We start from the raw sequence: 72,089 nt of genomic DNA, 5'->3' as shown, positions 1-72,089 counted from the left end.
GTATCAATGCCTATTGATTTCTATTTTCTTCTCATCCATCCATTATCCATAGTCTTTTAATTCCCTGTTTTCTCTTTCTCCCACCCTGCTTACCCTGAGATCACTTTGCTGCTCTTACTCTCTGCTTTCCTGATGGGAGAGGAATTCAGGCTGCTGCTCTTCAAGGTAATTTAGGCAACTTCCTTATGGAGAAAACAACCTGCCAGTCATGAAACAGGAATCATACCAGCATGCACTATGTATGCACGAGTGCATGCATGTGCACACGCACGTGCACGTACGCACACACCATCTCTACTCTTTCAAGGGGAATGTAACCCCATCCAAGAAAGGAGAGATCTCACATTGCTGGTCAGCCTTTCTAATGACCCAGAGAACCTCTGTCTTATCAGGATTCATTTTCATCTTGTTCACCCTCATCTAGCCCATTACTGACCCCCAAGCACCAGATTTAGATGGAAAAGAAAAGTAAACCTGGGTATCATTTGTGTGTTGGTGACTAGAGATGGGCACAATCCACATTACGAACGTAAAAAACCCACGAAAATGGCGATTGCGCGATCGTGACCCGGCAGATCATGATTGTCCACGGCCAACGATCCAGCGGTCGGGAGAGGCCTGGATCGTGGCATTCGGGCTCGATTCGGTGATCCAGACACTCAGGCGCCAGCAATCTATTCCCCTGGCAATGGAGCCAGGGGAATGCCTGAGCTCTGTTTGCCCTCCTTCTGTCGCCCTGGAAACCCGAATGGAAGCCCAGCTTTCCTTGATCAGCAGGGCTTCCTTCCAACCACGAAGCAGCAAAGCAGTCACAAGTTGGGAGAAGACACCCAGGGGAGGGAGGGGGAAGGGGGTGTTCTGTAGCCATGGGCACTCCAATCTCATCCCTGCAAACCCTGATAGGCAGCTCTGACAGCCAAACACAGACCTCCTGTGTTGCTGAATGGGACCCATGCTTATAATAGCCATGGGCTCCCAGGCTGGGTTTCACGATCCATGATCCGGGTTTGGGAACGGGACATGTTCGTTGCTGTTCAGGAATTCGGGATAATGGTCTGCACCGAACCACGATCCTCTGGTTCTGTAATTTTTTTTGGTTCATGCCCATGTCTATTGGTGAATCCGCCACCCAAATCTTGTGATGACCTCTCCCAAGGGCTTCATGTAAATATTAAAACAAAATGTCAGGAGTTCATGAACTTTTTACAGAACATTGACTAGAGTACAAAGTACTTTCTATATATTTATTTATATATTCTTTTCTATATATTTATTTTTATCCTTTTAATTTTACTTTGTTTCATTTTTAAAGTCCAAATTACTTTGATTAGCTAAAGGTAATGCATATGGGGTTACCTCATTTTATCTTCATAACATTATACAACAGATTAGGCTGAAAAAGACTTGCCCAAGGTTGCCCTGCATGATTCACAATTATGTGGTGATTTTCCTGTTGTCCAGCGTTCTATCCACTACATCATACTGTCAACAAGTGTTGATGATAGATAACAGCTGAGTATATTGAAAACCTGATCTCCAATCTCAAAGACAAGTTTACCATTTGCCTTACATCCTGGGTAGAAAGGAGGACAAGGAATAAAGGGAGACAGATGGGTAGAGTGATAGATGGATGGATACCCTTTCAACTTGCCTCCCACCTAGAGCAGCTCATACCAGTTCATTCACAAACTTGCCTAACACAATGAGGAGCTGTGCAAGTTTCAACCACGGAATTGTCCAGAGACATTTAAAATAATATAACCAACACAGGAGGGAAACATTTATATGAAAATGTTAGAAAATGTTTCTGTGAAAAAACCCCCCTGATCTTGCAGGATGTTAGGCAAAAAAGATGCCCACAAGCTACTAGGCCAATAAAGTAGAAAAAGTGGGGAGACAGCAGGGAACAAGAACAGACACCTTTTTCCCTATACCTCCAAAGATGTTTCAGTTAGATTGCTAATGCGTGTCTAATAGTTCTCCATTTCTTCTTAGCTAACCAAGCCTGATAATGGCATCAGCTGTTCTGTTCTGCCCGCATTTGAAAATAATAACAATAATAACAAAACAACAACAATGCACTTATATACCACTCTTCTAGACAAATTAGAGCAGTGAACAAAGTCAGTGTTATCATTATCCCCACAATGCAACTGGGGAGCTTGGCTTACCCAAGTATATGTACCAAGCTCATGAGAGTAGTAGGATGTGAACTAGAAGAGTGCTGATTTGCAGCCCAGCTACTTAAATCACTTTTCTATAACAGCTCTCATTTGAACATATCTCAGATTTGTGTGTTTGTTTCATTCACCATGGTTCTCACGAATGGTGATTGAAAACAACTTACATCGTTCTAATCTCCTCCATTTTATCCTCACAGTAGCCCTCTGAAGGCTCTGTGTGTGCGCGTGCCTGCGTGTGTGTGTGTGTGTGTGAGAGAGAGAGAGAGAGAGAGGCAAGTTTCCATGGCAAAGTGAGGATTCAAACCTGGGTCTCCCAGAGTCTGACACTCTAAGTAGTACATCATACTGGCTTTCTATGGGGCAGCTATTCTTTTTTCTGAGGGATACAGACTGTTCTTATTTGGATTTTTTTCCAGAACTTCTGGTCCTTTGTAGCAGCCCTCATACAAATGCCTCCTCTTTTGCCTCAGTTATGAGGCTACTCACTTTTTTCTGTCAGGACAGAAGACCTCAACTCTCACCTCTTCTATCCTGTCACCATGGTCCTTAACCATCTAGTTATCATTAAACTCCCTTGGTTACTTAGGTTATTAACAATTCACGGCCTGTTGTTTCCTTCTGTGCATTGCATATTACATTTATTTTACACCCTCTTGCCCCAATTCTCTGCCTAACCCCTCTTTTACTAGAGCCAAACTGAGAGAGTTCCTTCCTTTTTTTAAAAAAAATATTTTTATTCAATTTTAGAACTGTAACAATAATCAAACAACAAACCAATATAATACATTGCATTTACAAATATTAACACAGTGCTTCAACTTTAATACATTAACAATGAGTGGTGTGAAGAGGGAGGTTGCAGATCTCTTGCTTCTATGAATTCGTAAAATGGGATCCATTTTTCCCAGAAGTTTGATCCCGAAGATTGATATTCTGTCTGATGTAGATTGTCAGTTATTTTTTCCATTATCAAATGGTTCCAGATTTTTGTAAACCAAAGTTCTGTAGTAGGTGGAGATTGGTCTTTCCATTTGGTTGCTATTGCACTCCTAGCTGCCACCAGGAGAGTTGATAAGGTCTCTTCTAACATTTGGGATTGATATCTGATTCCACAGTCCCAAGAAGATTACTTTTGGTGACATAGGGACACTGTACCCTGTTATTTCCTTGATAATATTTAGTATTTCTGACCAAAATCGAGATATCAAGGGACATTCCCACCAACAGTGGGTTACCCTCATTATTGGCGATGCTGAAGAATAAATTAAGGAGATTTTTTTGGGTGTTAGGTACCACCTATGTATAATTTTATAGCTTTGTATTTTAGTTAATATAGTTGAGGATTTATTTAATTTTGATGCCCATACTTTTTCCCAGTTGTCTAATGTCAGTACTTCATTAAGATCTTTATGCCATTTAGTTTGATAATTAAAATTGTTAGGGATGTTAGAGGACAATAGCAGGCCATATATTTTTGAAATCATGCCCTTTTTTGATATTTTTTAGCATCCATGAATTGCTCAAATCTTGTCTGAGTTGCATTCATAACCTTTCTTATGTTTATTTGTTCAGTGACAGCTTGTAATTGCAGATATAAGAACCATGGAATTGAGCTTTGAAATTTTTGTTCTATCTCAGTTTTGCTTATGAGACCGTCCTTCGTTGCTATATCTTTTAATGTGATAATATCAGTAGTTTTCAGTGTTTTTGCTATTTGAGTTTTAGTATCTATTGATATGTTTTGTACAGAAATAGGAGAGTGCCTCGACATGTCTGGTATTAATTTAGTTCTGGTGCTATCCCAAATATGTAGGATCGCATCAAGGAAGGTATTATTCTTTATTCCTTTAGGTCGTTTAGTAGGTGGGTTCCAAATTGAGAGAGTTCCTTCCTGACACAGGCACCCTTCATCCTTTCAATAAATCCACACCTCCTTCTGTCCAGCAGGAATAAAAGTGAAGTGGATTGATGCATCTCCTCTACTATGCTTTACTTATATACACCAAATGGTGCCAAAATGGCCTGAATCCCTGTGACTGCAACATTTGAGTGCTCCTTGCCAATTGCTGCTCATGGGCCCACTCATAATGGTCCATCACCCTCTTATTCACCTTCTACAGCTGCAGCCAGTTAATAATGTGCCCTTACCCACAGGATAGAATGGGTGTTCAAAGCTATTTATCAATGTTCAAAGCTATTTATCAATGACAAGGGTTTTAGGGCAAAAGCCCTTGAGAATTAATGTTAAGGTTATAAAAGAGATATTCTAAAGGTAAAGAGAGAAATTGCAGTGAAATATTCTATGCATTGCAATATCTATCCTGATGAGAAAGTTTCTTTAAAAAGATACAATTTCCATCTGGAAAGTCAGAATGGCACCCATAAGGACAAAACCATTTTCTTCCTCCTCTGGAGTCCCTAATATATTATAGTGGTGGTAGAAAGTGCTGTCAAGCCAACTTATCACAACAACCCTGTAAGGTTTTCAAGGCAAAAGATGAACAGAAGCGGTTTGTTATTGCCCGCCTCTGCATAGCAGCCCTGGAGTTCCTTGATGGTCTCTCATCCAATTAATAACCAGGGCTGACTCTTCTTCACTTCCAAGAGCTGATAAAATCAGGCTAGTCTGGGCTATCCAGGTCAGGGATAATTTTAATATATGTTATTAAAATAAGTTTAATGTATTATAAATAGTATCAATTGAACATTTTAATAAATGGTTTTATGTATATTAATTAACCCTTTGAACTAAATAGCTTGTGCCTTAATACCGCGCATGTTTCTGAAAATTACTTTTTAAAAAATTTACAGTCTACTTTTCTCACTGAAACTCAAGGAGGTTTACATAGTATAAGTCAATACATCCATTCAAATATAATACAATAGGGTAAAGGAATGGAGAAATTTAAAAACAAGTACAATACAGAGCTGAAGAGGGGGAACAATACTGAAACAAAACACAAAACAGTGCGGAACTATCCAGTAGGAGCATATTTATAGTACACAGTAATTTAGTCTACAGCCACCAACACATCTCTGGACTCTGAACCATTTCCTTACAGCACAGCCCTGTGTAAGAAAGCCCTCCTGAATAATACATTCAGCTTCGTAGTGGCTGATCCCAAGATCCTTTACAGATGTGGGATTTCCATAGCATACGTTATAGTTTCATTTTTCACTTTATTAAATATGCACACAGACCTACCCATACTGTTGAACTGAATGAGTAAGCATCTCAAGTATTATTTATTATTTATTCAATTTATGGATGCAGTGCAGTAATATAGAGCTTTTATTTACAAGGTGTGTATAGATAGATAACAACAGTGCCATCATCAGGCAAGGCTTTTAACAAGGGAAAGAAACCAGGAAAAAAATGACACCTCCCATTATTATAAAAAAATAAGTGAATTAGTTGGGTGCAAATTGCTGATTACTGTTTCCATCCCTGCTTTTAAATATAAACTCTCTCCAGTGAATATCATGGGTGATTTTAGATACTAGTGGCTTAGAAGGTATATATTTGGTTAATATGCAAAGTATCTATGAAGTATAATGGTTGGAAATAGTACCTTGTTGCGGTATCTAAGGCGACGTTTGGAGTATAAAGGCAAGTTTTAAAAAATAACTGTATTTACTTTTAAATTGAGAACTGTATATTAGGGTCAAAGAATTGCATTCCAAAATAATAGTGGTATGTGGCAGAGCACATGAGAATTACCTTGTCATCTCTGAATTCTTGGCATTTTCCATTTCCTTGAGAGACTAACGCTCTGTCTCCCAGCATTTGAAAGTTTGTTTTTCCTTACCCAATCTTTAGTAGGTTGGTTTGGCCTATACAACTGAAGGGAAGGAGATGAAGGAAATGAAGTGATATGTTGTTCCCAGAGAGTCATGAAAATAACACTAGACTGGAGAGTAAAGGGTAACAGAACCTCACTTGGCAATTAATTTTCCTTCTATAGCTACTATGGTTTTCCTTAAGGTTCTGACAATATCTTAATCAAGTAGATTTGAATCCAGACTAGCATTTCTGTAGGTAAAAGGATTTCCACTTGTAGAGAGCAATTTTACTGTCTCCTTCTTCCTTTGGCAGCCTGAAATGTCCCTAAAATCCTGTGTTCCCTAGGAACAGGATTTCTTGGGGCAATTCAGGCTGTTGTGGGAGTAAGGAGGTGAGAAATTCATGCTCCATGGGCAGAAATCCTTGCACCTGAAAAACTCAGGTCTGGATCCTAGACTTTATTTCTAAGAAGATTTCTACTACTCTTAATATTTTATTTAGACATCCTTTGGCTATGTTGCCTTTTATGCATTTTTGAGCTCTATAGTAAGAATATTTTTAGGTGTTACAGTTTCCAGGTATTCTTAACCTCCTTCACACGCACATGCATTAACATGGGAGTTTCCACTGGCCCTGGAGGCTCCATCAGGACAAGAGGTAATCAGGGTGATATTATTCATTCCCCCCCCCCTCTTCAAAGAAGCTCCACCATGTGATTAGGGAAAAGAAAGGTATGAAAACTCACCTGAGAACTTTCCACCAGCAGTTCATAGGAAACTTTTTATAAGGATGGTATAAAGTACACCCTAAAAGAATAGCACATCTTTTCCTGATACAGAGTGCCAGGAATGTGGCCTTCAGCGCTGAAGTTGACATTTGAGATTACAAGTTCTGGTGCAAACAGATACACACTAGCAGCTTGTGCTGTATACAGTTCCTCTGTCCCATATTTTCATTTCTCCATTGTGTCCACAGGCACAAAACTGCAAAAGCAATCATTGGGATGTGGCCATCCAACATGATGAACAATTATGTGTCATTGGAAAATACACTGTGAAATGGATTTGGTTCATATTTAATTCATTTATTCTAGGAGGCATTCCAAAAGGACAAGAGAATTAATATAATTCTCAACATTGCCCCTTATATAGATACTTAAATCTGGACATTGGAGCCATGGACAGTCAGGACACATTTATCTACAAACCTGAGAAAAGCTCCAAGTTTGCAGATAAATCTGAAATCTAAAAAATAAGATGAAAAATGGAGGGGGGCATAAACACTCAAAATGATAGAAGCAGCTCCTGAAGCTTTAAGAAACAAATTCCCGCAGTAGCTATTGCTAGGCAACTAGTACAGTATTGCTGGCCTTTAAGCCTTGCTTTCTGTCAGTAAATAAAGAAGAATTGGCATGGCCATTTCCAGGGCTGTTTTGACCTTCAAGAGAGGACTCATTGGGTCTAGTCCCAGCAGCTCGTTACCACGTAACTTGTATGACTCATCCAGCATTGGCTGCATGCTACTGTTCAACAGCAACCAATTCATGAAAGCCAGTGTTGTATAGTGGTTAGAGTTTCTAATCAGGATCTGGGAGACCCAGGTTCAAATCCCTACTCTGATTTTCCACACACTCAGTCACACACACTCAGGGCCAAGCTACAAGTGACGAATGACACAGGTTGGACACTTGTCAGCTTCCCTCAAGTTTTGAAGGGAAATGTAGGCATCCTAGTCTTGCAGCTTGGCTCTCCAACTGCTGTCCAATGGACTTTTCAACTGTCACTTGTCCAACATTCCGCCAAGCTCCCTACAAAACTTGAGGGAAGCTGACAAGTGTCCAACCTGTGTCATTTGGCACTTGTAGTTTGGCCCTTAGTCTAACCTACCTCACAGTATTGTTGTTAGGATAAAACAGAGGGAGAATAAAATGATGGAAATTGCTTTAGTTCCCCAATGAAAAGAAAGGTGGGACATATATAAAATAAATAATAAATATACCTGAAGATGGGGGGGGGGTGGAATAAGAATTAGGCTGGAGGATGGGAAGGAGAGAAGTAAACAGAGAAAACTAAAGATATGGGAGCAGGCAGGAGGAGAGACAGAATAAATAGTGAGGGGACAGGATACAAAGAGAGCTGCACCTCACAAGTTATTGCAAGTTTCCTACCATACAACCGTTCCCAAGTTGGCCGGCACTATAAAACTTGGCCCAGCCTAGCAGCTGGCACTGTACATCTAGGCCAGACTTTTCCTGGGGAAAAGCTGCTAGGGGGAGGAGAAGGAGGGAAAGCTGAAGGCAGAGCAGATTGATTGGTGGTTGGGAAAGAGAGAAGGAAGCAGGAAAGGGGGAGAGGCTATGGGGCTGCCAGGGAAGGAAAATGGGAAATAGTAGGGAAAGAGATGTCCCCTGCAAGTCCTTGTGGGTCCCCTGTAGGGCTGCCAGACCCCTGGTGGGGGCGGGGGATCCCCCTCCCCCTCCCACCCCCACCTACCTGGCCAGCGGGGGGGTGCACACCTTCAATGCGCACCCCCCTGCGGTACTGCACACCCCCGCGCACAGCAGCCACCAGGATCAGGCCTGTTTTGGCCTGGATCGGGGCCCCTGTGGAGCGCGGGAGCATTCCTGTGCTCCGCAGAGGCCCACAACGGACCCGATCCATGTCAAAACGGGCCCGATCCACGCCAAAACGGGCACGGATTGGACCCGTTTTGGCGCAGATTGGGCCGGTTGTGGGCCCCTGTGGAGCACAGGAATGCTCCCATGCTCCACAGGGGCCTTAAACGGGCCCAATCCACGCCAAAATGGACCCGATCCGTGCCAAAATGGGCACGGATTGGGCCCGTTTGGGCATGAATTGGGCCCGTTGTGGGCCCCTGCAGAGCGCAGGAACGGTCCTGCTCTCCGCAAGGGCCCACAACAGGCCCGATCTGCGCCCAAATGGGCTGTGAGGTGATGTCACTAAGTGACATCATCGCTCTTGCAGGAGCGAGTGTAACCCCTGTGAGGTTAATTGGTTTAGCCTAGTGGGGTGGAGTCAGAAGCTAGAGGCAGGCTGCTGAGGAGGAGGCTGTTTGCAGGGGAGCTTAATAAATTATAAGCTCTTATCACCTTGAATAAGGTAATCAAATATTGTATGTAAAATATGATTTAAGTGGTGTTTGTGTATTGTGTGTAGCTGGTGTTACTGGGGTTGTATTATTTTTGCAGGGCTATAATTCCCAACCAGAAGCCTGAAGCCTGGGGTACAGCTGCTTCAAATGGATGAGAGAGGACACATCATCACTTGTTGGATGCCTTTTCAAGGACATTGTTGATTTGGAGGTTTTTTTGTATGGTTGTACTTAAAAGTTAATTTTTTTTGTTAAAGTTGTATTTTATTAATTGTTAAAAAGTTTAAAAGAAAAAAAGTTGTTTCTTAAAATTTTGTGAAAGTTGCTTTCTAAGCCCCATAGAACCCATGTAAAGAGAAGTTACACGAGCACCCCCCACCCCTCAAGTAAGAGCCAGGCCCCAATCTCCCGCTGGGAGATTGAGGGGGCCTGGCAACCCTAGTCCCCTGTTTGTTCTTTTCTAAGGAATTCTTGTTCAAATTCTAAAATAGCATATCTTAAGTCTAGTTGATGCAGTACATGAACATAGTAATATTACAAATCAAGTTATTAAACTAAGCATCCATGCGGCATAAGGTGACCTTGTGCCAACGATGCTAGTAAAAAAAAAAGTATGATTTTCAAATACGCTTCCTAACGCTCTGTATCTTAAGCTTCTTTCCATCAGTAGATGTCTAATGATGAATCTGGCCTAGGAGGACTAAAAGGTGCAATTATTCTGTGTTGTACATAGCTTTGAATATTTGGAAATGTGCTACGTGCACATGTTCTTGTCCTAATGTGATGTTTGGAATTCTGGCAGAGTTAACAGTTTATGTAGCAGTCGTTGCTAGACCTTCAGGAGCAAAATATGTCAGCATTATGCTCATCCTCATGTGTTTTGCTTAAGGTGGATCAAAAAATCTTTTTAGATAGACATTTTCTTTTTTAAAAAAAGAGAAAAACATGTCAGTCATCATCATGATATTGTAAATGTAAAAATGAGGAAAGATATTATTAACTTTACTTATATCTACCATTTCTCCCCAATGGCTTACAATATTCTCTTCTTCTCCATTTTATCCTTACAACTATCCTGCGAGGTACATTAGGTTTAGACTGTGTGATTGGCCCAAGATCACCCAGCAAGTTTTCATGGCATTTGAAGTCGGGTCTCCCAGATCCTAGTTCAAAACACTGTAACCATTACACTGTGCTGGTCCTCATCCATTTTTTCTCATTTCTAGAGCATAGATTGTAATTTAATCCGTTATCAGTCTTTACAGCATTTCTGTGAAGTGAGGAAAAGAGGATGAGCAACTTTCCCAAGCCCTCCTGGTTGAACAAAGTTTTAAAACCAGGTCAATATGAAATATTCTATTCACCCATTGGGAGGCCAATCAGCAGTTGACCTGTTCAGGAACATGCCTGACAACCAATGGGAATGTTGCGGGTGGGGGGGGGAGAATTGGGGGAGGATATGACATCGCCAATGTCGCCAATGTTACTTTTGTGTACAACCCAGGAGTGATAATGGTAGCTCTAGAAGTCACCACAACTCTATGGAGTTACCATAGTGTTTCTGGCAATTCCTAGAGCCACCATTGTCACTTCCAAGTTATATCCAGAAGTGATGTCCAGGTGACTAGGCCAAAGTTTTCCCCGCCTTAATTATTATTTCCCTGCTGCGCCAAGCAACAGCAGGCACCAGATCAATCTTGAAAACCTACACAGGAGGTCTTGGCATGGGGTCCACCAATAATCAGAGCTATTGAAATTGCAGCTGGACAGCAGCAGCAGATGCTATTGATCACCATCACAACTAACACTCTTCTCTCCACTCCCTCTCCATTTCTGCTCACTTGCTCTTTGGCCAATTCAGGCAGTGAAGAGAAGCTACAGCAGCAGCTGCCATTGATACTTGCATTCAACACTCCCTCCCCCTCCCCCCAGCCCCAAGAGGAAGGCTGCAGTGGTTGGTTCTACTCTTCCTTCCTTTTTTTTACTTCTTTATTTTATATATTTGATCCCACTTTTTACCAACACAGGCCCAAAAAGCTTACAAAAATGCCATATACAATTTGAAAGAAAATTACATAAACAAAATACAGTGCAAATAAACAAGCAGGGAGACCCCAATGGTTCGCTAAATATCCTGTACTGGTCTCAGATCGACTTGCTGTGGTCCATCAAGGCCAATGACCAAGAGTCCTTTGTTTTTTGTCAAAAGGCTTGCATCTCTGGCCAAGTCCCAGGCTTTAAGTATCTGAAAAGCAAGGGAACAAGAGCTCAACCTTAAACCGCTATCAGCCATATTTCCACAATTCCCTTCTTTCTTGCCTTTGTCCACTGCCATAGAAGGCCTAGAGGGAGAGGGTGGGTAGGTGCATGAGCGCAGTCAGTGGAAGCAGTAGCTAGTGGTCCTGATTCACCACATTATTGGAAAACTGAGCCTGATGATAATGATATGCTGGAGAAGGTAGAGTAGTAGATGGTACAAAAGTAAGGTTGTTGAATTGGGAAATTCCTAAAATTTGGGGGTGGTGCCAGGGAAGGGTGTAGTTTGGGGAGGGAGATCAGCAGTCATTTGATTTGATACAGTCTCCCTTCTGCAGTTGTCATTTTCTCCAGTGGAACAGATTTCTGTAGTCTGGACTGATCACTTTTAATTCTGGGAGAACTCCTGGCCCTATCTAGAGGTTGTCAATCTTTTTACCGGGAAAGAAGAAAAATGGAGCAGCTGATACAATATTGAGACAGAGAGGAGTGAGCCTCAGCCAGCTGGTTGTCTGTATGTGTGGGCATGGAAGGTGCTTACTGATAGGGGGTGGGATGACCCTTGTTTCTTGCTTGGGGGACCACAAGGGAAGCCAATTCTGGATTTCAACTGGTCAATTGTAATCTATAGGATTATAATGAATTTATCTGGGTTGCTGCAGTGGTACCATTACTATTTATTGGGGGGGGGGGAGAAAGAGAGGGCGAGGAGACACTTTAAAAACCACTAAATCAGTGCCATCCTGAAGAAAATAAAACACACTGTGTGTCCCAAAGATCAGGGGTGAGTTCACACATGAATATTCATCACCATATCAAGTAAGGATTTCCATATATTCAGTGATGAGATATTGGATAACATACATGAATGTGTGAATCTGTCCTAACCTTTGAAATAAATGCTAGATAACTTGAGGGACATACATGGAAAGAGGCATACCTCTAGATCAGGGAAACTTAAAACTGTTAGTATGTCAAAAAATTCAATACCTTAACTATCGTTATATCAGTGCAGATGATGGTTAACAGTGAGGAAATGAAAGAGAGGAAATAAATTGCTCTTGGGTTGTGGTTACAAAGTAAGGTTATGTAGCAATTGTCTCTGAAGTCAGGAAGAGATGCTGGCAACTCAGCACTTTTGAAAAACATTCTGCTTATTTAGGTGTGTAACTAGGCACTTAGGATCCTAATTTTAGGCACCCAGCTTCTGAAATCTAGGTCTGTTTTGTCATTGGCTTATCACAAGGGAATTTTCCCCGTCCAATTTTAAACCTGTTTCGTTACAGCACTGCAGACGTTGCATTGTACAGAACTTTGTGAATCCTGTAAAAAAAAAAATGAAGATGGAACATGGCTTATTTTATAGTACAATTCAATACAAGTTTCCACAGACTGTTAGTGGACAGTGTTACCCAACTGGAGGAAGGAGGTTTATTTGAACAGGGACAATCAGTTCCTTGTTTCCTTACCACATATACTGCAGGGAAGATTTATGTCATGTTTGTGGCAAATATGAATGTGTGATTCCATCATGGCTGCGTCTCTAGTAAAACAGCGTTCCTTATAATGGGTGGGAAACAGTTATGCTTCTTTTTTATGCATTTTTTAAAAAAAACATGATACAGGATACACCAATGTATAGGCTTTTGTGCAAACAGCACTTCCTGCTGCAGTCTTAACAGTGCAATCCTAAGAAGAGTTACTCCAGTCCAAGACCACTGAAATCAGTGGGATTAGACTGGAGTAATTCTTCTTGGGATTGTACGATTATAATCCTCAACATTAGCTGCTTAAATTCCGGAGACATCAATGGAATTGAAGCAGCCTAACAGTGTGTGGGATTGCAGGCTATGGTTGCAAGTTGCAACCCACACTATAGACCATGATCTGTCACTGGAGAGCTTCCATCCTCATTTTAAGTAATAGAGAGTAAAATGACAGAATTGATTCTTTTGCCATGTCTGAATGTTCAGAAATGGTTCTAGTATAGCCCAGAGGAACAGCTCAGTCAGCTGCTAGATAATCTTTGCAGCAGCTTATAAGTTAGTGCTGGGAACTGTGATCACGCACTAGGTATGGGAGGAGAAAGAGGACTGGTATAGTGGATATTTATATTACAGATTGTGTGAAGTTGTGTGAGGAGGGTCCAAAGGAAATCATTGTCTAGGGCATATGGTTGCAACTAGCAGCCCTCTATGTATTTTACCATTGATCCATGGCCCCTGTCCATGTGTACATGAAATGTTTACTACTATGTTTGAGTTGTCATCTTTTCAAGAGAATACATTTGGAAACAGAATTTCATTACCTTCTGTTTGCTAGCAGCAACCCATCATGCTTATAATCTCTTTTTCATAGAAACTGTATTACTCCATGTGAAGATTTCATTTGGATATCAATTCCTCTCTTGAATTATATGCACATAGATAATAAAAAGAGTAATTGGTTCATTGCTAGGAAATAATTTCAACCCTCCTCCAGTCTCCCTGCTTCTGCTTTCAGGTAATTAATGTGGTTTCCTACATATAGGAATTACTTGATGTCATTGTAGGATAATCAACACAAAATTCAATTTCTTATAAGGAACTCTTCAGTAATTGCATTACTACTACTAATGAACATTTATTTAATACTATGCATGTACAAGAGATTTACGGGACATTGAGTTAACTGAAGGCTGATATGGACATTCAGTAGCATTAGAGATGCTGCAAACATATTCAACAGGCAAACATACCATGTTGGACATCTACAATTACCATTGAGCTGAATCTCCAGTCTGATCACCTGTCTGCTGTTCACCTTGAATGGCTGTCAAACAGCTTTGCAGATGCTGTGCAGTAGGTGTGTCAGTAAGGTTTCATCCTTGCCTATCCCCCCGGCCTTTGCATCATATCCACATGGGCAAAGAGGATGAGAAGGTTGGCAGACTCACTTGCAGGCCTATGAGATACTGTTAAAGAAGATGTCTTGTAGGGAAGAACAAACCAGTAAGTCATAACAGTCTCTATACTATATCCTGCTTGGGTCAGTAGAAGACAAATAATGTAATTATTGTTTGGAAAGGCAAATTCTGTAATACTATGTCATGGAAGAAGAATACAGCTTCAATATCTAGTAATATGTCTCCATATAATTCTAAGCCAGCTTTGACAGTATTAATTTTTTTTACTCCATTTGATTACTGGACATGACTAATCCTTATACTTATATTTTCACTTGGTGTTTTGCCCCCTCTGTGAGACCTACCTCCTTGCTTTTCTTAGTGTTCTTTTAGATTTTCACTGCCATCAGTCATAGTTCTCTCTCAGGGCCAAACTACAAGTGACAAATGACACAGGTTGGACACTTGTCAGCTTCCCTCAAGTTTTGAAATGTAGGCAGCTTGGTGGAATGTTGGACAAGTGACAGTTGAAAAGTCCATTGGACAGCAGTTGGAGAGCCAAGCTGCAAGACCAGGATGCCTACATTTCCCATCAAAACTTGAGGGAAGCTGACAAGTGTCCAACCTGTGTCATTCGTCACTTGTAGCTTGTCCCATAGTTTGACTTATAGTATACAAAGGTTTAGTTATAGGTGGTAGAATGACAGGTCAGTGCATGGGGGTGGCTGTAAGGTAAAAAGGGATCCTTTATTCTAGATGAAACAGGTGCTTTAGTTAACCAGAAATAGAGTTTATGTATAAATACATAAGCATAATGGTTTCTGAGTAAATACATAAGTGTATTGGTTTTAGAATAGTTCATAAGTGTGATGGTTTCAAGACAGAGACAGATCTTCAAATGTTTATAAAAAAGCATTTAGTCACGAAGACTTATTTTCCTCCAGTTGCCACTTAGGCTGATTTCATCTACAAATCCAAACACACCGACGTCTTCTCTCAAAATGTCACTCACAGAATAACTCTCTCCTGTCACGCAAACAGACACCAGCTGACTGATTCTTTTCCTCATATCCATTCCAACTAAACTGCAGTTCACTCTACCTCCTAGGGTACAATTACCATTCAATCACCAGCAGGCTTCACTCACCCAACCAGTCCCCCTCCTTCTTCCTTTAGAGGCCTGCATTTTTAACCACAGTAAACATATATTCAACTCCCACATTACTTAGATGAAATAAAACACACAAATAATATTTACATGGCAAAACATTACAACTTTGCACATAAAGAAAAGAGGCAAGAACCATCATACTTAAGAGGTCTGAAAGCAAAAGTTGGTAAAAAAAATGCCCATGGTCATGCAGTAATAAGCAAAAGCCAATACAGAAGCTATGCGTGTATTTCCATCATTTGGTGAGTGGGTATTTTGATAATGGATAATAATTTGTATAGCACAATGAACCAATATTTTCTTGCACTGAGGATACCCCTCTGAGGTTGGAAGGTGGTAACGAGCTTGTGGCAGTGGTAATACGACCATTAGGAATATAGAGACTGAGGCCTGTGACAGGCATTTTGACTGTGTGGTGACTTGCCAGCCTTCTGCAAAGATTGCAGACATCATGCACTTTCTAGATAAACTGAGGAGTCAGCAGTTATAGTGCACATTGGCAGCAGTGACATTGGGAAATGCAATCGTGATCCTGGAGGAAAAAATTAGGTCACAAGGCAGTAGACTAAAGGTCAGGACCGCCAAGATAGAGTTCTCAAAATTGCTACCTATTCCACACACACAGCCAGCTAGACTGGCACAGATTAGAGGTCTCTATGCATGGAAGAGAAAGTAGTGCTGGGAGGAAGGGTTTAGACTTGTTCGGCACTGGGAAACTTTCAGAGACCAGCCGAACCTGTACAAAAGAGATGCGTTTTTGTTGAACCAAATGTTGCCAAGTAGGCCCCCTCTCCTGCTTTAAAGCCTGCCATGGACTGTGTTAAAGTTTCCTGCGTTGCTGTTTTATTACTACACAAAGATTGCTTTGCACGTGTGTGCTCTGATGCACGTGTCAGTTTCCTGCCTGCGTGTCAATTACCTTGCTGCTGCAATAGACTGTGTAGTTTACTGACTCCATGTTTGGTTAACTGCACAAAGGACTCTTTTCCTGGGCAGCCCTGCCCAGACCTATATCTGGACTTCCCAGTGTGTGTTTGGACTTTGTTACAAGTGTGCCCCATGCCTGCATTGCCATCTGCCACGGACCGTGCCTGTTCCCTGCTTTGGACTGTGTTTTAAGTGCTGTTTCCCTTGCCTCCATGGAAGCCTGCCTCATATGGGCCCAAGCCGCTGCTAGCAGCCGGGCGCCTGCCGGGGAAACCTCCAGCGAGCCTGGCTAGGCGCTCCCTGGTCAGTTCCCGCCTGGAGCCTCCCGCGGGTCGGTCCCCGAGCTCGCCCTCGCTACCGGGCAGCCTGCAAACCAGCCTCAGCTATGCCCAGCCGGCATCCATGTTCTCAGGCACCCAGAAGACCCAGAGGAAAAGACTGCTTTGGGAAGCCATTTCGGCGAAGCGGGCACACCACGTCCACAGCGAGAGTACCTCGCCCCGCTCTGCATATCTTAGGAGCCGCCCCGGAGAAGGAACTAAGTGCCGACCATCCCAAGCACTTAGAGAATGCATCTCAAAGAAACCTCCGCATTCCAGAGCTGATGACATCAGGACAAGCCCTGTCCGCTGGAACATCCTTTCAGCCCACTTGGATTTCCCCCTCCCTCTTTTGTCCCCTCTTCCTGAGGTGTCACTTATCACAATCTGATTACTAAAGTGGCCCATCCAAGCCATTCAGTAGCCCATTAGTACCTTTGTTTTAATCTGTGAGAACCACCAAGTACAGCACCAGCCCCAGGGTACGTTTTGGGGTATTTAAGCCGGTCTCCCAGACCGCATGGTGCGCGTGCCATCCTATCCAGAACCCCTCGCTGTCCGTCTGTGGTCCCAGTGCTGGCATTGGGCCACCCCTCGCTGTTGTGTCTCTGCTTCGCTCCAGGATAAGTGAGTATTCCCCCTATCATCGTTGGGAACCAGCTAATGCGAACGTCTCTGTATTTCATACTCTGTATTTCCTAGATCTTGTGTGTTTCTTGTATGCTTGTGCAAGTTCAGGCTTACGCCACATTGTTAGACAATACACGTGTTTGGAACCTATTTTGTAGTCTGCCTCTTATTCACTAGAGTGTCTGGAATCGGGACCTCCGTAGACATAGGTTAAGATCCGCGCTAATTTTAAAGTTACAGACTGCTACAGCTAATTCCCCATTATAATAAAGAGCAGTTCTGGTAACACAAAAGAGAAGCAGGCTGCTGGGGCTTAATATTGGAAAGGTGGCAAAGCAGCTTTTAAACTAACGTCTGAGGGAAAGCCAACAGGAGCCAGAGAGCCTCTGGTTCAGAATGACTCATCCCAAAGTCATGGTATGATCAGTTCTTGTGAAAATATTGATGGGAGAGGACTACAACTCAAGAATGAGAGTTGGGAAGTAAAGAAGGGCTATATAAAGAAACCGGAGGGCTGAGGAGGTGGCAAATGGAAATGAGGCACAAGTGCCTGTATGCCAATGCTAAAAGTCTCTGAGCTGAGACTGAAGAGCTAGAGTACTTGGTGCTAAATGAGAATGTAGATATAGTGGGCATTTCAGAAACCTGGTGGAATAGGGAAATAGGGAAAATCAATGGGACACTATTATCCATGGCTATAAACTCTATAGACAGGACAAGGAAAGATTTTTGGGGGTGGTGATGCTCTATATATTAAATACAGCATAGAAAAAGCTAGAAAATGTTAGGGTAAGGAATTCCCCCACAGCATCATTACGGGTGAAGAGATAGCAGGCTCTAAAAGTTACTTAAAAGTGGGAGCATACTATCGTCTTTTTGCCCTAAATCAGGAGGCAGACCTCAAGATGGAGAGGGAAATTAGGGTGGTGACTAAAGAGGAGACCATTTCAATACTGGCTGACTTTAACTACCCTCACATTGATAGGACAAATATGTGCTTGAGCCATGCCATCGAAACAAGCGTTCTAGACATCATAAATCACTGTGCATTGCAGCAGTTGGTCACAGACCTAACTAGAGGTGTAGACACGTTTGGCTTGGTTCTGAGCAGGGCTTGAGACCTGGGGCGAAATAGAAACATTGTTTATATTATGAGCAGTGACCATAATGCCATAAAGTTCAGCATTCACATCAAAGACATTTGGCCCCATAGTCCAAAACAATCACTTCAGATTTGAAAAGAAGGAACCTTGCTAAAATATAGGGAAAATTTTGAAAAAGTTAAAATGGGAAATTAAGAAATTCAAATAGCTCAAATCAGGAAAGGTACCAACAAGTCTAAAGGATGTCTGCATTGTTAACAAATCAAGTCAAGGATGCTATAAAAGTCAAAAAGGCTTCTTTTAAAAAGTGGAAAATTTCCCTGAATGAGGAGAACAGAAAGGAGCACAAGTACTGTGTACAGGAGCACAATATCCTACAGTGATATACTAATTATTATTATTGTCCCTGTATTGTAGATGTTGACTCTGTGATTGCTGAATGCTACCCAAGTGTGTTCCAGGCAGAAGCTTTGAAGCAGTGACTGCCCGGTTCCCTATTCTGTCTCATATGACTATACTGCTACACATTGGCTTTCAAAATGGGGCCAGAGAATAACAGGGCCTTTGAGCCACAGCAGAAAGGGCATGAAGGAGATGACTTTTCTAAATGATGTGCTGCTTTTTCTAGAAAGCAATAATCTTAAGAAGAGGGAGCAATAAAATAATGGAGCAAAGACTGTAGGAATGAAGAATGGCAATCTTTGAGTGCCTATCTTCCATGTTCTTCTCCTTGGGGTTTATACATGTTCTTCTCAAGAACCGCAAATTGACTATATCTGTGGGAACTGAGGGTTCTCAAATTGAAAGCAAGAGAAGAAATATTAGTTTTGAAAAAAATAAGAATGTTGATAAAAAAATATATGTGGGTGAAAGAGAGAGAGACCTGAACTACATGGGAAGCTGAAAGTAGACAGCAACTAAACCTTGCAAATAGAAAAAGGAAATGCAAACTGGAAATAATTAAATGGTGCTGTTGTTACATTAAGTAGCAAGAGAAAGCAATTTTTAAAAGAGAAAGCTCCTAACTTCCTGTCTTCATGAAGATGAAAGGTGTGATGGGATCGAAGAGGGAACACTGGACAATCTTAACTATACATACAAATGAGGCCATAATGGCCTCATTTGGCCATTTTTACTTAAGTTTCTCTGAGGTGAGTTGGAAATAGTTTCATACATGAGCTTTTTAATCATGTTTTTTTTTTTACATTTATCACTGCTGTAAAGCTGCCTAAGTCTAGATAGCCAGGATCTGAGTTTGTCTAGATGTTTTCTTTATAGCAGTGGTTCCCAACTTTTTTGAGTATGAGGACCCCTTTTTAACATCTTTTTTGGAATTCCCTATACATAATAACAAAAAGATCAAAATGACAATGTTTAGTGTGCAAATGGATTTGCCAACCCCTTGTAATTACTCCATGCCATCCCCAGGGATCCTCCGCTCCCAGGTTGGGAATCATTGCTCTATAGGTTATGTGTATTAATCCTATGGATGCCTGATCTGCCTACTAAGGGCAGAAAAGAAAAAAAATGTCACATCGCACGTGCTAAAATAGATGCTATTTTTCTAGATGGGGACTACTCTATGTACTGCAAGAAGCTGCTTTGACATTTCCTAGTTGACCTTAGTAAATATCAATATTAGCTGTATATGAGAAAGAAGTATGACCAGTAGCCAAAAACATATAGAAGCGGATATAGCTAAAGAACACATTTTACGTGTCAGCATTTTCTAGCTCAGACCAACAGAACCACAATCCATATTCTGAAAGCCTCCAGGCCCATTAATTACAGTAAACAACATGGAAAGGCAGTGTGCGACATTTCTCTGACATGCTTATTTAGCTCTCTATTAACTCGTTTAACCACATGTGGAACTTAATAATACAACCACAAATGTAATGATGCCTCAGTAACTCTGATAAGCTAGACTATTTTTTAAACTTGAGATGGGGGGCAGAACTCCTTTCCTTCTATTATTCATACCACTAATTAATTGTACAACAAAACACAAAATACTGCAAATTTTGCTTAACATTTAGCTGGAGTTATCCTCTAATTTACAAATCAGATTATTGGCTTCCTGAATCTTAAGCACTCTGGAGGAAATATCACCACTAATCATAAAGAACTAAATCTATTTTCAGCTATCATTTTTTATTCATTTTATGAAGCATATGGTTTTGAAAATGGCTCCTTTTGAACATTGGTAAGAAATCAATGGCACAAACCACCATAGGGGGAAAAATCCATTTATTTCTTGATACTTTGTTAAATATGCTTGACTAAATGAAGTCATAAAATACAATGAAATCTCTGGGATTCATCATTAAGATTTCATTTTGAGTTAGGATGCATAAAACTGTCAAAGAAAAAATAATGATTTCCATCACTTATGCTATTAAATCGCACATTAAATGAAACTGGCTCATACATTGTGATATTAAAAATATTTTACTATACTCTCAATTACCTGAGGAAGATAGTGGGTCTTGTACCGATAAACTATGCATTACTAGTTTGCTGTAGTGGTTAAGAGCAATGGGACTCTAATCTGGAGAACCGGGTTTAATTCCCCACTCCTCCACTTTAAACCAGCTGGGTGACTTGGGTGAGTCACAGCTCTTCCAGAGCTCTCTCAGGCCCACCCACCTCACTGGATTGATTGTTGTAGGGATAATAATAATGTACTTTGTAAATCGCTCTGAGTGGGTGTTAAGTTGTCCTGAAGGGCAGTATATAAATTGAATGTTGTTGTTATCATTACTATTATTATTACTAAAAGATCTTCCAAAAACAGAGTGGAAGGGAAGATGATAATTGATATTGCAATGTCCAAATCCAGAGGGGGCATATAATGCACATCTGGAAAAATTGCACTAATATCTGGAAGTCAGCCATTTAGACCAAACAGCCTAGCCTGGTCCCAAAGCATATGGATGGATGTGTGACCAATGTAGGATGAACCTTGGCACATACGGACTGCAGAAATGTGATGCATTGTGCATCTGAACACTGAAATAAACATCATGTGAACATGCCTATATTGGGAATCTATTTTATGTGCTGTAGATGCAGGGCTGGCCTTATTGTGAAACAATATGAAGCAGTTGTTTTAGACAGCAGATTATAGGTTGGATGAGGGGTGGAGCAGGAACCAGGAACAGGACTTCCAAGAAGAAAGATTAAGGGGACAAAAATCTGGTCTCTATTCACCCTGGGGTCCAGGGAGCTGAACTGTAACAGTGTTTCATACAGTGTTTGTATTGGATATAGGTCAGTGATCCCCAGTAGATCAGTCCATAGATGCCCAGTCCATAGATGCCATAGTGCCTTTCAATGTGTTTCCTGGTATCCACTTGCTTCTTCCCCATAGCATCTCTCTTCCAAAACAAAGAGCCAGTCTTGGCTTTCCTCAATTTCACTGGAGAACAAGGTGCTTCAGAAGAGCCCAGGAGATTCCACCTTTGTGTTTTCAGGGAGTGCTCATTTGAAAACAGCTGCTTCATTACATGAGGTTGCTAGCTGGAACCGCTTAACATTTTGATGAACTTCCAAAAATTCTATCATTGGACAATCCCTAGGCAGTCATATTCCCTGGCAGGGAAGTGTGTTACTTTCCTACCTCCAGCCTCCATCTTTGTTGTGGCAGAAACCCAGGATAAAGTAGGGATTATGTAAAACTGGGAGCCAGTGGAACAAGACTGGAGTGATATGGTCCCTATGATCCGCTCCAGTCAGCATTCTGGTTGCATTCTGTGCCAGCTATAACTTCCAATTCCTTTCAAGGGCAGCCCCATATAAAGCACATTGAAGCAGTCTAATCTAGATATTATCAGGGCATAAACCACAGAGGCAAGATCTATTTTATTCAGGGATTGTAATATTCTATATACGCAGGTTTATAAATATTCTTGGATTTGCCAACTGATGATAAAATATAAAGGTGGTATTCAGAGGTCGCAACAAACTCTAAATTAAACAAGAGATTTGTCAGCATAAATTATTATCATTGTTTGTTTGCCATGCTTATGTACTCCCTAATTCCATCCACTGCTCCTTTTTGCACATAGGTAGCGTCACTGAACACTTCCTAGTTTGATTAAACCTCAGTTTCTGTGACATCCTAAAGGAAGGTACCAACTTGGAGTCTGTTCCCTACCCACACCACATCACCACTCAAAAAAGCTGTAACTTTAAACCTCAGTTAAATTCCAGTTTAGAAACCCAGGCTGTCAGGGGAACAAATTCAAGTTTGTCAAGGGACTATGATTATGGCTGATGTCAACAATGAAAGACTACTATAACATTAAATGCCACCTTCAAGGGCATTGAGTGCATCTGAAATTTTCTCAGTATCTTCCTTCAGAATGACTCACGGCTGTTTATCTCTAAATTTCAAAATAAAAGGGATTTCTGGGATCTAGCACAAGAAGAGGAGGAAATAATTACATCGGAGATCATGATTTAAATATAATGATTGTCCTTCAAAGAGTTATTAAGACCCTCTGTACCATGGCCAACTCTTGTAACTATTACCATGTCAGTCTGGAAAGTGGAGAAAGGTGTATGAAACTGTTTCATGATTTGTATATTTGCCACAAATGAAAAATCTCCTTCATTTTCTAAAATAAAATGAGACTTGACTTTGTGAAGTATCAAGTAGAATACAGGCTTTGGCCTGGTCTGGAACAAAATGTTTACAATCTAATTTAGCAGGAAGACACACAGAGGGCACAACCACCGTACTCAATGTTCTCTTTTCTAGTTGCATTTTCCCATTAGAATTTAGGATGCTTTAATTCATTTACTTTGGCTGCAGTCCTAAACACATTTACTAAGAAGTAAGTCCCATTGAACTCAATGAGTTTACTTCTGTGTATACATGCTTAGGATTGCACAGTAAATGACTTACCTGCTCTGGGTTGGGAAATTCCTGGATATCTGGAAGCCTGGAAGGGTAGAGTTTGGGAAAGGGAGGGCGCTCAGCAGAGAGGTGTTGTCCACCCTCCAAAGCTGCCATCTCTGTAGCCTGGAGATCACTTATAATTCTGGAGAATCTAGGTCCCATCTGGAGGTTAGCAACCCTATCTAGAGTTGTTCTGCTCTGAATCCATTGAAATCAGTGGCTTTAGACTGGAGTAATTCTATATATGTCCATTTCAGTAGCACAAGAATTATTATCTTATTTGCCTTTCAGAGATTAGGTAAGCATATGCCATTAAATGCATAGTTTTACATACAACTATGTTTAGTATTGATTTTTCTTCTCTTAAAAAGGAAATAGAATAATTCAAACTGTTGATAAGTTGGTTGTTGGGGGTTTTCCGGGCTGTATTGCCGTGGTCTTGGCATTGTAGTTCCTGACGTTTCGCCAGCAGCTGTGGCTGGCATCTTCAGAGGTGTAGCACCAAAAGACAGAGATCTCTCAGTGTCACAGTGTGGAAAAGATGTAGGTCATTTGTATCTACTCAGGAGGGGTGGGGTTGAGCTGAGTCATTCTGTAAGAGTTTCCCAGGGTGTGGAATGCTAATGGCGGGAGGCTTCACTGTATCCTGAGGAGGTTCTTTTGCATATGGATTGGTGCTCCTCAGGATACAGTGAAGCCTCCCGCCATTAGCATTCCACACCCTGGGAAACTCTTACAGAATGACTCAGCTCAACCCCACCCCTCCTGAGTAGATACAAATGACCTACATCTTTTCCACACTGTGACACTGAGAGATCTCTGTCTTTTGGTGCTACACCTCTGAAGATGCCAGCCACAGCTGCTGGCGAAACGTCAGGAACTACAATGCCAAGACCACGGCAATACAGCCCGGAAAACCCCCAACAACCATCGTTCTCCGGCCGTGAAAGCCTTCGACAATGTTGATAAGTTGTTTTCAACAATTAGAACATCTGCACCAATATCTGAATTTAGGGAAATTAGTAAGGTTTAGTTCCACTGATGAGTTGGTAAGTTACTTGGGACTTTATTTAATGAACAAATGTTTAATGGTGAAATTTATGGCTCCTGAGAAACAATTTTATCTACATTTTTGTATATTTGGCATGAGCTTTTTTGTCAACTTTTCCAGCAAAGCTGTATGCTAGAATTACTTCAAATCCCTCTAATAGCTGCTATATTTTGTAGCCTGCTTCTTTTTTCAGATGTTCTGCCTTACTCAGGAATTAAAATGTTTACATTTTAGTAATGTTCATTGTTCTAGGTGCCAAAAATTCTATGTGGAGTTCAACCTGATCTATAAAAATGTGCTATAAAGAAGGGATATTTATTCCATGAAATCCGCTACACACGTAAGGAAAAAGCCTCAATTACATTTTTTGTGACTGCAGTTGGAATTGGTATTGACAGGAGGGAGAAAAATTCTTTGTTCATCAAAGGGTCTCACATCCAGGTGAGCGAGCAGATGTTACCTCACTTCAGTTCTCAGTAAGAAAGACTGATGGCACAAGCAAACAATGCCAAAAGATATTCTTCATGCAGGCAGCTAAATATCCATGTCTACACTCCAATACAAAGTTAATCATACAAGGCCACTGATTTTTAACGGGCTCGGAGTGCAGAGCTCTGTGTTCTAGGGTTCATTTTCACTGGCATGACCATTTTTGGGACACTGCATGTCTGTAACAATACCATCATAATCTCACAAAGCATCAACTACTTCACAGGCAGATACACCAGAATAGATGTTAAGAATTGGAGTGGCATTGTATTTATTTTGTGAGTTTGGTGAACACCTCATGACAAATCTCGCTCCTGGTTTTCAAGTCCCCCAGTGGACCACCACAACAACATAAATCAATATTTAAATATGGTTGGTGCAGTTTCACACCATCTCAGTCTTCCTATCTAAGATTTCACCAGATTAGCAAAAATACTTCTCAGAACTGGGATTCTTAATATTTTAGGCATACTTTGATATAATCTCCTTAAAAATAATCTCTCCCCCCACTTCTAATTCTCTCCTTCTTCTGCATTCCACTCCTGGTAGGAACTCTGTTCCTGAACATTGGTTTCTAGTTGCGAAATCTGAGAATTATCTGTTGTCGGCATTTGCACTGAGTCTGAGGTTCTCGTTGAAGCATGTGTGCTGCGTATTATTTCTTCTCTGCTTTTCCAAATTTTTGTTTGCCAGAAGGTTTTCACAGCTTCCCTACAAAGACAAGTCAGAACCAAATCAGAACAAAATCTGGGATGATTTTTACTATGGCTGGAGCCAGAAAACAGGTTTTATGAGAGCTGAAAGAGAGGCATCCTCTCTTTGTTACTTTCTCCTATCAAGTTTGCTTATCTCATTTCATCCTGGACTAGATTTTATATCTGCATTATCTAACAATAGTTCTAAATGTCTCATGCCCACAGTGAGGGAACTGATTACACTTTGTAATGGACCTTGCGTTAAACTGGTCTCCCTTTGTAACCACAATAACACACAACTTCAGTTTTCTGATGTGCATATACATCAGGACTGATAAATGCACACTCCTCTGTATCTGATGAAGTGAGATATGACTCATGAAAACTTATGCTGGAATAATTATTGCTAGTCTTCAAGGCGGCATTAGTCTCTTTATTTTGTTGCTACAGAACAACACATCTGGAATATTCTCCAATTCCTGGGATTATTGTGAATGGCAAAATCCATGGATACTAGCAGGGGAGGACTGGGAGACCAAACAGCCTGGATGAGGAGGCCCCATCCTTCTCCCGCCCACTTCATCCCTTCAGCTCATCCTCCCCCCACCAATGGAGGGAGGCCCAGCCAAGGTGAGTTGTGTACTTGGACATACACATACTTGTACTTGGACATACCACAGACATTTTCTGCAGTCCAGACATCATCCCATGCCTTGTCATGATTAGTGCTACATTTCTACCGTTTATTAAAATGTATGTATGGCTTATTTTTAATACTGGTAATTTATTTTGTTGTGTTTATGATTTTATGATATTGTTTTTACTCATTAGCGACCTCAAGCAGGTCTCTGGAGGTGGCATAGAAATTCTCTGAACAAATAAATAATAAAAAGTTAGACCTTACAAATAGGATAACATAATAGGGTAACTGTTTATATCGTGATGCTGTCTACCTACCAGTTAAGAATGATGAAGACTACTGCAAAGATCATGCCAACACAAACAATAACTCCAGTTATGAGTATAAACACCAGTACTATATCTGCAGTTTGCTTCTTTGACCTTCTTGTTTCCAGTTCTAAAAAAAAATTGTAGTAATAATAAGCATTCTTCTTTTCCCTCTTTCATTATTTATATAGACATATCATAAAATGCTGCAACATAAAATGCTGACTTAGGCTAGATTTTAACATGACAGAAGTAGATATAAGATATACCCATGCAAATTTGCACAAACCCATCATCTTGTTCACACAGAAACACTACACATGCAATCTCAGCACATGTGCAATGTTAGCATGCCAGCAGGTCTCCAGCCTGGGATATCTGTCTCTGGTACTTTGCATACATAGTAGCTGAGGACCCTGCTTAAGAACATAAGAACATAAGAGAAGCCCTGTTGGATCAGGCCAATGGCCCATCCAGTCCAACACTCTGTCACACAGTGGCCAAAAAACCAGGTGTCATCAAGAGGTCAGCCAATGGGGAAGGGGCACTAGAAGCCCTCCCACTGATTGCCCCCCCCCCACAACACCAAGAATACAGAGCATCACTGTCCTAGGCAGAGAGTTCCATCTATACCTTGTGGCTAATAGCCTCTGATGGACTGAGAGCCACTGCTTAACTGAGATGAAGGGTACATGCAATATTGCAGCGGTAAATTCTTCTTTACCACTATTAAATCAGGTCTTAGAAGTTCCTAAAGTCACAGGAAAAGGGAAGCTGGATTAAAGTTGAGTAGATTTGTCTCAAAAAGAATATTAAAGCCATTTTCAACAGTACAAAGGAACATCATTTAATAGGCAGATCAGTTGCAAAGCAGATTCTCCTTCAATGTAAATCCAATTGACCTGAGAGTTACGAATATTGATTTATATGCATAGGGGCGGGGGGGAGGCTGCATCATACCAGAAAGGATTAAGAGTACACAAGAATAAATTATTAAAGGACTGACATAAGGAAATAATCAAACAAGTGAACATTCATAAGTACTTACAATGATGGTGCTGCTTTAGGTAAACTGCAACAAAGCTATCCTTTTAAAAACAACTCTTATACAACACTTTAATGTGTCTATGCTGATCTTAATAATGGTTGGAAAGAGTAAAACGGGAGGACAAAAAGGGTAAAATTAAATGTATTTGGATAACCCAAAAATAACTATAATGGGGTGAAAAGAAAGTAAAGAAACCCATGAAAAGTGTTTCACTCATGTGTCAGCTACTTGATACATTAAACTATATAAACCATCAAAAACACTTACACCTGGCTACACTAGGTGCCTCTCAGCTTTTGCAACAATCTTTCAGGTGGTAGTATGATTTTTAAAAATTTAGTATATTTATTTGTTCGTAATAGTTATATGTTGTATTTATACTACAGATATGTACTCAAGATGGCTCACAAATATATGAAAAATGTACAAATCACTTCATCGCTAACCACTAAAGAAACAAGCAATAAAATAAAAAAGTAGCAGCACCAGATAGCAATCAGACAGCAAATGACTGTGGCAGCAATTGTAGCAATAGCATACCAGGATTAAACACCTCATTTAAAAAAAAATCTTATTTTTATTAATAATTTTTCAGAACAAAAGGATAAAACTACCAAAAACTGAAGAGAAAGAAAAAAAAAGAAAAAAGATGCAATATATATGAAAAAGCAGAAAGAAATATAAAGCCGAGATTTCTGATTTTCTCTACAACATATACAAATAAAATCACAAACTTAACACTCTATAATTACAGACAATAAGTCCCTCCTTTTCTATTATCCATGTCCACCCCCCCCCCAACCTTAATAATCAAATCCACAAGTTATCATTCATTTTCCCCCCATTTCCTGCAAAAAGTCTATAAAGTGTTCCTAGGTAACAATACATGTAGATAATATCTTTTCTCTAATCCATCATCTTTATCAGGGCTTTTTTCTGGGAAAAGAGGTGGTGGAACTCAGGACGGCACAATGATGTCACTTTGGGTCAGCTGGAACAAGGGGGAAGTTTTTAAAAGTTTAAATCGCCCTTGGCGAAAACGGTCACATTTTCAAGAGGTGCTGGAACTCCATTCCACTGCGTTCCGGCTGAAAAAAAGCCCTAACCTTTACCAACCATTCCTCTGCTGTGGGTAGTGTCAAACTTTTCCATTTTTGTGCATATAATAATCTTGCTGCCATTGTCATATATAAAAATTAAGTTGGTTGTTGTGGATTTTCCGGGCTGTATAGCTGTGGTCTTGGCATTGACGTTTCGCCAGCAGCTGTGACTGGCATCTTCAGAGGTGTAGCACCAAAAGACAGAGATCTCTCAGTGTCACAGTGTGGAAAAGATGTTGGCAGGTCATTTATATCTACTCAGGAAGCTGGGGTTGAGCTGAGTCATCCTGTAAGAGTTTCCCAGGGTGTGGAATGCTAATGGAGTGAGGCTTCACTGTATCCTGAGGAGGTTCTTTTGCATATGGATTGGTGCTTGATGTGCTAATCTTCTCTGCAGGGCTATTGTAGGATATAGAGTATTCTGTTAGCCTGGTGTTTTTCAGGACTGGAAACTATGTTCTATTCATTCTTAAAGTCTCTTCTTTCCTGTTGAAATTGTGCTTATGCTTATGAATTTCAATGGCTTCCCTGTGCAATCTGACGAAGTAGTTGGAAGTGTTGTCCAGTATTTTAGTGTCCTGGAATAAGATACTGTGTCCTGTTTGAGTTAGGCTATGTTCAGCCACTGCTGATTTTTCCGGATGGCCAAGTCTGCAGTGTCTTTCATGTTCTTTTATTCTTGTCTGGATGCTACGCTGTGTGGTCCCGATGTAAACTTGTCCACAGCTGCAGGGTATGCGGTATACTCCTGCAGAGGTGAGGGGGTCTCTACTGTCTTTTGCTGATCGTAGCATCTGTTGTATTTTTCTAGTTGGGTCTGAATACTGCTTGAAGGTTGTGCTTTTTCATAAGCTTTCCCATCTGATCAGTGATTCCTTTGATATATGGCAAAAACACTTTTCCTGTGGGAGACTGTTTTTCCTTGGTTGTTTGATTTATCCTTGGTTTAATTGCTCTTCTGATTTCATTTCTGGAGTAGCCATTTGCTCGAAGTGCGTGGTTTAGATGATTAGTTTCCTCGTTGAGAAAGTGCGGTTCACGTATCCGTCTTGCACGGTTTACTAATGTTTTTATTATGCCTCTTTTCTGTCGAGGGTGGTGATTGGAGTTTTTGTGTAAGTACCGATCTGTGTGAGTTGGTTTCCTGTAGACCTTGTGACCTAACTGAAAGTTTGCTTCGCGGATGACCAAGGTATCTAGAAATGGAGGTTTCCCCCCGATTTCTTTCTCCATGGTGAAGTTACACAACTTTTTTCTAACTGTCTGTTCATTAGTCCCAAAAGAAAAAGCTCTGGTTTCATTTGATGATTACTCTTTAAAATCTTCTGGATTAATGAATGCAGGTTTTGCTTTAGTACATGTCCACAATAACTGATAGAATATCCCTTTATTTTGTTCACATTTCTAACACATTTGAAACATTTTTATATATTTTAGCTCATTTTTAAATACATTTTAGCTCATTTCTCTGGTGTCACATGCCATTGATACATCGGTTTATAAAAATGATGTCTAGTTTATAAGTTTTTAAGACTGGAGCTTTGTGTGCATTTAAGACCCTTCATCCACATATTTTCCCATTGTTCTATCTGTATATTATATTCAAAAATTGTAGCCCATTTTATCATAGATTCTTTCACTTGTTCATCCTCTGACTCCAATTTCAACAGCTGCTCAAACTCTGAGCCAATTGTAAAAACATTTGCTTCTTAATAAAATAAATAAATAAATAAAATTATCTCACAATCTTGCTTTTATTCAGAGAGATTACATAAGCCAGAATTAGCCTCCCAGCTGGTGTTGTCAGCTGCTGTGCTTGGAAAGGTCAGACCGTCATGATTCCTCACTGGAAGTCAGGCTTAGACATCTCCCAATACCTTCCGGAACAGTAACATAAGAAGATCCCTGATGGATCAAGGCCAGTAGTGGTCCATCATGTTCCGTATCCAGTTGCCGAGGAGAGTGAACAAACTAAGCACAAAGGCTGATGTTGCCTCCAGCATTGGTATTCAGAGGTTTCCCATTAATCACTATGACTAGCTGCCACTGTTGGAACTTTCCTCCACGAATATGTCACCCCCTTTTAAAGCCATCGCTACATCCTCTGGCAGTGAATTTCAATTTAATTACTTGTTAAATTAAGAAATACTTATTTTTGTCCATCCTATCAACTTCATTAGTTTCTCCAAGTTCTAATGTTATGGGAGAATGATAGAAAGTTTTCTATATCCACTTTCTCCATGTCATCTATAATCCTCTGTAATGTCTCCCCTTAGTCATCTTTTTCTAAACTGATTCCTTTTCTTATAGGAAAGATGTGCCAACTCCTCAATTATCTTGGTTTTCCTCTTCTGACCTTTTTCCAGCTCTGCAGTATGTTTTTTGAGGTATGGTGAACAGAAGTGCATGTACTGTTTCCAAATGAGGCCATACTATAGATTAGCATCCCCAACCTTTTTGTGCCTGCCTGCATGCATCTTTGGAATTCTGACACAGGGTAGTGGGTGTAACCACAAATGTCTGCTGCAGAAGATGGACTCAACCAACAAAATGTCAAGAAGTGAGGTATGCTTAACTTTAATAGGAACACTTCAACATTTCAGGCAGAAGTTCTGCTTGTCTTTTAAAATAAACATATTGCTTAAAATATTTTCTTGCATACACACAGCTTATCTTCAGTCACACAATAAAGATCCTTGTGTTGTGGTGGCAGCTGCTGCCAAAAGCAATTTTTAAAAATCTGCTCAACCAATCAGCTCTCCAATGGCCAATCAGAAACTCTGCTGGACAACAGCCCCAACAGGCCACACTCAATTTCTAAAAATACTTGGCAGGTGCCAAAAACTGGGACCCCTGCCATATATCTATAAAAGGGCATTACAATACTGGCCATCTTATTTTCAATCCCTTTCCTAATAATCCCCAACATGGAGTTTGCCCTTTTCACACATTGGGTTGGGTCTGGCCAGTTTTAGTGTTGGTGAAAAGGAGAGGAAGGAGCTTCCTTTAAGTATCCCAAGGTATCTTTTCCTCTCAGTCCTGGCCAGCTCAGACCGCATAAATACATATTTAAAGTTAGGAGTGTTTGTCTCAATGTGCATCACTTTTTTCACATTGTTGTTCACTCACTTAATTTAGAGAGACTCTCCTTGGAGTGCTTCACAATCCACCTTGGTTTCACCATCCTAAATAATTTGGTATCACTGCAAACATGGCCATTACACTGATCACCCTGATTACACTGCTCACCACCTGATTAATTTAGTGTGAATAAATTAAATAGAACCAGTCTCAATACTGATCCTTGTGGGACTCCACTCTCACTTCCCTCCATTGTGTCAACTGTCCATTTATTCTCTCTTCTTCCTGTTGTTTAACCAATATTTAATCTATAAGAGACCCTGTCCTTTTATCCCACGACTGTTAAACTTACTTAGGAGTCCTTGGTGAGGTATCTTTTAAAAGCTTTTTGGAAGTCCAAATATGTAATATTTACTAATTCACTCTTATTTACATGCTTGTTCACTTTCTCAAATAACTCCATAAATTTGGTGAGGAAAGACTTCCCTTTATAGAAGCCATGTTGATTTCTCCTCACCAAGTCTTGTTCTTTCATGAGCTTAATAATTCTATTTTTAATAACAGTTTCTACTAATTTACCTGGAACTGATGTTATGTAAACTAGCCTAACTAACATAACTGATGTTATGCAAACTAATTTTCTGGCACCAGTCTGGACCTTTTAAAAAATGGTGTAATATTTTCTACTATCCAGATATCCAGTTGAAAGGCCCATTTTAGTGGCAAGTTACATATATGAGTTAGTAGGTCAACAATTTCACATTTTAGTTCCTTAAGAACCATTGGGTGTGGAACTCAAAACTTATTTGCTTTTAATGTGACCAGTAGTCCTAGAACTTCATCTCTCATTATCTTAATTAAAGTTTTAATTAAATAAAGCATCCAGGGACGAAAGACCAAGAAAACTTTCAGGTAACAGTATAATTGCCCAAGCTTACTAATATTTATCCCATTGAAATTAACTGTAGTGGGTGGCCTTAGTTACTATCTACAAGTCTTTGTAGGATCAGGGACTCTGATATCCAGTTGAATCCAGCAGTAGTGAGTCCATAAGCCAGTGTACAATTACTTTTATTATTCCAACAGCCTCTGTGTATCAGTTTCCTTGCTCTTATGTATTCTAATTCTTTGGTCTCTTCCCAGCTCAGCCTGCACAACAAAGCTACTTATGTCCTGAGGACATGTGACTTTGGTGCCAGCCCAACTGACAACTGCAGAAGTTGGCCTATAAACATTCTGACAGCTTTTATTCCTTGAGCAGAAGAAATGTTTGTGTACAATTAATTCAGTCACACCAGCTTAGTTAATCACGTTACGAACAGCCAGAGATGAAATACGATATAGACGTATTAACTACTTGTTCATTGAAGGCTTTGGTAAAGATGGAGGCAAAAATGAAGTATTCTATTCTATGAAGATTACTTGGTGGCTGCAGCTGGAGAAGCTATCTAGAGTTCTCTACAAAACTAAAAATTCTATACTAGAATATTTTCACAGATAATGCAGAAATCACTATTCCACATCAAACATACCCATACTATGAACAGGCACCTTGCAATATTTTCCCACTTCCAACTAGAGATGGGCATGAACCGGAAAAAACCCGAACATGATGTTCGTTGTTCATTGCCATCCACGAACAGGGACTCACGAACATGGCCCTGTTCATGAACATGTTCGTGGTTGGCTGTTCGTGGGGGCCAGCAGGCTCCCCCTCAAGCCATCATCCAAGTCAAGATCTCTACTGCACCACTCCCAGAAACTGACCTGAACAGGCACCAGGAAAGGTACCAATAATAAATAATAGCTTGGCCCCAGAGCCTGGCAGCAGCCCTGGAACTTGAAGGGGTAGATCCCGACTGCACCACTCCCAGAAACCTTACCTGAGCAAGCACCAGGAAAGGTACCAATAATAAATAATAGCTTGGCCCAGAGCCTGGCAGCAGCCCTGGAACTTGAAGGGGTAGATCCCTATCCCACCACACACAAAGAAAATTCAAGCTCCAATGCACTCTCTCTATCAAAATGCCAACAGCAACTGTCTCTCTCTCTCTCCACAGTCTGCAAAGCCAGAGCTGGGAGCCCCCCTCCCCCCTGGTCTTTGCTCCCTTGTTGTAATAAATTTGGAGCTCCACACTTGAAAGGAAGACCTGCCTATCAAGCTAAATTGGACTTAGATTGGGGTTTCCAGGGCAACAGCAGGAGTTCAGACAGAGTTCAGGCAATCCCTGCCTAAGTTGCCAAGGGAATTGACTGCAAGTGCCAGACTGTCTGGCTTGACGAACAGCAAGATGAACAGCAATGAATGAGGCTTGCAATGACCACCTGTTCGTTTAGAATGGGGCCTCACAAACAGCTTGTTCGCGAACAGCAGATTGGGCTGTTTGTGGCTTTTTTTGTTCATATTGCTGTTCATGCCTATCTCTCCTTCTAACTCCTACCAAAGATTTAGCACAGATCTTTTCCCATCACTGCATCTCCAAGACTGGAAAAGTTTCTGCTGTTAAATGCCTGCCTACCAATTCACATGAATCCTGAAAGAGAAAAGCTGGTAATTCTATAAATCAGACATTTATACTTAAGTATGCATTTTCCATATAAGAGATGAGAACTGAAACTCAGAGGAACATCATTTAGCCCAAACCTGCACAGCAGGTCCATGGACACAACACTGTTAGGGCACACAATTTTCTTTTATCTAACAAGTAAGGCAATATACTAATGACAATTGTTATAAAATAAAATATTCTATTAATGAAGGAAGATATCACATTTGTATTTCTTTCACAGCATCAAACAGCGGAGCTGCTGTCTAGAAATCAGTAAATGGTCAAAATACAAACAGTTTGGGGTATCTTCTAGTTAGTAACGTACATGTCTGATAAAGGCAGAGTGCAAAGGAAAAATGGATACAAAAATTTTACTCTGGAGAACAAGACACCAGAAAATGGTGAGAAGAAATCCTGTAGTTGTCACTTAAACAAAGCTTTCGTTACAATCAGTAGGAGTTTTGCCTCAGTGATTAATACAGGAACAGGCATCATCTATCTTCTGATTCACCAAGTGATCCAAGGAAGCAACTATCAAACAACTGGGAGAGGGGGAGTCCAGATATGAACTGTTTATTAAAAATAATAGATAGAATATTCTTCCTCTGGGATGCACCATTGTTTTACAGGAGGCAGGGCACCTTTATGGTTATCCAATCCATGAAACCCTAATGCCAAGGAGTATGTCCACCATGAATTCATGGACGGCTGGTTCTTTTCAAAACAACCTCCATCCACTTAAATGTGTTACAAAGATGAAATGGTAAACAGAGCTTTTGGAGAAGTGTGACACCAAAGAGCTTGATTCATCCAAGGATTATCCAGTGCATGGGAGGATCTGTTTGCAGGTTATTATTTTTTTAAAAAAGTGCTGATGGATTGTATTTGGCTAAGTTGCCCTACCTTATTTCTACTTTCTTAAAGTTAACTGTTTGATGCTGTCACCTTTGATAGTAGAATCCTATAAGTGAATGATTAAAACTACAATGTTCTACGCTGGCACAAATAATTCCTGGAATTAAAAAAGGGAAAGTATGTGTTTTAATTTAAACTGAACGTTTGCCTATGGCATAGTTTTGTTAAATGTATGACATGTATCAAATGCCACTGGAAGCAGCAGAGACAGGACGTCATAAGAAGACAGAGTGCGAGATTCCTCAACCTAGATCTTATCTCAGTGAAATGTATAGGGGTAGACTAGTGAAAGAGGCCAATGATCAATTCAAGAACTCTTAGGACTTTTCTGAATGTGATACTTAAATTGGTTTCCCCTTAACTTTCTATGCTGAATGCATGTACACATGAAGCTGCCTTACAGTTAGTCGGATCATTGGTCTGTCAAAGTCAGTACTGCCTACTCTGACCTAGAGTAGCTCTCCAGGGTCTCAGTTTGAGGCCTTCTGTATCACCTACTACTTCATGCTTTTAAGTGGAGATGCTGGGGATTGAACCTGGGCCCTTTTTCATGTTTTACAGCTGAACATCCCTCAATTCCCTAATATGAATGTAAAACCTACATTAGCAAGAGAGTACATGCAATTTCTCTTTTGATCTTACCTATGGCACATACAGCATAACAAAGGCGAAAATCTACTTTTTTACACTAAAATGTTCATCATCAGAAGCACAATTCAATATTGGCAACAAAAGTCATGAAGGGTTTTTAAAAAATGAAAAGGATTTAGAAACAAATATATTTAAACTGGGTACGTTTAAGCATGTGAAAAGAAAAATATGAAGTTAGAGAAATCCTGTTTTCAAGTATTTATAATTATCTCAGAAAACTGAAGCTGTTTGAATCAGACCACAGTTCATTCCCTTAGGTCCAAAGTAGATGATACTTTTAACATCTAGTCAGACAGCAGTCAGACAGAAGTTGCAACTTCCCCATGGGAAACAATATTGAGGTACTAGAGGGGCTTGATTATGATTGGGACAAAGCACAGAGGACAGGTCTGCTAGATCTCATACTATCGTGGGAGGCCTCCTGCTGGAAGCCCTAGTTGCCTGCCATTGCTGAGTGACAGTGGAAGAAAATTTTTTAAAAGCCGTTAGTATCTGTGCTGCTACATCACTTTTGGGGAAAACATGGATGTGACATGGAGTAGCTCTAGGAATCACCAGAAACTCTATGGTTTTACAACAGAGCTTCTGGCAATTCCTAGAGCTACCACCCCTGTGTCATTTCTGAGTTCTTCCCAGAAGTGACATAACTGAGCAGTTGACATCACAACTCCTCATGTCCTGAGACCCCCAATCCTCCTACTCGTTGCCAAGCATGGTAATCCTAGCAGAAGGAGGGCCTGAATATCCCCCTGTGCTATTTTCTCTACCACAAATAGCCCCAGAGAATTTGCTATTTGCCCACAGGGAGGCTGCACTTGCACTGAATACTGGTGGTCTCATGTCAAGTTCAGACCATACCAGAATTGTTACAAGGAGGAACATAAGTATGCCCATGTTGCAATTCTGACATCTGATTACTGTGGATAAATCTATCTTACATTACAAAATATGTCCTGGTTGTTGTGGATTTTCTGGGCTGTATAGCCGTGGTCTTGGCGTTGTAGTTCCTGACGTTTCGCCAGCAGCTGTGGCTGGCATCTTCAGAGGTGTAGCACCAAAAGACAGAGATCTTGGTGCTACACCTCTGAAGATGCCAGTCACAGCTGCTGGCGAAATGTCAGGAACTACATCGCCAAGACCACAGCTATACAGCCCGGAAAATCCACAACAACCATCGTTCTCGGCCGTGAAAGCCTTCGACAATACATCAAAATATGTCTTGACAACCACAGATAGCAACTTGATGGGCCCTGAATGTCAAGAAATAGTTTTGTTCAAGTGCTTATCAGTGTTTGAAAGGGCGGAGACTCCCACCTCACTGGAAGAAAGAAATTGATGTATGTCTGTGTGAAAATGAAAAGGAATATTGAGAAAAAGAGAAGCAAACAGCTGCTACTAAAGGTAGGTGAAGCTCCTTGGGGGTACAAGATCTGTCTCTCTCTGGAGTCTGATACAGCATAGCAAATCTGTTGCCTTGTAAAAGTGCCTTTTTTGCTTCCACCTATGCTATACTTGAATATTTGTCCATAAAGTAAATACAACAAAAATGTTGTAAGCTTCCAACACTCTATCCTCTGAACAGAACTAACTGCTACTACTGGAATTTTTCACCGCTAGGGGGAACTGGGTGCGTCTAAGGCCCGGATGGGGCATTTAGTTGGCATATAGATTGTAATATTAAAAAGGTGAAAAGTATTTAGCAGCAACATAACGCCTAGACAGAACTGCCCACAAAGACAGTTTTCTTCTGCTCCTTTACTCTACAACCAGTTTGTTCCCAGAAAACTGTTCACAGCAGCCATTGTATCACCCCAAGAGAGACCACAGCCTGCAATATTTATGTTTAGAAAGTTATAGCAGAAATGGAAAACAACAAAAATATATTAACAATAATATATTAACTCCCATTTCCCCACTGTATACTCAATAGAAAAAGTTCATGCTCTTTCAAATTTGGGTCCTTCAGTATTATAATACGAAAAAATGTTAAGTTTTAAAAAATCTAAAACATGGTCCTGAAAATGTTTTCTCTACTAGAAATGGAGACATAAACTGTCAAATGTTATTTTCCTCATATTGCAGGACATAAAGCTGAACAATATGATGCCCATATTGCTGGATGTGAGGAATTGACACTAAGAAAGAATGACAACCCTGACATGTTATTACTATGTACAAAACAGTGATACTAGAACAATCACAGTGTGCACAAGATAACAAAAAGAAGAACCATTGTGATATACAGCATGTCCCAAATAAAGACCAAAATACAAAGTAGTATATTCAAAATATTATAGAGGTGTGTTAATTGTTTGTATCAATACAAAAATACAACAATTTCAGTCCAGTATTAAAAGATAACTTGAGTCTGCACAGTCTGCACAGTATCCAAATCCAGAATCAAGAGATAATTAATGAAGACTTATGAGTTGAATTAATCACAGTCTGCGTAGTGTCACAAGTGAGACGGGGCTTCCAGTTGACTCCCACATTTCGGCATTTCAGTCCCTTCCTCAGAAAAGGAAACTGGCAGAGCATCAAACATACAATCAAACCAAACTACACAATGAAGTTTTCTACGTTGACGTGTACTCAAAATCTCAAATGTCGATGATATATTGCAGAACTACAAATTTGGGAGTGGGGAGCTGCACCCTGTACTATAATCCACTGGTAAGATGAGGGGGAACAGCAAGTAAGAACCACATTGTATCAAGATCTCAATGCTTCAGCTGCAGTCTGAGGTCGAGCTTACTATATTATGATGACTGTTTTACAAAAGGCTTCACAAACTGTCTCATAGTCAATCTTTTTTGGTGAATAAAACATCACAAATACTCAGCAAACACATATTATCCTAGGCTTTGTTGTTGATACCATTGACTTTTCCTTTTGCTTTCAATTATAATGGACCCAAAAAACAATGCTGCTGGTTCTGTTGTAAATTATTTAAGGTTTTTTTTTAACAACTGGCTTACACCGATTTCTAGTTTCACTCTCACATTTTCCTTTTAGTTATTATTAATCAACTTATTAAAATATTTATACCCTGGTTTTCCTCTTGGCCTTACAGTTTATTACTGGCTTTTAAATTTTAAGAACATAATTTTTTAAAAAAATAAGGAGAGCTGGATCAGACCAGTGGCCCCTCTTGTCTAGCATCCTGTCTCACACAGTGACCAACCTATTACTCTGCAGGGCTAGCTAAAAGGCATAAAGGCTGAGACTTTCCCTGATGTTGCATCCTGACACTGGCATTCAGAGGTTTTCTGACCTGTGGAGGTTCCCTTTAGTTACTAGCTAGTAGCCATGGATGAACCTCTCCTCCATCAATTTACTTAATCCTCTCTTAAAAGCCATCTAAACCTGTAACCATCACTACCTCTCTGGCAACAAATTCTGCATTTTAATCACTTATTGTGTAAAGAAGTATTTCCTTTTGTCCATCCTCAATGCGCTGTCCATCAATTCTACTAGATGCCCCCAAGCTCTAGTATTTTGAGTAAAGGAGAAATAGTTTTCTCTGTCCACACTCTCTATCTTGTGCATAATTTTATAAACCTCTATCATGTTCCCCACACCGTGCTGTCAAATCGCAATCAACTTATGACGATTTCAGCAAGGGGCTTTCAAGGCAAGTGAGAAGCAAAGGTGGTTTGCCATTGCCTTCCTCTGCAAAGTCTTCCTTGGTGGATGCCCATCCAAGTACTGACCTTGCTTAGTTTCTGGGACTTGACGAGACCAGGCTATACCATGCTGCCTTCCCTCTCATCCCCCCATCCCTCTGCCAAGTTGTGTATCTTCTAAACTTTAAAGGTCCCAGACTTTTCAGCCTTTCATCATAGGAAAGGTGCTCCAATCTTTTAATCATCTTCAGTACTTTTTCCAGCTCTGCAATGTCCTTTTTGAGATATGGTGATGAAAACTGCACAGAGCATTCCAAATGAGGCCAACCATAGCTTTATACAAGGTACAAGGGCATTATCAAACTGGCCCTTTTATTTTCAATCCTTTCCCTAATAATTCCCAGCACAGAGCTTGCATTTTTCATTGCTGTGGCACACTCTGCTAAGCTAACCACTACAGCCCTAAGGGCTCTTTCCCTCTCAGGAGACTTACCATTCCTCTCACTGGGGCAGGGGATTCTCTGCCGCCAACTGGGGCATCCAGCCACAGCTCAGCAACCAGTGTGGGGAGATGGTGGGAATGGGTGTGTGTGTGAGGGGTGTGTGTGTGTCAGTGTCCCAATGCACTGACATCATTCCCTGTGAGCCTGGAAGTGACGTCTGCACATTGCTGGGGATACTCTAGTATTTGGGGAAAACATGCTAGTGTCTCTGGCATCCCCCAGCGACATGCCAACATCACTTCCAGGTACACAGGGAGTGACGTCAGTGCATCAGGACACTGCTTGACATCCTCCCCTTCCCACCATTTTTTCCTCCCCACTGGCCAGCTGAGCTGTTCCATGACCAGGAAAGTCACCCCCTCCAGCCACTTGCCAGGGGGGACCTGACAACCCTGCCTCTCAGTCTCAGTTTCTACTAATTTGTGTGAGATACCCATTAGGCTAACTGGCCTGTAATTTCCTGGTTCTCCTCTAGATTTTTTTTTAAAAATGGTGTAACATTTTCTACTATACAGTCATCTAATACAGTGGCTGGTTTTAGTGACAAGACCAGCAATTTAACATTTGAATGCCTTAATAAACCTTGGGTGTATGCCGTCAGGACCCAGAGGCATATTGGTTTTTAATTTCCCCAACAGGTCAAGAACTTCAACTGTTGTTACCTCAGTTTGACTCAGTTCTTTAGACTCCCTTTGATAAAATAGTTGCTCTGGCCTGGATACATGCCCTAGACTGTGCACAGTGAACACAGATGCAAAGAGTTTTTCTGACATCTTCCTATCTTCCTTTTGCAATCCTTTTATTCCTTTGTCATCCAAACACCCAACTGCCTCTCTGACAACTTTCCAGTTTTGTTCTTTTAAGTTCCTGATTGCTTAGAAGCCTGAGCAATGCTAAGAGTATCAAGTATGAATAGCTTGAATAAAGTCACTTAAAACCAAAAAGCCTCTTCCTATGGTACTTCTGAAATAAGCATATATCAAGGAGAGCAGCTTCATTAGATGCATGAAGTGAACCTTTAACTTGGAGATAAATATAGCCATTGAGAGGGGGGAAATGAGAATAGGCAATAAAATGTAATAAAATTAGTGATAGGGTATGAGATTTCGTGAGCCAAAGCTCACTTCTTCAGATACCTGAAGAAGTGAGCTGTGGCTCACAAAAACTCATACCCTACCACTAATTTTGTTAGTCTTATAGGTGCTACTGGACTCTTGCTATTTTTCAATAAAATGTAAGATATATATATCTATGACATATTTATGCAAGCTGCTGTGGTATACAAGAAAAGCATAGCAGAATCTCACAAGAGCAGTAACAAGTTTTAATATAATATTTCTAGTTAATTTAATACGTATGATGGGATAGCAACCATTGTCTTTATTGAAGTCTGGTAAGATAGAATTAATCAAGAAACTTGACACTAATTGAACAGTTTTATGCTGGAACCTCCTTTTGAAGTTCCTTTGTTGAAGAATGATGACTGACCTGAAAGTTACCATTCTTCAACAAAAGAACTTCAAAGAGAGTCTCCAGCATGAAATTGCTCTATTAGAAATCATCAGGGAGCTTGGCACTATCTCATAGAGACTCAATAAAGACAATTATTCCCTATTAACTCCAAGTGTTGAATTAGCTTAGCAAGTCCAAGAATGTTAGCACCTTGTGCAGCCGTTGTGAACTATCACGGTGTTTCTCTTCTATACAACTGTGCCTTGCATAGACATGTTACAGTCAGTTTTAAGACTGTCCACAAGTTACAAGTCTGGGGAGAGTGAATGAGTTTAGGGGGAGAATGGGATTGCATTAGCTCGCCTTATTTTTACCTCTGCAAGCAATTGCTAGAAGAGGTTATACAATAATAACAACATTCGATTTATATACCACCTTTCAGGATAACTGAACACCCACTCAGAGTGGTTTACAAAGTATGTTATTATTATCACAACAATCACCCTGTGAGGTGGGTGGGGCTGAGAGAGCTCTGGAAGAGCTGTGACTGACTCAAGGTAACCCACCTGGCTTCAAGTGGAGGAGTAGGGAATCAAACCCAGTTCTCCAGATTAGAGTTCCATTTCACCAAACTACCCACATATAAATTACTTCACATAAATAAATAACTCTAAATAAATCTGGAACCCTAGCAAATGCAGGGTCCTGATCATATCGAGCAAGTGATACTGGAGAAACAGTACTTGAAGCTTCCAGATAAACAAACAAATATACAGGACCTATAGGCACATGTGTATCCCTCACCCCCCAAATTCTAACATCCCTCTTTTTATTTCACTGTTTTTTCACCCCATTTTGTACAATTTGTCTCTATAACCATATAAATATGTCTGCCAACTATGAATGCACTTCATATATCCGATGCAGTAGGACTCATCCATGAAATCTTATGCCACAATAAATCAGTGGAAAAGAGCAATAGTCCAGTAGCACCTATAAGACTAACAAAGTTAGTGGTAGGGTAGCCACAGCTCACTTCTTCAGATACACAATAAATCAAACTTCAAGGAGCCACAAGACTCCCCTCCCCCCCTTTTTTGCTGAAGCAGACTATTAATTTACCCCCCTTCCCACAAAATTTGCCATGAGAGATAACAGTAGACCCTACTCTAGCTTACCATGCTATTACCAATCACAGGCATGTGAGAAAAGCAATGATGCTGCTGCATTGATCAGTTAGCAGAGTACTGGATCATATGGAATTCCCACCCTCATTGTAAAACTGTGACTTCCTTCCCCCCCGCCCCTTACAATCCCTGGTAGAGAAGGATTAGGTTTACTTGGTTCTGGGTTACCAGTGCCACCTTTGCTCACTGTTTCTTGCCTCTGACAATGGTCATTTTCAGTGGAAAAGGAGACGGTCACTGCCAGTTCCATGTCTGACCTCTTCATGTTTGGTGAAGTGGTTAAGAGCAGCAGGACTCTAACCTGGAGAACCGGGTTTGATTCCTCACTGCTCTACTTGAAGCCAGCTGGGTGACCTTGGGTCAGTCACAACTTCTAGGAGCTCTCTCAGCCTCACCCACCCCATACAGTGATTGTCATGAGCATAATAATAACACACTTTGTAAACTGCTCTGAGTGGGCATTAAGTTGTCTTGAAGGGTGGTATATAAATTGAATGTTAATATTATTATTATTATGTTCACTGGCATTTATGTAGTTTCCATGAGTGTACAGATGTAGAACTGTACACGCAAGGCTTTACAAATACATTCCAGTGGAGGGCAGTAAGATGGGAGGAAGTTTGCTACTCTGATCCCATTTCTCCCACCCATGCATTCATTGTACGTGGTTAGAACATCCAAAAGTAGCTGATACAGGAATGCTTTTTGTCACTTGCAGGCAAAGCCAATTTTAATAGTTCCTGAGCAAAGAAAAGGAAGGTAAGTTCCCAGGTCCTTTTGCTTTCCCCCTCCATACATAACAGAGAAGACTCTCTGTGTGCCAGTGAGGAAACAAAGATAAAAAGGGATCCTTGGAAAAGATGTGCTGTCCTAGCACACAGTTGTCCTCTGAGGAAGACAGGAAGCAGTGGGAGTGTTTAATCTCTCCTCCTCATCAGCAGAGATGCTGAATACTCTATGCTCTAAACACCAATCGCTATCACTGACATTCCTTATTCCATACCAGGCAGTGACAAACAGCTAATGTGTCACATGCACTTTACAGGACAACGTGTTGCAATGCAATGGCCTCTGCCTACATCGGAAATGAGCTGAAGTAATGGAAACTCCACTGCAGCATTGCCTCAGCCCAGCCAACTATATAGTGTTCATGTGGGTGATGCTGCCATTTCTGAAAACTGGCCAGCTGCTGCCTCCACCTCCTCCCCTGTTGTTGCCAACACACTCACTCACACGGGTGACAGAACAAGGAGCACACTCTGGATCTTGTCTGGCTCTCTCTTCACATGGCAAGAGGAGAAGAATCATCCCTTTCACTTACAACACACTCCTTCCCCCGCAGAACTATTATCAGAAAACATGAATAAACTGCCTTATGTCACTGGGTTTGTCAAAAGCAAGTTAAGAACCAAAATAGGCTGGAGTATGGAACAGATCTCTAGTGCACTAGAAAGGGCAGATGCAGAATTCAATTATTAATGAGTGGGGGATTTTCCTTGCAGTGACCAGAAATTAACTGAAGAGAAAGGCGGAAATTGTTTTTTTCAGTTTCTACACAGGAGAAACAGGACCTATTTGTTGAAAATTCAAGAAAAAAAATCCTATTTGTGGGGAGTTGAATGCCCCGCCTTTTTCCTGCTACATTTTATTCTCACAAAAACCCTGGAAGGTAGAGTAGGCTGACAGCAAGTGACTGACCCAAATTTACTCACCAAAGCTGCATGACAGAGTGGATTCAAATCTGGGTCTCCCAGAGCCCAGTTCAGCACTCTAATGTCTCTACACCACATGAAAGAAAACCCAAAAGCAAGTCCTGACTCTCTTCCAGGTTGGTTGCGAGGCCAGGAGAAAGCAGGAGAAACAGAGCGAGATCTAGGAGGCCAACTAGCATTTTTGGATCTGCCTCTGCTGAAGAAATGGGTCAAATAGCTATTTTAAAAGCCCATTGCTCACTAGTGCTATGTATTTATATGTGGTGGTGGAAAGTGCAATCAATTCATTGCTGACTTATGGCAACCCCTGCTAGGGCTTCCACTGCAGGAGACTTAACAGAGGTGGTTTGCCATTGCCTGCCTCTGCATAACAACCATAGACTTCTTTGGAGGTCTCCCAGCCAATAACTTCTGGGGTCTGATGAGATCAGGCCTCCCTGGGCTATCCAGGTCAGGGCATTCATATATACTAACCATGAAATATAAAATATACATTTGTTCAGTGTTAACTAATGTCAGACTTTGAATGTTGTGCCAGTGAGGGGGAAAGCAGCATGAAGTTACTTTGCAAGTGACTCCTCAAAAGAACAGTACATTTGAAAATGAAGTAGTCTGAGAGCCACTAGTGTAAGTAATGAATACAATATTAGTGATGATCTTGGGCAAGATATTTCCCATGGATACTTTTCAGTTAACATTACCCTACTCCGCCTGAAAATGAGGGGGAAATACTCATGAGGATTTATTCCTCCTTTTGAGACATTCATTTCTCTCATGTTCTCATTCTCCCCTCACTCATCCATATAAGCTAAAAACTGCTGCAGTGAACATTTTGAGCCAGAAAGCTGTTACATTCTTGTAGGGGAAAAGTCACATCTAGTGAAAACAATATTGTTTTGTTATAACCGCATAAAGCAGTTCCATTACTTCTCTAGCAAACCTATTATTCTTTTTTCCTTTTCTCTAAATTTTTTCTCTCTTTGTATTTAAAAGAAGAAATTATAGTTACTGTGAGTCAGATGGGGCAGAAGAGAGTAAAGAAAAAAAAAACATCTAGCAGAACTGTATGTACAATACGAAATTAAGAAATAAATGCCATGCACTACCCTTTCATCTACAATTTTTAATATCAAGTAACCTTCAACTGAACTGATCATAATACCATTTATACATAGCTTTCAGTCTTTGAACTACCACTTCAAACATATTATTCTCTATAACCCTTATAATATCCTTGTAAGGTTGGGTCAGTGTTAACATTCACATATTGCATACATGCGAAGGAGTGCCTAAGGTAGAGGTGGTCTAATCTGGTGAGTTTATGGCAGAATCAAGAATTAACTTGGATCACAGTTCACTTTTAGTTGTTCTACTATACTAGAACTAATTGCTGTTCTTTTCCTACTGAGGAAATTCTGCTTACAGACTGTGCATTAAGGATATCCAGACTGATTTTTTAGGTCTACAAGAAAGTATGGACTGATGTTGGAAAGTTGGAAAGTACCGTAACAGTGAGAGAGAGAGAGCCTAGAGAAGAAGGAAATGCCAATAAAAATTCCAATTTTCTTCAGCCTTCTTTCTCCCCAGATCACATCATTTTAAGACAAAGCTGTTTTCAACACACATTATATTATCCAAAAACAGCCAACAGGCTGCAATATTTACTGCCTGAGCCTAAGGCTTACCACTTCATCCTGTAAGTGCTTAGGATGGAGGACACCAATGGCAGTTCCGCAGAATGTGCTGTACAAGAGTCGCCACATTAATCTCACGAGCAGATGAACTAGTGCAATGGTATAGAACTGGGATGTTAGTAAATTTGTGAACTGATCACAAGAAACTGAATAGCACTGTTCATTAGCTGAGAACATGGCCCATTCTACATGGCACACTTTAAGCCAGTGATGCTGACCATTTATGCCAATCGGTGCTGAAACGGCTTGGGGTCCCATCATTCTGCACTGCACAACCTCGAGGCAATTTGGTGTCTGCTGATAAGTTGAAAAGTATCTGTTTGGAGCCGCATTTTGTGGGGGCTGGAGCTGACATCATTTTTTTTTAATTGCACGCATACTAACATTGCAGTGTTGGAACCCATCTCCCCCCTGTATTTGCTGATTGGGCTGTCCTGTGCCCAATAGAGAGGCGATTGGTGGCAGAGATCTGGGAGAAAATATATTTTTCATGCTTGTTCCACTCTCATTTATTTTTTTAAAGCCAAGCCAGGAAAGGGTTAAAATGCTACTGCTTCATTCCCTCCAGGCAGCTTCCCTTCCACTTTGTTTCACAAATGGCAGTGCAAAAGCTTGGGGTTTTTTTTACTCTTTGACAATTAGCGGAAGCCTGAAACATGCCAGCAGGGAGGGGAAAGCAGCCATTTAATCTTTTCCTGGCTTTTAAAGCCAGGAGGAATGTGCAGTAAGGTTAAAACCCATTCCTGACTTTGAAAAAGAAAAAGAGAGCATGCACATACCCCGAGGGAAAAAGGGAAAGGCAGCCATTTAACCTTTTCCTGGCTTTTAAAGACAGCAGGGAATAAGCAGCAATGTTAGGACTCTTTACTAGTTTTGAAAAAAAAGTAAGAAAGTGTGCACATACCCAGGAGGAAGGAAGCCAACAGAGAAGTGGCCTTATGGCCCTTACCTCGTATTATTGATAAAAATTGCAGAAAAGGAGTTCAGAGAGCTGAGGACGGTGGGAGTGGTTACTAGAGGACAGATCAATCAGCTACCAGTGAAAGGAAAGGGGGGGGGGCGATGCAGAATGGAAATTTTTGATTCTTCACAGACAGAACGTGTGCCAGCAGGGACTGGGTAGCAGCTTTAAAAAACCCTGAAAAATGTGCACAGGTGAAAAAATGGGGAAAAGACGGACAAAAGAACATTTCTGTTTCCCATGACTTCCTTGCAGGTGCAGAACTCGGGAGAACATGGGAAGCACAATAGATTCTGAAATGCTGTAAAGTGACCAAGCAGAAAACACCTTCATTTCCTGTCCATGAGAAGACAACAGTGAGTGAACCTGACCAAAAATAGAACATTCTGCTTCTTTCTGTGATTGGTGCTTAGCTTAACAATAAACAAAACAAAACAACTTCCTAGGCCAGATTGTTAGTACAAACTGCCCAGAATAAAGTCTCTTGACAGCAACCATTTACTTAATAGCATCAGGCAGTAAAAGAAGAAGTCATTTCTTGTGTCTAGCTCCTAGTTCCCATTAAGAACATGAACATGAAAATTCATGACAACTTATTTAGCTAACAGCTGTTGATATTCTGGGCCTAGGTTTTTTTTTAGTGGAGTATGGGGAAACATTACATTTGTGCCTGGAACTTGAAAAAGAACAAAAGGATCCAATTCAATTTCATTAAAATCAATGGAACCCGAAAAACATCTACTGACATCTTTAGACTTATGTAAGGACAATGTACTATGATAAGGAAATATTTTCATCCATGTCTGCCTTGTCAGTTTTTACTTCTTTGATACAGGAAGGGAGAATTGGTGGAAATCTGCCCCCCCTCGCCCCGAAAGCAGGAGTTTGCGCAAAAGCACGGGGGGGGGTCATGAGTTCTGCTGATTCTCCTTTCATACCTCCCCATCCCTAGGAAGCAGATGGGGTGGGCGCGGAGAACAGAAAGAATGCAGCAGAGAACCTATCTGTGTGCTCTGCTTTGCTTGTGATTGTCTGGATCTAACCCACAGACAATCTTTCTCTAATTGAGCACATGGTGAAACAAACAAAAAAATCCCCCATGAATATAAAAATCCCCCTTAATAGTACAACCATAAAACATAATACAGCAGCGAGATCTTGTAGCAGAAAAATAATAACTCTTAGCAGCAACACAATCACATATATTTAATCAAGCATTGCCTTTCCTCCAAGAAAATATTTCATTCTTTTACATTCTGGTTGAGTGCTCTTGGAGCTGTTTCCAATTTTGCCATTTTAAGTTAAGGATATGTTCCCATAAGGGCTGATTCACAGATTATAAAATCCACTTGGCCACCATGACCCAAGGACTTTGGGTCAGACATACTCCTAGAGGTCCATGCTGGAAACTCAGTTCCCAGGCACATGCAGGCCCGATTTGGACTGGGGTCATGGCACTTGAGAAGAACTTCATTCAGTCTTCCTCTCACACCGTTTTCTTAATCTGAAATGACTATGAAGTTGCTATTGCTTCACTAGGCAAACTTTTATGTAATTATATCAGTACACACAAGTTTTCCTAATGGGTAAACAACAAATCCCTGAGGCCAATTCAGGTCAGACAAAAGGTATGCGGGCCCACCACCAGCGGGCACTGAAGAAAATCAATCAGTCAGTCAGTCTGTCTGTCTCTACTCATACGGCTATTGCCATTAAAATGGGAAGAACCTTACTTACTGTCATTTCTCCAGTATTTAATTATTGCCCCTATATATTTTGCCACAGAAAGCATCTGTGGATGGAACCATTTGTGTCCAATAGTAACCATATCATCTGCACGCTCATTGCCAATTCAGGACAGGCAGTATGTGGGAGATGCCTAAAGTCCCTTCTCCTTGTGCAACATTATGCTGCACACTTGGAAATTCCCAACTGGGAACTATCAGAAGATGTCAGTAGAAAATTCATGTAGGGGACACATGAACTTTTAACATGTAACATGTGCTACTCCAGGAGTGGTTCCCTGCAGCATCTTCATGTCATTCTCACAAACTGACAAGCATCTAAATCCTCCCCATGATGTTAAGCATGAGGGAGACTTTTTAGGAATGCTCTTATGACCACTGCTGCCTCACCTAGCAACATGAATACATCTTAACTGCAACAGAATAGGGAAGACAACCGCTGCAGGAGAGAAGGGAATAAACTACACTGTTTTTATGTTGATTTCAGGCTTGTTTTGAAGTCTGAATATGGATATTCTATCCACTCTGAGTAGCAACATTCAAGTTGACAGCTGCAAGCAGTACATCAGTGAAATACTTACTCCACAGCATGGTGAGACTGTAACAGAGGCCTGGGGAGAACTGAACAAGGTGTCAACAGCTGCTTCCATTAAACTGCCTGATCTTCCTGTCTTTTGATATCAGTGAGAAGAAAAAATGCTAAAGATACATATGTAATGCAGATCTCTTCTTTTCCAAAAGGGTTTTGCTTTATAGGAACTCAGTCCATCAAGTGCTAGTGTTAAGCATTATCCATTCACTCATTTTAATGGAGTTTTCACAGGAGTATCCCAACCCTAAGAGGAGCAACAGTAGTGGTCTAATAGATTGCTCTGTCTATGACTTACCAGCACATGCTTGTGTATCATTTAGTAGTCAGCATATCAGAGGGCAACCTCATAATGATCTTCATAACATAAGCAATATCTAACAAAATATTTCTGAACTTTCTATGAACTTACCAGCTGTTGTATACACTGTATATTTTACAGATGCAATCAATTCGTCATTTTCTTCTGTATCACACTGGAAAGCAACTGGATGTGTATCTCTGTGTACCTCCAGAATAGCTGAATCATTAGGAAGAATGAGTGATTGCTATAAATCCAAAAGTGATCAAAAGAAAAATGGGATTATCTCATAATGAGGAATACACTAGATTAAAATGTTTGAGAGTTTAAAAAAAAATTACTTCAGTTTTGTGGTGATACCTGCAGTCTTCCTTATTTGATTAAGATTAAAAACTAATTCAACCTTAGCCTTTCTGTGAATTAGAAAGGTAAAATGAACCATAAAGCTCAGACAAATGTTCGAAATTTAATTCTTCAGAATCCCATTCTAGTCAAAGAAGTTCAAATATTATAGAAAGCCTATTTTCAAATCACTGTTTGTTTTAATTAAATAAGGAAGACTTGGGATCAGAAAATGTAAGAGACAACAACTAAATTGCTCTAGGAAATTGACAGAACCCATTTTAATGGCTAATGTATTATGAATAAACAGGCCCGGTGTAAGCTCTAAGAAGGAAGAAGCTTGCTGAAGCAAGAAGTTTGATTTATTTTATTAAATTAAATTTATAACCCGCTCTCCCTGCAAGCGGGCAGATGGCAGATAGACTGGGGTCTGTGGAGGTGTTTGTTGGGCTAGGAAACAGCTTTATCTCCCCAGGGAATGGGGCCAGGAATAGTCTAAAGAAAGTGTTATCTAAGTAAGAAGGGCAAGGTACAAAGACTTATGAGATTGCCTGTTTTATTTGTTTTCATTTTATTTTTATTTGAGGTTTGAATCATTTTGAATAGTATTTTGAATAGTTTCTTCTTCCCTTATTTAGATTAAGGGAGCTATAGATGCATATTGTCTAGGTCTAACAGGTATTAAGAACCCAGAGTTCATGCAATCTCCATTCCCCGCCCCTCTTTTGTGTGGATGTGTGTGGGTGTGTAGGGGTGTTTATGAAACTGGTAAAGACTTAATCAATCCATTAAGCATAATCTGCACAGAATGCAAGACAATTATTTACCTGGTCTGGAATCAACATTTTCCAAGTATATGTAAATCGATCTTCAGGAGGTACAAAAATGCAAGGTATCTTCACACTGGCGAGACTTTCAGAAATTGGTTTCCCCCCTGCAGAAGACAGTATTAACTATGAATTCATATCAGTTTTTTTAATTACTGTATATGTCATAATGCTGGGAACTATGTCAACTGCAGACTAGGGCTGTGGAAATCATCACTCAATTCAGAATAATTATAAATTGCATCCTAGTGGATGTATCCTGGTAATATTTAAAACACCTAGAAGGCATTTATAATCGAAAAAGTAGTATAGGGATATAACACTTTTAGCCTACCACGTAAGTACAAATGCCATTATGGGAATGGCACATACATTGTTAATAGATTCTCTACTGAGGCTAAGAAATGCTCCATATCTTCACTGGGTTCTACTTACAGCCACAGTCTGTTGGTCCTCTGCATTCCTCAACACGAACAATGCACTTTGATTCACCTCCAGGGCACCCACTGGTTAATATAACTTCTCGGAAGCCAATACCTTTAATAATAATATTAAAAGTGTATTTTTACCTCTGGATAATATTATTCTAGTTCATCTTTATAATCTAGACAGAAAGATACTGTTAAAAAACCTTTACAAAAGCAATTTCCTTTCTTATTCAACATTTGAGAGGGATTATCAACTGGTACTTAAGACAACTGCATCGGTGCTTGAAAATCTTTCTGGTTCTTAGCCCCACCATCAACAGGGTAAAAACTATTCTTCAATACTTTCCTTTTAGATGAATTCATATGCATTTTAATTTTTTGCACTGTTAAAAACAAACAAGTTAATTAAAATTTAAATATCAACGCTAGCTTGCAGCCTTGGTGAACCTGGCCTTTGAAAGCCTCTACCATCTGGTACCGGGAGCATTCTTGCATTGATGAGCTCATTACAATCAGGTGCTGAGCATCCTTCATTCGGTATTGATACTAATGGGAAATTACAGTACTGAACACCTCCCAGGATCTAAGAATGTCCCAAAAAGGTAACCACTCTTGGATGATTAAAGGTCTCCAGAGGTCAAGTCGAACACACCTTGTAGGCAACCTCATCAAATAAACTCTTCTGCAGATTATTTCCACCATGGTGTGCAGCTTGAAAATATATTGCCATGTTTCTTCTCTTTTTGGGGGTGGCATGTACATGCACAAGTTCCTGATCCAACATGCTCATGTGAAGTACTGACTGCAGTAACCATTCTTACACTGGAAAGAGATGTACACACTGGGCATAAGTCATGGGAAGCTCACTCAGAATGTTTCCCTGACTAGGACTGCCATGCATTTTTTAAGATGCATTTTAAAAAAAAAACCTATAAGGAAATACTGCCAAACTTCCAAGTGAATGCTACCTATTTCCTTTTTCCAAGGGTAGCCATCATTATTGCCTGATGTGTATCAGTGCCAGGTTCTTGAGCAATTGGCAATACTCAATAAAAGATACAGCTGGATAAAGGAAGTGCTAGAAAGAAACCCATGCCATCAAATCACTGTTATCCAAATTCAATAATTGTTTTCCAGAGCAGAACTGTTTTGAGGCTATGCTGATTCTGGTATATTACAGTAGAATAGCCTTGTGGTAATGCCCGCCTCTGCAGTTTAACCAAGCCTTATCCAAATATTGTTCATGTGTTCCAAACCATGAGACCATAAGGCATTGTACTGTACAGTTCTCACTTATTCTATGTTGCATACTTACTTAGAAACAAGTCCCACTGAGTTCAACCATACCTCCTTCCTAATAAGTGCGTGGAAGATTGTAACAATAACAACAACAACAAGACCTACCACGTGTAATTCAAATTCGATAAAAGTACTGAATTTCAGACACTGGCACTCCATTTATAAGCCTCATGTCATTTTCAAAAATATAAACATATTCAGCACAACTGCTGTGTTTCTTTTGCTTTTCTCTTTTGCTTCTGCCAAACACTGTGTACCCAGCTCCTTCAAATGGCATAGGATGCGAGGGAGGAGAGAATAGTATGTTTAGTCCCAGTAAACACTGGATAGATTGCCATCCGTTATAGAAATATTTTGTTTTACTGAACAGTACAGAAATGGAGAAAAGAGTGAAAAAAAACTTCCCGTGACCCAGAGATAAACAGAACAAAACCTACAGAATATTAAACCCCATGTATATGAAAAAAATACTTTGTGGTGAGGTATTTTGCATCTTTAAATGCCTTACAATACAACCCGATGGATTTTGTAATATTTCTTCAGTGACATATAACTAGGGAAACGTTACTTCAAGTGACAGAGGGAAGCAGCAACTCCTGCTGGATCTGTCATAAAACAAGGATCATGCGCCACGGCTGAAAATGTCTTATTTCTAAGAGGCAGAAAACAGAGGTATATAGGGCAATGAACTGACACTTTTATTAAAGACATTTTTCTTGCTTGGAGGTTGAGGAATTTTTTTCAACACACATAAAGGATACCAGAAAATTTATGATTTAAAATGGAGGAAATAAGGAAAAAAATAAGTCTAGAGAAAACAGGGCGTACCAACAGTGATACACAATGGAGATGCATCCTTTTTTAATGCCCAAATGGTCACAGCTCAGTGGTCACAGCATTAACATCCCAATATGGAAGGTAAGTTCACCACACCAAGTCCCTTCAGCAGGTCACTCTCCACACCCTGCCCCCTTCTCAGCCACAGGTCACATCCCAACAGCCGTGCCAGACACTTCCAGAACAGACAGTGGCCTAGCACTCAGCCAGGGTAGGGGGTGCCACCAACAGCCCTCTGGGGATAGCATGGTCTTATGGAATGGGGCATGGATGGCACATGCCAACAGCAGAACCAGGTGCCTGTGTCTTGGCACCCAACTGGCCTGCAGGATGTGCCTGACCAGCCAATGGGAGTGGGCTAGGGCCGGGAGGCAGCCCACTAATAGGATGCTAGGCACCCCAGGGCTGCCTTCCCCCAATCCAGTGCTTGCATGGGAATGCTCACCATCTAAGGGGCAGAGTTGGTTGGACTAGGGGGTGCATCAGCTCTGGCTCTGGCCCCATAATGCCCTCCATCAACATCTCAGACCCACTGGTGGTCCTGGGCAAGAAGGAACTTATGAAGATGGTGGACCCCACCCCTGACATTAGCCCACTAGGCTCTGCTAGTTCTGAGGATCCATAGCTTCCTGTGGACTTTGCCCTCTGTACTCTCCTCACTATCTGGGAACAGCTTTCCAGTTGCCCTTGATTGGGAGGCAGTGGGCACCAGTGAAGGAAGGTAGGGCAACTTCTTGCCCAGGGTATCAACGCCACCTACCCTTAAGTGACCTGCATGCCCCTTGGGCTCTCTTTCCTCTTGCTCCACATAACCCCTTCCACTGATGTCCATACTCACAGACTGATCCACTGCAGTTGAAAACCTGCAGTGAGTGAATGGATGCTGTGGCTCAGGGTCAGTAGTGACTGGAGGGTTCTGTGGTGTGTCAGGGGGCAGTTACTGGGAATGTCTAGTGGCTGGTGGCTGTCACTGGGGACATGGACAGGAGGTAGATGTGTATTACAAGGCTGCTTGCGAACCTGTAGGCGGCTATTTGAGGCATTGCACTGGTACTACCCTTGCATGCCCTCTCAGCCCCTAGAGGGGCTTGTCAAGAGTGCACCCCAGGGCTAGCCTCAACACTGTGGCCCTGTAATCAGGAGGCACCCCCAACCACTGCTTGGCAGCTGTGGTTGGCCTGGCATTCCTTTTGCTGTTCCCTTGCCACTTTCCTGGAAGTAGGCATCAGTGACCAACGACAGTCAAATATTAAGGACTAATGTCAAACTGCCTGGGGGAGGTTTTAGTCTTAATGAGATACACAGCTGATTAAGTCTAGGCCAGTAATTTGATAATTTTATTAATAATACAAAGGGAATGTATGAGCAACGACATTACTTTAACTAAAATAATATACTAAATTAAAGCTAATAACAAACTGATAGAGGTAAAATATCTAGCAAGAAAGACTGGCAGAAGTTAATCTAAGCGGTTCCTTATATTATCACACCTGAAAGATTTATGACAGAACTGATACCAAGCCCCGTCCTGCTCCCCAGTCTGCCCTCCCCCCCCCCCACCTCCCTTTATTTTTCCATATTAAAATGTGGAAAATTATTTCTTCTTCATAGCTCCTGAAGAAATGAGCTCTGACTCATGAAAACCCATACTGGAATAAAAGATATTAGCCTTTAAAGGGCCACTGGACTTCTGTTTTACAGAGGTTAATTTAAATGTGGTTTAATTTACAGCTACAGAAAAGAGTCCAAAAGGTTAAAAAAAAACAGAGAGAAATAAATGTTTTAAATAATAATGATGAAAAAGTCTAGCGAGCATGCTGAATCTAGACAGCAGTTTGAAATATCATGAATTACTTAAAAATGAACAATCCAGGTTGATCCAGGCACCGTCGGCGCCAGGGTTTCTGGCGCCTGTGGCCACTCTCCTGTGCGTGTGCACATGCCCCCGGACTGCATGATGATGTCATCACACAGCAAAGCTGGGCCCATTGGCTGGCGGGTAGCTGGGGCGGCACGAGGAGGCTGCCTGTGCTCCGCACGCTTCCCCGGCCGCCGGCCGTGCCTGGCCCACGGCTGCTGCGCCCGGCCGGGTCGGTGTGGTGATGGCAGCGGCCGCGCGAGGCTGGCCAGCTGCAGCAGCAGCTGCGGGCCAGGTACGCCAGCTCCATGGCGTGCGCCTCTGCCCCCAGCGCCCCCTCTGGCACCCCCTCTGGCCCCGCGGCGGCCACCTCACCACCTCAGTGGTGGCGCCGGCCCTGGATCCAGGAGAATTAGTTTGGAGCAGGAAATGTGCATTCCAATCCCAGTTTAGCCCTTTCAAGTTACTAACTCTCAGCCTTAGTGCTGTATCAGTGGAATAGCAGAAGGTTGTTGTGAATTTTTTAAAAATCATTTTATTAGTAAGTAACAGTATGAAAAAAGCATGTGTGGAATTCTAACCATCACCACAAGTCATGGAGAGGCCAGGAAAAAAATCCAAAAAATGAACAGAGATTTCAATATATTTTAAGAAAAAAAATGAACTGCTTTGCAGGTTTGGGCCTGGGGATACAGTGGCCCCAGTAGGAATGGGGTCAGATTTAAATTAGAAAAAAAATCAACTCTAAATGAGTATAGATGAGCTTACTGATAAAATTATTGCAAGTAACTTTTTCATTATAGTATCAGCTTTTCATAATTTCAATAATATTACATTTAAGATGACAAAAAGCTAAAGTATGGGGAAGCTAAAGTATGGAAGTATCTGGACAGGGGTGGTATTTATTTATTTATTTAATTTGACTGTATTTATATTTCACCTTTATCCCTAATGGGGACCCAAAGTGACCTACATCATTCTCCATTTTCCCCTTCACAACAACCCTGTGAGGTAGTTTAGGCTAAGAGGATGTTACTGGCCTCAGGTCACCCAGTGAGCTTCCATGGCAAAGTAGGGAATTGAACCTGGGATTCCCAGATCCTAATTTGTCACTATAGTCCACAAATAATGAACAGATTACAAAAGGCGGAGTTAAAACTGTGATAGAAAGGAGAATTACAAAAGAGAAAATAAGATTCATATTTACTGATGGGAAAAATTAACAAAAATGCTGCCTTTTCTAGGGGCTAAGTTTAACTTATCTAAACTCTGCTTACTGCAGAGGTCTGACAGCAGCAATTCAAAAAAGGTTCTTTAAAAAAAATCTTTTATGAGATACCTGGGAAATGGAATCATTGTAAGAAAGGGAACATCTACTCTGCTTTGTATTTGGTATCCATTAGCATACACATTTGCTACCAAACAATGGTCTTCCACTCTTCAATGAGACCTCAACTACCCTTAGTTATAATTAATATATCATATGAAGGGTCAAATATAGAATACATGGTTGCAGAGAAGCTGTTTAACATAGCTTGTAATATTGTATGTGGGAAGACATCTGTGAGATATATCAGAAAGTTTTTCAGCTTCTGAAAGTCTCACAGATGTTCACAAAAAAAGAAAATTGATACTTTGGTGAAGGCAGCTCACAAGGCAATATACAAGAGGAGTTGGCTTTTTAAGGAGCTTACAGGCTGTGAAATCAATAAAACTATAAATCTCACCTAAATGTCTAATGACAATCAAGGAGATTATTTTTCTTAATTACAATTATCAACAACCAAAATCAATGAGAGGTGAATCAGGACATACAAATTATAACAGCTAAAACAATTAATGTTGGCATATTGTTCCTAAAAGTTTTTTTTAAAATACACCAAATGACATTATGTTTTATTTATCAGTTTTTCTTCTTACCACATGTAACGGTGCATGGTCCAAATTCTACCTCCTTGGGTTCTGTCATATTTGGATCTGAAAAAGGGAGTTGCCATAAACTGATCACAAAGTGCAGAGTAAATTGTAACAAAACATACCTCTTAAGTTCTTCCCTAGATCCTTTCATCTGAAACATAAAACAAAATTTATAACCATTTCCCACTCAATAAGATAGTGCGGTCAGAACTTGCCTTTTCCAGAATAATATCTCATATTAAAAGAAAATCCAGCTTGATGAAACAGATTATACCTATATTAAGTTGATTCTGAAAAATATAGTTTACATTCCAGCCTGCACAACACCTAATTATTTTTATACTAGCAACAAAGCCCATTGTGTGAAAAAATACAATGGGCTCTAGAAAACTGTTGTTGGTCATCTTTTAATTTTTCATGAAATATACAACAATCAGTCACCAACGGTGAAAGATTTCTTTGAATGCAATGTTTTGTGTAAAGATTTTGTCAGAACTCGGAAGTAACTTGCCATGCTCTCGTTTGTGGAAAATAGAGCTTACTCCGAGGACACTGCCTTCAGGATAGCAGTCAGGCTTCTTTACGGAGGGGAGAACAAGCTCCACAAGATCCAGCAGGGACCCCTCCCAGGCAAGCGCGGACAGGCATCGAGCACCACCGAGGCTTCCGCCTTCTTCTCAGCGACCCTCAGGTGAGGTGCAGGGAGGAGTGTTTAGGCTGCTGATTGGGCGTGCCCCCTCCCGGCAATGCACCTGCATGAAGACTAATTGGTATTGTGCTCTTCTTCCCCTCGGCACCCTACTGCTCTGGCCTGGGGGCCACTGCAAAGTACCTGCTTGCCACCGCGAGGGGACCCAGCAAATTGATGGCCTGAGCACTCCTCCTGGCAGCAAGTGGGCACTTTGCAGTGGCCTGGAGGGTACTGAGGGGATGCGTGGAGGGGGGAGTTCTTAGGCTGTCGATTCGGCAGTCCTCCTCCTGGCAGCAAGCAGGTGCTTCACACCAGCCTCATGGCCTTGTGCAATGTGCCTGCACAAGGATAAAAAGTGAGTCGTTGCCAATACAGCTTGTCTTTTATATAGTAGATAGTTCAGTAGTTAAATTTAAAACAAAATCACACTGAACCCGGCCTGAACCCCGAGCTGGTGGCTAAAGCGATGGTGCAAGATGACCCTCGAACCCTCCTAGGCTGGATTCAACTGGCTTGTGAGATCGAAAATCGGAAGCAAATAGTGAAGTTGCTGAAGTTGCAGCATCAAACCAGCTACTGGAAAGGTTTGACGGATGCCAGGCCCTGGGAGTGAGGGACGCTGCGAGCCAATGTTTCTTTGAGCGAGAAAGACTGGAGGATAAGAAAAAGGCTGTGCTTGAGATGCGGGAGAGTGGGCCACTTTGCCACAGAATGTCCGGGTGAGGAAAAGAGCCAGTTGGGGACGGAGCCGAAGCTGAGGAGGCTACTAGAGGGGCGCCCGAAGGGGAAGTCCTGATCTACTTCCAGGAAGGAAGCAGCGGCAGTGGCCATGGCACCAGCAGAGGAGAGGGACATCGTGAGTGAAGAGCTCTTGCCGGACAGCGAAGAGGAGCCGAGATTGCCGACGGGAAATGGCGGAGACCTGCTGTGAAGGGCACCAGCCATCAGGTTGCAGAAGCTCCAGCGCTGCAGAGCAAAGGGAGCATCGTTTTTCATAGTGGTCACTTTGCTGAACCTCCGGAGAGGGACAAATATCAGGGTAAGGGGCTTGATTGACTCGGGGTGCAGCAGAGACTTGATCGCCTCTGCACTAGTGACGGAGTTGGGACTGGAGGTGATGAAACTACCTGAGCCTCTGGTGTTTGAACAGATGGACGGGACGGTTATGAAAGGGATCTCCCCCCCCCCCCTAGTTATGAAACCAAGCACACCCCAGTGGGAATAAGGGGACATTGGGAGGAAAGGACTTTTGTGGTCATCCCAGCCACCAAGTTCCCTCTGGTGTTGAGAGTAAGATGGTTATGGGAGCATGACCCCTACGTGAGGTGGAAGGCTGGTGAGCTTCCCTTCTGAAGCTTGCCAAAAACATGTATGGACCCAACAAGATTTCCAGGGTATGAGTTTTCGAGAGTCAAAGTTCCCTTCTTCATATACAGCTTTGACTCTTGAAAGCTCATACCCTGGAAATCTTGTTGGTCTTTAAGGTGCTACTAGACCTGGTCTGTCCCAGTGCAGACTAACATGGCTACCCACTTTGAAACTATCTTTATTTGAACAGGTTTGTTGTTAAATAATAAAGCATATGAGATGAACACAAGCATGTAATATTTCTGTCCGGTGGCATTTTTCACGCCACCACATTTTAAGAGTCTAGAAGCTAATGTCAATTATGTGGTCAGTATCATACCGTAAAATTAACAGTATATATGTTTAAGCCTTTTCTGTCAAAGTACAGATTTTTCAAAGTTTAGCTATTTACATATGCATTCTCCACAGTATAAAATTTTACAGATTGCATCATGCTAAAATGAGAATTTTCCAAGTGACCCTCTCTCCCTATACCCTACTTCCAAATTTACATTTCAGCTACGGTTCAGCACAAAACAAATGAACATCTCATAAGGGTGGGGGAGTTAAATACACTTATTTCACACTACTATGTCACAGAAGCTAAGATTCATGACCAAATTACCAAAATGATGAGTTGACAGTATGACAGTCAGCATGGCGGAAAGAGGTGATACAACTATTTCAACATGTGTTCTATATTCTTTTCAAATGACAGGGAAGTCAAATAATATGTGGCAAACACAGACTGAACTGTCAAACTAGGTGTGCAACTGACCGGTTCATAACCATGTTCTAAAATCTCCATGGATCCCACTCTTATCAAGCCAATTTGGCCAGGGAAATTGGTCGGCATGTGCATTTTCAGAGTGCCCCCCCCCCCAGGGAAGCTTTTTTTAAAAAGCTCTGAGCACTGGAATTCAACACGCTTGGCACCTGCAAATGAGATCAATAATGATCACTGGTTCACTGCTGGTTCAAACACAGGAACAGTGACCGAGTCAAACTGTACATAGTTGAATTGGTTGGGGGGGGGATCCAAAATCAGCCAGAGTGTAACACCTTCTATTAGTTTCAAATGAGTAGCTGTGTTGGTCTGTTATAGAAAAGCAAGATTCAGATCCAGTAGCACCTTAAAGACTAACTAGATTTCCAGAATATGATGTATGCTTTTGACTCTCAAAAGCTCATACCCTTTAAAGTGCTACTGGACCCAAATCTTAACTTTCTATTAGGATCAACCAAAATATCACAGAATAATAAAAACAACCTTTCAAGTCCCCCAATATGGATTTGGGCGAGGGGGGAGAGACAAGAACATGTGGAACATGAGCCCAAAGTCTGTCTGCAGTTTCTAATTTCCTTAAAATGAAGACTAGGAAGCATTGCAGACTCTATAGGATTACACAGTGACAGGTGTAAATCAGATTCCAAATTGTACCACAGGTTCCTTGGACAAAGAAAACAAACAAACAAACAAAAAGGTACTTCTCCCTCTCCACAATCCAAAAGTCCTTTTCCTTGATAGGCACCTTTTCCTTCATCATTGTTAGACATGCAGCTGCAATCTGGACTCTGCTTCAAAAGCAACAGAGCTAAAACAAGATGACTATTGACTATGAACTAGTAGTGGCTCATTTTTCAAGCTGAGAAATCTTTATGCTGTGACCCTTTTTAATTTAAACCTAATTAATAGAAAAATCACTTGAGAGACTGACAGTGGAGCACAGAGGAATTACTTTAAAGCACCTACACCTACATAAGCTATCTCAGTGCAATATTACAATGAAAACAAGGAGTGGAAGAGCACTTCATAGAAGCAAATGGAAGAGAAAGTTAAATGGTAAGGACAGCACAATGCTGCTCTCAGCCTTGGGTTCAACTAAGAGCCAATAACAAATCAGACGACACAGGAGATCTGTAATAAAGCTCTCCCATAGGTTCTTCAAAGTATAAACAGCCTAATTGGACCCCATTTTAGACAGAGCATACTGGGCTGGGAAGTGAGTTTACCCTTTTCCTCATGCCTTTTTCCTGATGCAAGTTGCCATCTCCAAAGGACTATTTGTTCTGTGAGACAAAAGATGCAAACCCCACGGGTAGTTGTTTGCTTTTCCCTCATAGAGCAAATAGTAACTGCATGTTTCATTTCTCAGAGTAGCACAAAGGAAAGGTCAAGTCCTCCTCCACCTCTGCACTACGTCCCCAATCCCTGCTGCACCCCCACAGCTTCTATTAACATTTTTAAAGTCATAGGAGACTTGTTCATTTATCGTCTGCTGCCACATTGTTTGGCCCTGTACATGAGGTCACCAAGATTCTTGTAGAAACACAGGAGATAAACTCCTGAGGACCAGTAATCCTACACTTTAAAAGCAATTTTTTTTTTGCATATAAAGATGAATCAGACCTAGTTCAGATGCATAGCAACAGATCATTTGAAACCCGTCTCTCGACCTAACAAACACAAATAAAAGCTATTTAGTACGTTTCTATTGCCCACATCTGCCAGCCACAATGACCACCAGTAAATCTGGAGCTTTTCAACCTTTCTCCTATCTTCAAGAGAGCTAGGTTGGCTTCCTTCCCAGTGACTGCATCTCAAATTTCTGAGGAGGTAGGGTAAAAAAAAAAGGGGGGGGGTCATTACATCCAGGCGATGATTAACTCTTGCTCAGCAGTCACGACTCTTCTTCTGCCTTGTAAATATCTGGTCTAACACACGGAGCTTCTTAGCCCACATGACTACACCGGCCAAACTTGCTTCAGCTTCCAAATTGAAGCACAGCGTGAGTGAGGATTACTATAACATGCAAGGAACAGCTGGGCCGTACAAGGAAAAGAAACTGAACCGTCATTAGAATTTGGATGAAGAAAGCGTATGGGGAGGGGGCAAGCTGTCAACTTCTGGGTATTTTCATCCTGTTTTGCAAAGGTGCGGCTGCACAGTTCAAACGCTTCAGAGACACGATTGCAAAATAAATGAGGAGGAGGGGTGCAGGTCTTCAGCTGTTTAGTGGTCTTTGGTTAGCTTCTGGCGCTGTGTGCGGTACTAGCCGAGGATACAGGCGAAAGTACAACCCTAAACACGTTTGCTCCAAAGTTATTGACCTATATATGAAACCTGAAACCAGTGCATTTAGAATGGCTACCGACGAGGGTAAGGCGCAGTGAGTTCCGCGCGCTTTTGATGGCCCTACTTTCCCAGGCTTTGACCTTACGAGCCCCCCCCCCCCTCGCCCGTGCACAGTAGCCCGCTTCTAATCCCTCACCCGACTCCTCGAGCGTCACCACCGGCTCATTCATGGCAACGTCCACGGAAGGGGCGCTGGCGTTAATGGAGCTGACGGGCTTCTTGGCCAGCAGGTAGAGAAGCAGCCCCAGGAACAGAGGGAGCTTCCCCACACCCCCGGCCTCTCGGAGCCCCATTTCAGTAGCGCCCAGAGCCTGCTGCGGCCCTTTCCGAAGACGAGCCTGCGGCGAGGCAGCCGAGTGGAACCCGCGGCAACCATTGAGGCGTCACAATGAAGCCCGCTCAGAATTCGAGGAACGGCGGCCATCGCAAGCCAACGCCGCTTTCGCTGGCCTCTCTCCCTCCTGCGTCTCTCGTAGCTCTTGCTTGGCGTCTGGGAAAACATGAACCCACGTCTCCTCTCGTACTTTCACTGGTCTCCGCGGTCAGCCTTTTCCAGACTTCTCAACCTTCCTTCTTGCGTAACGTCGCAAGTTACTCCTTGTCTTAGACTATAGGTGTTAAATTGGTTACCATAACTGAGGAGACGGCATTATTGTTTAACAATGGGCACTGTGCTAATTTGTATACTTTTGAGTTTTACACAGAAATTTCACAAACGAAGTCTTTATTCATAATGTTTTCCTTTCGTCTATGGATAAAAATCTTGCAGACCGAGAATTCACTTAATGCATCTAAAGTAGTTTCAGGCCCTTGAAAGCTTATAGTACAATGAATGTGACAGCCTTTAAGGTGCCACACGATTCTTCTGTTTTTGTTGTATCTGACCCAACTCGGCTATCCGCTAGATCTTTTCTATGAAAGCATTTTATAATCATTCCACTGCCCCCACTCTTGTTAAGAATCCATAGATTTTTCTCAGAATGCCTTTCCTCTTTTTTCTGCATGGATTATTTATGAAAACTGTTCAGGACGGACCACCTTTTGGACCTCTAACAGTCTTGTTCTTTGTTTGGATGTCCACAAGTCTCTTAATCCATTCAGTGTAGTGTAGTGATTAGAGTATCAGACTAGGATTTGGGAAACACACGTTCACATACTTACTCTTACGTTGGAGCTGGTGCTGGTGCTGGGCCAGTCCCACACTTAGCCTAACCTACCTGACAGGGTTGATGTGAGGATAAAATTGAGGACTGGAGAATGATGTAATCTGCGCTGGGTCTCCATTAGAGAGAAAAGCAGGATATAAATGACGTAAATAAATAGTATTCTGCCTTTCTGAGACTCAAGGCAGATTACACAGTGTAGGTGAATATGATTAAACATTAGAGAACAATACAATAGGGTATGGATTACAGAAATTGGAATACAAGCAAAATCCGATATAGACTATGGATATAATTTGAAGAATCTCTCACTTCTCAAATATCCCTGAATATTTCCATGGTTTTCTGTGTATATATGGCTCCTTAGTGCAGTGCTCCCCAACCTTTTTGAGCCTGCGGGCACATTCGGAATTCTGTCACAGTGTGGTTGGCAGGCCCAGATCTCCGGTTGCCGGCACCCAGGGCAACCGAAGACTGGCCACTCGCGCGCGCAGCGCACATGTGCTCCCGGTGCTGCGTGATGACATCACTTCCGTGATGTCATCACGCAGGGCAGTGCGTGCTGCCCCGCGGCAAGCCAGCTGTCCTGGCGTGCTGCGGAGCTGGTGGCGGCCCCATTCGCCTGCCCCGCAGGACAGGGGGCGGCCGGCTTGCTGCACGCCCCCTGTCCTGCGGGGAAGGCGACTGGTGCAGGCAGCCTCCCAGCCACCCGCGCTGCCTTTTGCCTGCCCTGCAGGACAAGGTGCACGGCAAGCTCACCCCCTGTCCTGCCGCCCGCGAACTCCCGGGGCTGGCAGCTGCACCCTGTGCCCCCTCTTTGGCTGCACTGGGGGCAGACTACCCCCCGCCATCGATCCGGCCCTGGTGGTGGGCGCAGCAACAATACGGCTGCCACAAAATGGCAACTGCAGGAGATGAGCCAGCCACAGAATGGCTATTACAGCTTACCTTCAGTCAGACAGTGAAGATCCTTGTGCTGTGGAAGCAGTTTCTGCCAAAACAATGTTTTTAAAAATCTACAAAACCAATCAGTACTCCAGTGGCCAATCAGAACCACCACGTTCTAAAAACACTTGGATACCAGAAAAGGTGTTGGCTGGCCCAGTTGTGCCCACAGGCACCATGTTGGAAACCCCTGCCTTAGTGCATGTACCATTGTCCAGATATACTGCTGTTTCTTTCAAATGAAGTCCTTCATATGTATAAGCAAGGAACCCTCTCAATCTCTGATACACATCTTCTTCCAATTGCCTTTCATTAAATGCTCCATCCTTCTCTTTTGTCAGCCTTCAAAAACACAGTTTTCTGGCTTCTCTCAGTATTCTAGCCAATTAATCCTTGACCAGATTGTTTTTTATCCAACTCAGGGTCAAATCCACACTAACGGTTTTGAAGCTATTGTATAGAATGATGCAGTTCAGGCTTCTCTGTATAACAGTGTCAGTAACAGCAGCACACAACCTTGTTACACTTTCCCTAGGATTCCTTATGTCTAGTTATTCGGACCTTCTTAGCCTGTTGTCATATTCCTGGCATTACAGCATGGCTGGAATATAGGAGGAAATACTTTGAGTGCATCTTGGAAATCAGAACATCCTAAATATTGTCTTACTGGATCTGTGCCTCAGGTAAAGACCAACCCAAATGCCTTGGGAAAGCTCACAATCAGGATATGGATAGTGACAAGCTGTCCCCTGGTAACCAGGTGCATGCTGAATTAGGAGGTTCCATTTTTTATTGTCATGGGTAATGGTGAATTTTTCTAATCCTCTTAAAAGCCACCTATGGTTATATCTATTACCATATGTTGCGGCAATTAATTATGTAAATTAATCTGGCAAGGCATCTTAGGAAGTTTTCATTTTGTTCATCCTGAAACTACAGTAAATCTATTTGACAGGGCGACCCTGCGTCTAATGCTTTTGGAGAGATACCTTTCCGTATTCACTCTCTCCCCATCCCAATATAATTGTGTAAAACTCAATCATGCCTTTTCTTAATTATCTTTTTAAAAAACTCTTATCTCTAGTTTGGGGCCTTGTGGCAATTTTAAAAGAACTACAAATGCTTTTAAAATGATGGCAGCCACAGGATGGACCTGTGGCCACTTGGAGTTGGCCCTGAGAGTCAGGAGATCTTTGTAGCAAGTGCACATTCACAGCCAGACAAGGGCAAAAAACCTGGCTAGCTGCTCCCTTCCCCATTCTCACACATCTATGTACACACATTCCTGCTGTTATTCACCTACATGCATATCTTTTGTTCAGTTTAAGAATTTTGGGTTTAGTATTTTTTAAATTAAATTAACATGTGGCAAAAGTCTAGTCTTTTACTACTAGAATTAGTCACTTTTCATTCTCATAGCCAATCATTACCATTTGAAGCACTTCACAAGTTATGTCTGCCATGAGAAGGCTTCTTTATAGTGCTCTTTCATGTGGCATGGTTTATATTGCAAATGGAATGTTTTTCTCCACACTGGCACCCCCTCCACCTTTTGTTAGAATGGTTAGAAAAATTGCCCCAATGTTAGAATATTAGGAAAATTGCCCCAATTATATAGACAGCAATTCTGCGTGCAACTGTATGATAACAATTACCACCTAATGCAGTGTAAAGTAACCTCCATAATAACGTGTAAACTGGTTCTAATTCTTCTGTCACCTTGATAATGAATGCACTTTCACTGTGAACTCTCCCACTCAAATGTTTAAGGTCTGTTAGGATGAATGTAGCTGTCTTTGGAGCAGGAGGATAATGATATACAGTTGAAGTCACAGAATAAATATACACTGTAGGGAGTTAGTGCAAGCCTTCTGTTGTGAGAGAAATAATTCGGACCATTTCTATAAAATTTAGGAACCTTTAATATGTTGAGAATAATGATGGCCCTGTACTCCTTTCTCTCCACTGTTTCTCTTATGAATTTAGAATCCAATTCTGAAGTCTCTAAGATGATACTCTAAGCTCTATGAAGGAATAATCCTTTGTAACTAGAAATTTATAATCTCTTTCGATAGCCACATCAGGTATTGTCCTCTGGAGTAGTTAAATGTCAGCCAATAGAAAGGGATCACCAACTACAAAGAATAGAACATTGACGGAAAGCTGGATTAAGACGAGGCAACTCTCTCCAGTGGGAGATGGGAAGCAACATAGACCTCTCTATAGAATGCAAAACTAATTTCTTTAACTCAATTTCCTGTCAGTAATTTCTCCCACACATGAGCAAGCAAAACTCCCTCTCTCACTGACACAAACAAACACCTCTGAATACTGAACACATTTTTCCTGCAGGAAATGAAGAAGAGAACGATTATGGCATATTTAAAAACTCATCAAGAGGTGCTTGAATAGCTAGTGGGAGATGATAAAAGCATCTAACAAGAAAACCAGAATTTTAATAAAAATTGCCAAATCTTGGAGATAATTGTTTTATTGTGACGTGAACTTTTGCAGGCATATAGTGCGGTGGTTAAGAGTATGATGTAGTAACTGCACACATGTTCAGTTCCAAGCTCAGTCATGAACTCACCTGTTGAAACAAAGATATTCATCAGCCTTCCATTTTATAAAAGAGGTCAATAATACAGACCTATCTTACACATGGTTACAAGGATCATTGATAATGAATTATATGAAGCACTGTGAGAAAATATGAACTAGAAATATGCTTACAGTGCAATCCTAAACAAAGTTACACTGTTCTAAGCCCATTTATATCAATAGACTTAGAAGAATATAACACTGATTAGGATGGCATTGGAAGAAGTATTATGCAACTTGAGTACAAGTATAGTTGGAGATAAGCTTTGTTAGACATTATTTTCAAATAAATGAGTTTAAGATCCCAATCTTTGTTTTAGGGATCTTGTTGAAATTTTTGATTTTCATAGTAAATTGCGTAAAAATTGTTATGAGATGGAAGAAACATTTCTTTTTTGAATATATAAATGCCCCTTCACCTTTCTAACAATGTTCCTCTTACTTTTTATATCATCCTTAACACTGCAGAGTTTTAAAAGACAGTTACTAAAATAAAACCATACATCCAAATGAAAACCAGTACATTACAAGTAGGATTCATAAAGGGGAGGTAAATTTACAGATTATCTCCAGAATTAGTGCATGACCTTGCTGGTTTTGTCACACGCACACCCACTTTTTTATACACTGTTCATGCATGATTTCCTGGATTAGTAACAGATTTTTAGACAGCTGGATTTGCAACATCACTTTGAACTAAACCCAAGGATAGACTGCATCATGGCAGATAGATTCAGCAAGGAAACACCTTTGAATGACTTCCCAGCCTCTTTTTCAGAGCCACAAAACAGTAAAAGTATGCTTAAATATTTTCCTAGCCACCATACCCATGCAATACTCTTATTGCCCCCTTGCTGGTATGCAGCAAAGGAAATGACCATCAGAACTATCCATAAAAGTAAGGAAGAGGTCTGTCGGTGTATTTGTTAGCTGTATTTTGCTTAAATCTGCTTATGTGCAGAGAGAAGGCTGCTTCCTAAGTGTAAAATTTATCTTCAGGATGTATCAACTTGTGAACACTAGAAATCATCAGGATTACTGCTAGCCTTGCTGAAAATTAAGGCCATATTTGATTCTGATGTTTCTATTTTGTCATACAACATTATCTAGTTCAAGGTATATAGTGCATACATTTTATGTCTGTATCCTCAGGTTCACTCACTTCTCCAAAGAAAAGGCTGGCATGTGGAAATATCTGCTCTGCTCAAGGATCTGTAGTCAGATACTATAATAAAATAGGAATTTTCTGCTAGTAAGCATTTTACAGATACAGATATTTGATTAGCTGATATAAAAGATCACTTATCCAATGGAGCATGGTGGTGGTGCCTGGGAAATTAGTTTGATTTTTTGAAGATCCCTTTAAACAGAGTGGCAGGGTCTCTTGCCTTCCAGGATGTAAATGAGATACTGATACAATATAATCTGTATAAAATACAAGCAATTGCGGGTTTTTTTCCATTACAAATAAAACTTCAAGTAATACTTTTTAAGATATCTTAATTTGGTAGGATTGGGGAGGGGCTGGATAAAGTGCTCTGGAGACTGGATTTAGCTGACAATCACAAGCCATCAGATGGTCATCCTAGCTCAGATCTCTAATGACAATGGAGGAAGGTATGAGTATGGGCGCTATGAAAGACATTTTCTAGATAAATGTAAAAGTGGTTGCACTGCTTGGGAACAGTGACCAAAATGTTATTGAGTTCAGCATTTGCATAAATAGAGAGTTGCCCAAAAAGACCAAAACAACCACTTTTAACTTTAATAGGTGTAACTTTTCTGCGATGAGGGGGCATGTGAAGAAGAAACTGAAAGGAAAGATTAAAAGGGTCAAAACCCTTGGGGAAGCTTGGAGACTTTAAAACTACAATCCTAGAAGCTCAGATAAAATATATACCGTAGGTTATACAAAATGGATAACCTCCCACATATTTCCTCATGGAATTACCAGAAATAACATTGGAAAAGAGCTGTTTTTCATTCAGTGGCAAATTTTATCGGCAAGTCCAAGGTATAAGCCATGGGCTGTTCTATGGCACCAGAGGTGGGGAACAATTTATACATTTCATTAACAATCCATTTGTACAGCATGTTCTTAAATGGTGACATTTCATAGATAATTTTGTTGTTATTGTTGTGGAAAGGTAATCATACCCAGTTACTCAATTTCACAATTTGCTTGATACACAGGATGGAAATAAAAAATTTGAATTGTGTGAATGAAACTCATTAATTTTTGAATGTTATGGTTGCCAAGGAATATAGAAAGCTGTAAACAGATTTATTAAAAACACACTAACAAAAATAATTTTTTGAGATATGATAGCCTCCGTACAGTACACACTAAAAATAATTCACCACATAGCCAGTTGCTAAGGATTAGAAGGAATTGCACTAGTATACAGGATTTCTACAAAGCGGATGAAATCCAAGAACAAAATTTAGTAACCAGAGGGCACCCCTGCCAGGTTTTACAATCAGCTTATCATAAAGCAGCTGCATGCCACAGGAAGTGGATATTACAAAGTAAGAACTGGTCCTGGAAGACCTGCATGTGGTTTGACTTTCAACCATGTAAGTGTTAGGCTCAAAAAAGAGCATTTATAAAAACTGGTATATTTTACATGATAGTCCCATGTGCAATTAAAAAAAGTAACCAAACACCTTTAGGAGGACTTATAATTTAAAAGATCAGCAACACGTTTCTACGTGCAAATTCCTAACTAAGTTTAGCTGGATGCAGTTTATCTGTGGGCCATTATCTTTGTGGAAACTCTATTTTCTGCAAACTTAGTAGTATGAAAAGTTTCATTAATCCTTATCATAACAATGTTTTCTTAATTTTTAACACATGCAGTTCCAAATAAGTAATTTACATCATAAAGTGCCCTTGTAATAAGATTTGTATTGGCAAAACTTCCAGGAAACTAAGGACATGCATCTCTGAACATAAAAGAAATATTTATTGTAAAAGGCAGGCCCCTTTACTACATTTCATAGAATACAATCATGGTCCCACAGATTTCATATTTTGGGATGTAAACAAATCAGATCACCACAATGATAGTACGTTATTTTTTTTTAAAGCAGAATGGATTTTGAGACTCAGTACTTTGGTTCCTCAAAGACAAAAACCGAGCTCTGATCACCAATATGAGATTTTTTAAAAATGCCAGAATACAACTCCTTGCTATGGGAACTTTTCAGACTATAATATTTTACAGGTCAGTTATAATATGTCTACCTACCTTTTTATAAAACCTTGTTCTTAATTATGTCTAAATGTACAAACTTCCTCTGTACTGTATTTGTGAAAGAATTTCCCAAGCCCAATATTTGCATTGATGTTTGACTTTCAAAAATCTTACTTTTTTCATATGTTCAGTTCTTTCTGTCTTTTAAAAGTATGATTTTTAATTAATGCTTTTAAAATTTATTCTTTTATTTATTTCAGATCCCCCTGATGAAGTCTATGTAAAACCTGTAGGGGTCTCAGAGTGAATTTAAATTTATTCTTCCACTCCATATAGAGAACAAAACAGGGCCTGTATTACAAATTTGGATTGACAACGGGTCCTGAAGTCTCATAAGGTTACTACTCTGACAAGGCCACTACTACCTGAAGTCTGATAAGGCTACTCAACATGCCATGAGTCTTTGCCAGAAATCGAACTAAAAATAGTAATAATTATAATAACATTCTATTTATATATCGCCCTTTAGGACAACTTAATGCCACACTCAGAGCGGTTTACAAAGTGTGTTGTTATTATTCTGGCATTATCCCATGCAACTGCTTTTTTAAAGATCATGATGGATGGATTCTAGATAGTATTTTAATTAAAAGTGCCATAAAAAGTGAAAAAAATCATCTTCTGCAAGCCCAATAGATTATATGTGTGCATCATATGTTGTTCCCCCACAGATCCTATCCACTTAAGTGAAGCTTTCACAGGAACAGGCCAAGGTAGACGACACCCTACATTACACATACAATTTCAGTTAATTATCTATCACTCAATAAAGAGGCTTCTAACATAGACTCCTGCTTAATTTGATCACTGGTTAATAAGATTGTCTGTTTTATTTGATCAGTTCTCTACTAACCAGATCTCTTGCATTCATATTCTGCTTAGTCTGTGTTTGTTTTAATCACTTTTTCCTATTAAAAAGGTCATTGTCAGATCACAAGACTGATTCTGTATACCTGCTGGGTTTGGTTTACACTTAATATACTTCTGGCATCAAGTATAACTTACACTTTACCAGGTTTCATGTAAAAGTGGAACAGCCACGAACTTTTGATTTAGATACCATATTCTTCTGTTTTTTGTATAAGCACAAAAAGACTTATATGTCAACAATTCACTCATTCCACACTGTTTTGTAGTGTGTTTGTTATATTCCTTGTGCTGTGTAGGATACCATTATTTTAACATCCTCTACAGTTGGAACTTTGGGCCTTGCCTCCCATTACTTTAATTAAAAGGTAGCTGCTGTGTAAGTGAGAGTACTAGAACTGTATTTCTACTGGGACAAATTTTTAAACATTGGTTAGTCACCATGTCCCAAGCCACCAGCACTGTGCTGATGTATGACTGAACCATAGGACTAAGCAGTAAATCAGTAGCAACCGATCCAATGGATGACACAATTGGTGGTTAAGCCTTTTTTATCATGGATCTAGGGTGGGGAACGTGCGGCATAAATCGGTTTTTAATAGGAATTAAAAAATTGCATTTCATTGTTATCTCAGAAATTCACAGAGATCCCTAGATGCATAGGATTACAGCCCTTCCCCTCACCCTGTTTCTTTAAAAGAAGGAATAACAATTAGGCCAATTATTGTCTGTGGTGTTGTCATGGAAAGAGGCTGGGTTATGTAAGTTATCCACAGATGGGTTTTCACTTCCAGGGATCTCTGTAGGTTTGCCATCCCCCAATGGGAGTGGGGGATCCCCTGCCCCAGCCTCTCACCCCCTCCTTTGTTCACCTGGGGGGAGGCACATGTGCAAAGTATGCACGTTTCCTCATTTCCAGGTGTGACGGAGAAGCTATTCTGGGGGACAATTCATTAAAAATCACTCCCAAATATAATGTTTAGGAGTGGTTTTTAGTGTCCA

At 41.0% G+C, this 72,089-nt stretch overlaps 1 protein-coding gene across 1 annotated transcript; it reads right to left on the bottom strand.

The window, feature by feature from the left end:
* Positions 1-25,327: 25,327 nt before the first annotated feature.
* SPACA1 (sperm acrosome associated 1) lies at positions 25,328-62,547 on the bottom strand. The gene is made up of 7 exons (XM_054978348.1): positions 62,391-62,547; positions 57,084-57,140; positions 51,177-51,278; positions 50,742-50,848; positions 49,684-49,819; positions 26,468-26,588; positions 25,328-25,526 (listed from the first exon to the last, which is right to left on the bottom strand). The coding sequence occupies exons 1-7, from the start codon at positions 62,545-62,547 to the stop codon at positions 25,328-25,330; spliced, it is 879 nt and encodes a 292-aa protein (XP_054834323.1).
* Between the last annotated feature and the right edge of the window lie 9,542 nt (positions 62,548-72,089).

Source organism: Eublepharis macularius, chromosome 1 (assembly GCF_028583425.1).
Source record: "Eublepharis macularius isolate TG4126 chromosome 1, MPM_Emac_v1.0, whole genome shotgun sequence".
NCBI lineage: Eukaryota > Metazoa > Chordata > Lepidosauria > Squamata > Eublepharidae > Eublepharis > Eublepharis macularius.
Note: the sequence above shows the minus strand (reverse complement) of the source record. Positions and strands in the feature narration are given on the sequence as shown.

What these genes read in the sequence shown, in the direction of transcription:
- SPACA1 (XM_054978348.1), bottom strand. Translation starts at nt 62,547, where the DNA reads ATGGGGCTCCGAGAGGCCGGGGGTGTGGGGAAGCTCCCTCTGTTCCTG. An exon ending in GGTGACGCTCGAGGAGTCGG is followed by an intron (nt 57,141 to 62,390) that starts GTGAGGGATTAG and finishes TCCCTTTTTCAG; the next exon opens with ATCCAAATATGACAGAACCC. An exon ending in AGGACCAACAGACTGTGGCT is followed by an intron (nt 50,849 to 51,176) that starts GTAAGTAGAACC and finishes TGTCTTCTGCAG; the next exon opens with GGGGGAAACCAATTTCTGAA.